Source organism: Lepisosteus platostomus, chromosome 15 (assembly GCF_059453375.1).
Source record: "Lepisosteus platostomus isolate fLepPlt1 chromosome 15, fLepPlt1.hap1, whole genome shotgun sequence".
In the NCBI taxonomy this organism is placed as follows: domain Eukaryota; kingdom Metazoa; phylum Chordata; class Actinopteri; order Semionotiformes; family Lepisosteidae; genus Lepisosteus; species Lepisosteus platostomus.
Window position 1 is genome coordinate 15,780,190 of NC_142625.1, and position 71,741 is coordinate 15,851,930.

General features: G+C 40.3%; 1 protein-coding gene across 1 annotated transcript; it reads right to left on the minus strand.

The window, feature by feature from the left end:
* Positions 1-1,134: 1,134 nt before the first annotated feature.
* Positions 1,135-15,138, minus strand: scrt2 (scratch family zinc finger 2). Its single transcript, XM_088607974.1, has 2 exons — positions 14,242-15,138; positions 1,135-7,279 (listed from the first exon to the last, which is right to left on the minus strand). The coding sequence occupies exons 1-2, from the start codon at positions 14,405-14,407 to the stop codon at positions 6,447-6,449; spliced, it is 999 nt and encodes a 332-aa protein (XP_088464100.1). The 5' UTR covers positions 14,408-15,138; the 3' UTR covers positions 1,135-6,446.
* Between the last annotated feature and the right edge of the window lie 56,603 nt (positions 15,139-71,741).

A 71,741-nucleotide genomic window follows, 5' to 3' on the forward strand; every position in this document is an offset into this window, starting at 1 on the left:
TGTCCAGTCCATATGAGATACAGCATAGTGCCAGGTTAAATTAAGTTTCTTATGTTGGCAGGCTAAAAAGGACTGAACCTTTATAGTCCTGACTAGAGAAGTCCAAAAAAAGGATCTGATTCAAATATTTAAAATCCACAGAATCAAAAGTGAACCAGGAGAAACAGGCAAAAACTGAGAGGAAGTGTACAGTACGTAAAACTGTGAAGAGGAGGCATTTCTTCACACAGAGCGTTATTAGAGTCTGGGACAACCTACCCAGCCACTGTTGTGTGGCTTCTTTAAAGACACAGCTTCAGACTAATTAAATTCTAGCACCCAGACGAGCTATATACTGTATATATAAATTAAATGGTCTCCTCTTGGCTGTAATTTTCTGGTGTTCTTAACAAAACCACCTGTCCTCTAGTTCTCAGATACAGTTCTATCCTCATGCCAGCAAAGATGTGGCAGGAAATACTCTCTTTAACCAGTGGCAATAAAGAATAACACACTGTACAATAGAAACAAGTGCTGCAAGCCCTCCACATTTATTCCTGGCATGATCATCTTCCTTTGAACATCCTTGTGCCCCTGAAACAAATCAATTAACAGCCAATTAAGCTTCAGTGGAACTTTTCTCTGCGCTGAAGACATACCAGCTCCCTGATTCCTGCAATGCTCAAACGGACGTGTGGCCGTGTGAATTCAAAAGAGCACCAATTTCTACACCGAAACACACAAATTATCCTCCCGACTGCTTGTGCTTATTCTAAATGTGTGGGTTATTTGTGATTTGTTTTTTGTTTTTAAAGTGTACTTTCAGACTCTTTTTTGATTCAAGCGGACTGCAATTAAAATTCTGCTTGCTAAGAAAATATAATAATCGGCTTTCTTTCTCAAACCTGTGAAAAGGAAGACGTGTTGACTTGTGCAATTCATCATTATCTAATCGCACATTCTACAAATGCATGCAGTTTACTAACGCAGATTACAGGCACACAGTTGTGATACTGTACAATGACACATTATAAAACTGCAGCCCTAATGACAAACATTTTAGATTGCTTACTTACAGAATTTAATCTATATCTCTCAATATCAGTAACAAGCACTTAAAAAGCCTTGAGCAAGAACTGATTGTACCTGGAATAATCCGAATCCTAGTTCCAATTTATTTTTATGAAATATGAAACTCAGTGTCATCAAATCTTAAACATTAGAGACATGCAATTCTAAAATACAGAGAAATCTCATTTATAGCGACAAAGCACTTCCTAGCACTGAACAGACAGCACATTTAACCACAGTTTGCTTGTGCTATTGGTTTTATTCTCATCATTATTATTGTTAATAGTAATAAGAGTAGGTGAACAGAAAATAAAATAGAAAGAACACCGTCTGCGATCATGGCTTAAGTTTCTTCACACTTTCACCAAAACAGAGCGAGGATGACAGACAGGACTGAGAGAGGGTGTAATCTCGATCTATAGCTTGAAAACCATATGGAAGGTCTTAAGCAGCCTACCATATGTTGAGTGCTTTTGTTATGGAAATCTTATTTTTGGCACTTTCATTGCACAGTCTTGCTGGGCACAAAAACAAAATGGAAAAAAAACCCACAAAGATGTACGAAGCTCCCAGGAAACACTGAGAGACATACTGCTAATGTGGACTGTCGAAAGCTACAGATGCTATAATTAATACAAGACTTGTCCCTGATTGTTATTATTGTCATCCAGACTGCAACTGGTACCTGTATTTATCTGTACTGAAAACGAAACTCAACAAAGTTGTACATGCATTTTCAAATTATTGCTGTGATATATATATATTTACAAATTTAAAGAGGAACAATCTGGCTTTCTTTTTTTATCATTTAACTGGATAAATCCTGTATTTATGGAGTACAATTAGATTTTGCTTTTCTGCATATCCTCCTTTTGTGCAATCCAAGTTTGAGACTTGTCATGTACATTGAGACAGGAATCACATCATTTAAAGTTCCAAACTGTGCCAAAGGAAAGTAATAAGAAAGTGTATCTAGTATCATTTTTAACATGGACTTTAAAAATAGATTCCCCTGAAAGTCCCAGTTAATATTAAACAGAAAAGAATTACTAGAGCAAAACATTTTGGATAAACTCTGCAGTTTCTTTTAGGGGCGTTTTTGTGAAAAGGTGACGTGAATACTACATTTCTTGTGGGAAATATACATACACACTACTCACACTGGAGTAACTAGTTATAAAAATACAGATTTCTTTGCTGATTAAATTATGGCTTTGTGTCTTAGGCAAGACGTTTAACAAAAGGCTCGAATAAGTATCTTCTTCTGAAAAACACAAACTGCATTCTTTGAGATTACTGGCATTTTCTCCCAGAGGGATCAAATCTGCACTGATTAACTATATTAAAATGAGACAGGTGTTTTAATAAAAGAGACTCACAAAAGCATTTGGGAGCCGCTAATCCGAGTCTGGAGGATTTTGGACTGCAGAATCGGGCACCAGTATCTCATCAACACGCTGATATCACGTTAATGATTGCTGGAGTTAAATATAGATGGGAAGAAAATTGAAGGATCCTACTAACTGTCAGCTATTATGCGAATACAAAGCCATTATTCGCATTGTGTCTTTTATATGCATACAGTATCTAAAACACTGACTCTACAGATACGTGCTGGTCACTCTGAGAGTCAGTAACTCTCAGCCCGCACTCTGTCTCGGTGCGAATGAGCGCTAACGCCTTTCTCCTTCACACTGGAAATTTAAATATACCTATTAAACTCCTACTTAAATGCTCCTATCATCTAGAATTTAACGATACTCTATTTTGCATAAAGGGTTTAGTTTAAAGGTGTAAAATGGTGGCTGCAGCCGCCCAGGTCTTTGGTAATTCCAACGCTACAGGTTCGTATGAATTTTTAATTCTCCAGAAGTTTTTTTTTTTACACAGGTATGCACCACTGGGTGCTTCAGAGGTTTTTTTTTTTACATGCTTTAACATTTTTGTATAATTCTCATTATTTGCTGCTTAATCCTCTGAGAGACTGGCCTCATAAATCGCTACCATTGCTTGTAAAGCGCTTTGATTATTGTTTCTGAGGCTTAATAGCCTGTCAGTAAAAAGTCTCTCTCAGCATGTACAAGTGACCACCAGGGATATTGCATTGCAGATCGGTTTATGAAGGAAAACCTGCAGGGAAATGATTACAGGGGCAGTCTTTAGTGGCAATTTTTCACTCCAGAAATTCAGCATTTCAGAGCTTTTTTTTTTCCAAGAGTTATTTAAATGGAAATCGGTTGCCGAGTTTTCCGAGACCCAAACAACAATAAAAGAACTACAGCGAATGCAATTAATCAGCCATAATGGGATACTACACTGGTAGTAAATAGCTGTACATACTGTGATAGTGTTGAGTTTACAGAGTTGTCCTCGAAGGGATTAATCTCAGTGGCTAGCAGGGGTCATTATTGCCCATAACATTACTGTAAAAGCTGTAAAGAAACGCGAGGAAATGATTGGTGTGGTCAGTTACTGAAGTTTAACATACCTACTGGGGGAATTAAGACAAGGCTGTTCAACAAAATGGAGGATTTTGTTTTTATTTTTTTTCACTCTCTTATTATTTTCCAGATGGAGAAAATGCCTGAAAACATTAAGGACATTTGTGAAAATAGATCTGCGTAATTGTAAAGAGATTATTGCCCATGAAAACAATTGCTTTTTCGTTTTAAATACTTCAAATATTATACATTGTTCCTCTTTAAGAAAGCAGCCCTAAGGGCTGTCTACAGTTTCTCATGCATATAAACAATTTCTTTGTAGGTCAGCAGCATCTTACAAGGTCATTTTGTTCAATGGCAATACATGTTATTAACACATTAATAAATAATTAAATAAATAAATAACCCATCAATAAATAGCTAGAGTCACAAAAATGCTACATAAAGAAGATGCCGTTCATTCAAAGTGACAAGCGCTTTTGGCAACAAAAATAAAATAAAAACACAAGTCCTTTGTAACTGAGGGTTTACAAATCCTTTGTTGTTTGAGGTAATTGTAGTGGATCGCTCCGGTTTTTATGAACTTGGATTGCTCATTGTGTGCTGTGGCAGACACCCTCGGAACCACAGAGAAAAGCCGGTTCAAATTAACAAACGCAGCCGAAGGAAGAGCAATGAGGGTCTCATTTATGTAGAAGCTGTGTATCATGCACCTGGTTTATTTGTTAAAAAGGGTCATAGAAGTTAGCTATGCCCCAAATACTATTGCTTCGCCGTATCCTGCTAAGAGCCATACGTTCATTTAGTCACTTACGGAAACTCTGTAAGCTGTGTCTTTCTGAACAGCAGGGAGCCTCGATATGCAATTCTGTCAACCTCCTGCCTTCCAAGACTTCGATACAAGCACCTCCTTCATTAATCTACAGCTGTTGACTGCTTCAAAGAAAATGAACGAATCCGTCGCAGGCGTTGCAACAGGAAGGATCACAAATCGAGACAGTCTCTTAAGCCTTCAGGCAGTTAAATCTGCTCTCTTCAGTAGAAGATTTCACCGAACATCTGAACAAAGGCAGCCAACTGGTTGCTGCCGAAACGTGTGCATTACTTTAGCATTGCCCCTCAGGTGGGCTCGATTGATTGGAACAGCCGACCAACACCGCAACATACGGTTTTCCTGCGCAACGCCGAGTTGGAAAAGGTAGCAAAATGCCTCTTGCAAAGCTCAGTCAATGCATAGTAACAGGACGTCACTGCAAACTAACAGTGCAAATTCACTATGGCGTACTATTACAGAAAAGTCGAAGCCCTATTCAGGTAAACTCACGAGTTGCTTAAAGAATGTTCTTTTATCTGTATTTTATACAGATTGAAGATCATTCAGCCCCTTGGATCTTCACATCCTCTCAAGTACCGTCTCGCATCATATCTAAATTTATGGTTAAAATAGACTTCGAGTAAATCTTTATTTTTAAATTAGCTCCCTACTGTTTTTTCAGAAAGCTATTTTTCTTCCTTTGTGGGAATATCTACAGTATTCACACTCATGGTCTCGTCACAAAACATCCCTTTTCACGTATTATGACAAAGAGGTCTTAATGACCCCTAGGACCTTTTCCCAGAGTCTTATAATTTAGCGAGGACACTTAACCAGACAAAGGGGCTTGAATAAATGAAAGAAAAACCATAGCTTGACATCTTGCAGAGGAACAGCAGCAAGCAGAAATGTGAATATCTGAAGCAACCATAAAGGGACAGAATTCTAACGATTACATTTCTGCCCCTATTATCAGGCTACATTCACAAAGGGTCTAATAATTTGCTATCACCAATGCCTTTTTTAAAGGAATTAAATCCCCAAAGAGTGTTTCAAATACAACAAGTCTCAGCAGGTGGGGTAGCTTATAGATGCTGAGTATGGTTCATTCTCCATGTGCACATTTACAAACTGCAGAAGAGAACGAGGCTACTGTAGCCCTAAATCTGAGGAAAGTGCTTTGCACATAGCAGGCTATCTTTTGTTTGTTTTTCTGATTATATAAAGGCCAGACAACAGCAACATTTCATTCATGAATTGAAGAAAATGTAGGCAGCAACTAAGTGATGCCCTTCCTTTAGAAATATGCTTTGCAAATAAAATTTGGAATATGTGAGGAAAAGAGCATGTTTTGATTCACCTCCATAAACAATCCCTGGTTTTGTGTTGGAAGACCGAGAAATGAAACCCAGACAAATCTGTACCCACAGTTACAAAGCTGTTCTGCATCCAACAAACAATTTTGGGAATGATTGGCACAGTAAATAATACTGAGAAATAATGATGATACTGGCATAAAGAAAAAAAAAGTAATCGTCATTGAATTAAATACTCAACTGTGACACACAAAGTTTAAGTTTTCAACCTAAAATGGCATTTTTTTCTTCGTTTTTCTTCTTTTTTTTTGCAAATACGGTCATTGTTCAATTCGAAGTCTTTTTCGCGGTTCATAAAAAGTTCTTGTTGGCTGTTGCAAAAGAATCGCATCCTTAGCAAAAAGAAAAAAAAAAGCAGCATAAAAATACAAGAGGTCATTTTTTTTGTTCCTATAAAAGAAAAAAAGAGTTGCAGTCACCTTTTTTTTGTTCATTTTTTCTGTTTTTTTTTCTTCCCCACAGCCTTTGCTATAAAATATTAGGAATAGGAATATTATTACTATTATAAGTATTACTATAATTCGTATTATTATAAATAAAAATCCACATGCCAGGCCTCGTAAGTAATAGGTGTGTAAGTGTTCAAGAGTGTGTGTGTGTGCGCGTGTAGCAACTGTTTCCGAAAAATCCAGCATACACATTTTTGTCTTTGTAGTTATTACTAGTTGTTCTTGAAATAATCTCAGTGAAAATATTGCTTTCTAAAAACAAACGGAGGGGGGAGGGGAGGGATTGGGGGTAGGGGGTTCGGTCCCACCCCTCCCGTCAGTTCTCCGAGCCGGAGTCATCCTCTTGGGAGCCTTTGAAGCAGGCCGACTCGTAGTGCTTGTTCAGGTAGGACTTGAGGGCAAAGGTTTTATTGCAGCGCTTGCATTTGTAGTGCTTGAAGGCAGAGTGGGTTTGCATGTGGGCCCGCAGGTTGGACCGGTCGGCGAAGGCCTTGCCGCAGTGGGCGCAGGCGAAGGGCTTCTCCCCCGTGTGGGAGCGCATGTGGCCCTGGAGCAGCCAGGGCCGGCTGAAGGCCTTGCCGCACACGTCGCACTTGTGCTTGAGGTCGTGGGTGAGGATGTGCATGGCCAGGGCGGGCATGGAGACGTACACCTTCTCGCAGGTGGGGCACTTGCGCGCCATCTTGCTGTCCAGGCTGCGGTGGGTCTGCTTGTGCCGGCTCAGGTTGGAGGAGGTGGCATAGGTCTTGCCGCACTCGTTGCAGGTGTGGCGCGGGGGGTGGCCCCCTCCTCCGCCGCCGCCCCCTCCGCCGCCGCCGCCGCCGCCGCCGCCACCACCACCGCCGCCGAGACCCGGCCCTGTCGCGCCCTGACCCTCGCCGTCGCCCTTCCTCTTGGAGCGCCCGTCCGAGATGAAGAAGGCATCCATGGTGTAGCCCTCCGTCAGGGCCTCCGCCTCCCCGCTGAAGAAGCCGCTGGCCGTCATGCCGGACTGGGGGCTGTCCGGGTGCTCCATGTCGTGGTCCGAGTACTCTTCGCCTCCGCTGCTCACCTGGGTGTACAGGGGCTCCGACACGGCCGACGCCAGCTTGAGCCCCATCTTCTTCTCCGTCTTGTACACCGCTGGCGTGATGTAGTCCTGGATGTAGCCTGTGGGGTTGGGAACAAGAACAGGACAGCCCCCGTTAATGGGTGGAGACAAACAGCTCATTCGGCATCGCGGCGGGTTCTCCTCTTTGAACCTGGGGCAGACTGGAGAGACAGATATTCACCAGCACAAAGGTTTGGACGCAAAGAAAGAATTACCTCTATAGCAAGGCAGATAGGGGCTAACGTTGAAACAGAATACATTTTTCCAACTCTTCACTGACATCGCGTTGAGCATCCGTCATTGAGCATTTTTATGACCTGTTACTCTCCTTGCCCATAACACAATCATGTAGGCATCTCTGACTTCAAAAGGCATGGATTACAGTCCATCTCTTATTTTAAAAAAACAACTTTCCTTCTATTAGATAAACTACATCTGTGCTGAACAACAAAATGTCTCGAATTATCAGATCACGCTGGTAGCTCCTAAGTGTACTATTAGATAGATTTCTTTCTCCATAGCTTATTAGATTTTCTCAGCATGAGGCCACAATTCTTCTGTAACTAGCATCTTTTCTGCATGTTAAATTATTTGAAACAGGTGGAGAGCATCATCCTCAGAGTGATAATCTGCTTTGCACTATCTGTAGCAGGGTGCAGATTCCCGTTCAGATATTATCGCGATTAACCCCTGCATTTACATCTCCCAAAGGATCCCAAAGTGTTTTACATATAGAAGGGAGCCCATTTCACCCGCTACTGAAATATCCCACCCAACGGGTGATGTGCTGAAGCCAGGTGGAGGAATGAGAAATTGCTTCACCAAATTGAACCAAGGGGGAATTTTTCGATAACCCTCCTTGTGCAAGCTCAGATGAAATTTATTTAGGATCGTAGGGACCACATGTCTCACTGAAAGGGATGGGATCTTTAATGGACACATACCAAGAAAGTAATTACACTAAGAACTGTTTTGGGCAAGCTTGGTCTGGAGGAAAGAGTGCCACCTACTGGTCCACCAATACCACTTGTGTCCTTGTTTTCTTATAAGGTCTTCCATTACAGGATTGACCAGGTGTCAGCTTGCTTGAAAAGATCAGGCTGTAAGGTTTCAGGATCTGGCTATATAAGATCAGGCATGTTCAGAGCAGACAAAGCTTTGCTATTGTATGCCTTCTATAAAAATGCTTCTGCCCTCTACTTTTGTTATTATTATGTCATGATCATATTTTTCTTATTTATTGTCAAGTCCTGCTTTATTTATTTATTTATTTATTTATTTATTGTCAAGCACCCCGAAACATTTTACTCAAAAAGGGGTGTATAATAATAAATATCATAGATTGTCTGCTTGTTGAATTGAATGCTTGTTGCTTGTTTTTACTGTATGTGGTTGGTTTTTGTATTGCTACAAAGATTGGATGTAGTTATTATATTAGCATATTTGAGACTGAGACTGTTTCCTCCTAATGATGGTCTGTGATGGAAGTGGTATGCAATATCTGTTAATACCTTAGGTCCTGCTATGCTTCTTAATGCAATATATTCTAAAGAATTGAATTGTGAGAATGATCAATGAGCACCCTGTCCAAAGAGGTGTAAAAGCTACTGCATATACAGCATTGCATTTCTCCAAATCAAGTTTTTAATAAAACTTCATTGAGTTTTTTTTAAGTTTGTAGTTTTCTAATTTTAATAATGACTATGTGTATAACAAATTCATTATATGAAGAGAAATAGCTTTCAGATGGTACAAGCACATCAGTGTAGAGTAAGTATTCTTCTAATGGCTTACTGTTTCACTGGAAGCCCTTAATAATATTAAGGACCACTAATGAGGGCACCAAACTAATGTTTGGGACTGATAGGACAATATTATTTTGCTTAACTGAGCACTTCTTTAAAATAAACTCAATTGAACCTAAAGATGTATAGTGTGGGATCTTCAGAGAATAAACCATTTGCAGTTTGCTTCTGACAACGTGTCCAAACACGTTAATATACAGTCCTTAGCAAAAGTCATTGTATGGATTCTGTAACTTCAGCCAGAGTGCACTGGTGGCTTAAGATCAACATTCATGGATAATTGAGATCTGAAGCCAGACCAAGTCATTCAATGCATAATTGATGAAGTTGAAGTTTGTTACACTTGAAGTCAAAGTTTTGTGTAAGTGAGGCATTGCTTCTGCTCCAGTGCAAGTGTCTCAGATATAAAGCCTGTCTCAAAGAATCAGTTGAACTGACTAGCCATCCACAGGAAGGTCAAGCTGTCATAGTATGGCAATACATTTTTAAATTCATGACTGGAAATAAAGAATGCTTCAAATAACGTGCTTCCTTTAAGTAACTTTGTATGGCATGGATTTGTAAGCATGGATTGTGCTGTAAATGAAAGTGCTTTCAGACCCACAATCCAGAATATAATACAAGTGGACTTGATGGAAGGGTTGTACATTAAAAGCTTCTCATTATTAATCATTAAATTCCTCTTTAATGATAATAGGTCATCCATTTTCCATCTGCCAGGAGCTTACCGGTTTCTCATATTGAACTATATCTACACCTTTTTTCAAACTCTTTGATTTTGGCTAAGCGGACTGCCAGGGCTGCAAAACATACTGCATAAAAGTGCTTCAGGGCTGTGCGAGACTGATCAAGCTCTCTGTTTTTGCTGTGCATAAGATAAGATAATTAATTAATGCCATATTCCTCTTTCGGTTCAGCGATTTACAGGTGTGATTATCCTAAATGCAGCAAATTTCATCAAGCTGGAAATCTGTGACCTTCACTTTTTGAAATAGCAGTAAACACCTCTTTTCATTCGTTTGTTAATGTGGCAACTGCTTTTTTTCTACACGGAAATCAAATCCAAACATTGCCCTTAACACTAGTGTTATCTTGCTTGACATATTAAGAAAAAACGTAACATTTAAAGTCTTGCAATGCTCCCAGCTAAACACTAAGAAATAGGGAAAAATCATTTAAGCTACAGATGTTACAATCTATATGTCAGTGTGCTCACATAAGAATTACGTATGTGTTGATGTGTGGACAAAATGGCACTCAGTGTACTCTAGTGCATTTTAACAAATTAATTGAAAGTATAGTGGGATATAGACTTCTGTAACCTAAAATCTCAGTCCAGATTGTTCTGTTCACTCATTTTTATTAAATATAAAATATAAAATAAATATTATATAGAAAGTTTAGTGAATTATATATAAAGTATAGTTTTTTTGGAAATAATTAATAAATACCAAAAGACCAGTTTATAACTGGTATACAATACTAAATGAGATTTATTGTTTCTTTATTTCCATTTTCTCAAATGTTTATACTGTACCACTATAAATATCTATAGTGAGAGATATTCCCCCTGTGTTTGAAAAATGTATTTCCCCCAATTAATTTCAGTTTTTACATTTTTAAGTAAAGAAAAACAACAAAAAACACAGATTACATTTCATGACATACAGTGCAGTTAATTGGGAAATCTTTAGGGGCTGTGGAAAAGAAGGCATTGCAAAATGCTGGGCACAGCAAGCAGTGGAAATTAAATATTGACTGATTTTTAATGAAATTCAAAGTTTTGTACTGATCAATAGCTCATGGGCTGTGAAACAGTGTTACTGTTCCCCACTGGAGAGAAAAGGAGGCAGCAAACTAGAGAGCCAGTCAGGAAGGAATGGAATATAAATGTAAATTTGGCATCACTCTATATCAACAAGCATGATAAGGACATTAAGAAAGAAACAAGCTGGAAAAAGGAGAGAGAAAGAGAAAGACCCAATCCAGTATTGCAGTATTGTTGACTGAGAAGGACAGCATCACCAGCAGGTCGCAGAAAGACAATTAATTGTGTTGTTAGAAGTACTTGTAAGTAAGAACATTCTCAACATGCCAATTTCTCTACTGTTTTGCCAGTCTAACAGACCCAGCTTTTACACTTTATTTCACACTCTGATGCAGAGAGATTGAAAGTTAAAAGGTGCCTTCCAGCTAGCTCATACCTATTCACAGCCACATGATGACTGAAGTATTTATTCTCTTCTGCTCTCATTGTGATCCTAGGCCTACATGCAAGTTTGACACACTATAGCCTTCTCTCTCCACCTTAATGTCTTTTGCCATCTGCTGTCTTATTTTATTTTATTATTCATTTTATCTCAGTTTTATGAAAATAAAAGAAAATATTAGTGTTTCAAAGCATCGCCCTCCCTTTTTGTGCTTTAAGTTTCTAAACATTTAAGCAATTGTCACCCATCACAAACGTGTCCAAGGTAATTACCACTATTAAATATTGCATACATTTGATTTATTTCTTACAGAAATGTGGGACCACCAAGTTCTAAGTACATTGTTACATGCTGCTTCTAATTTATAATAGCTTTAACATTTCAGAAATATCTGATATTTGTTACTCCACTCTTTGTTTAAAATGCACTTCCATTCAAAGTATTCCACCACAAAACATGATGAATTAAAATACTTTGTGTGCATAGGTTATTATTAAACATAATTATTATAATTAATTATCATTAATTATGGTATAAATACCACAAGCAACAAAGAACCTGACATGTAAATAGATTGAATAAGACCTACAGTTTAACTGAAACTGAATTCCGAAAATGTCTAAATTCATTATAGAGAATACAGATCTCATCTTCTGCACTGAAGAATTTAACTATATACAGTATACAGTTTATTTCAGAATGTTTGTTCTTCTCTTGTACACAATTCCAGCTTCTTTCTTTAGTCTTATTCCATTTCAAGTGTTCACTTAATGTGTGTTGGAGTAACAAGTGTCAATCAATACCCTACAAGGTCAGACAAAAGAACCTATTGTTGCTGTCTATTGTTGCTGTCCCTTAAGCTCATGCTGCGATATTAAATGCTGTTCTTTTTATGTAAAATAAGAAAGCTCTTCATTTTGATTAAACTTCCTCATTTATTATCGCTGAGACTTTTCACTGGCAATAAAGGTTTAGTCTCGGCTCAGAATTTTGACTTATTCAGCAATAACGCTGATGTGCTGCTCTCCTTCCCAGAGCAATAGATGGAACTCAGCCTTGATCTCTCCAAAGAACACATCCTAAACTGCCGTCACATTTTCTGTCCTTCTTCAAGCTCTCAGGTTACTCCTCCTTGCACGTGTTTTGTAAAAAAACAAAACCACTTTCTGCGCATTATTTTATTAACATAGAAGATCCACTGAGCTCATTTTAATACTGGATATCCTCAATTTGATCTTAATAGATACTAGATGTTTTGGATAGCGTTTATTACACAAAAACAGAAATTTGAGAAAATGGTCTGTCATGTTTTATCTGCAAACAGCCTCACATGCTTAAGGTGGCTTACACAGAACAATAGAAAAGGAGAAAGGCTAACATCCAAAAATCCTACAATTATCTTTGGCATGCAAACTGATCTTTATATCTTTTTTGCAGTCCATTTTTGACATCAAGTTCCATAAATATTTTACTATATTGGACTGTTTTTGCCTAGGCAGCAAATGCATCAAGCATCTCTTTAACTTCAGTGCGATGTTCTGCCCTTGTAAAAACAGCTTGCTTTGGGGATTTCTGTTATCTTCCACCATTGGTCTCTTACAGAACACAAAAGACTGAATCTGATGAGATGCACTTTTTTGATTGGCTGTTTGTTCTTTCAGCTGCTAGTTGTTTTAAGTGCCATACCAGAGATTTAATCGGCATGCAAATAAATCCCCTAACAGCCCCCCCCATCACACAAAAAATTAAGTAACAAAACTACATTTGTGCTAGCTCTATCAATCTACAGCAGTCATTTGTTGAGAATGCGTTGTGACGCTGCTTTAGTGAGGTTGTATAACAGGTTATCTTTTCAAGGCTGCGCTGTATTGCAATGTCTGGATTTTGGCTTATGCTAAAAAAACAAAACAAAGAGCAAACAGACAGCTGGCATCCCAAATCTGTGGACAAAATGGTTGAACAGGGGAGAGTCTCTAAGGTTTGAAGGACAATTGCACAACAGAGCACGGTCCCTCTGAAAATTGTTTCTTAAATCGAACAGCCTGGATGAAATGGGGATACAAGCATTTTTTTTTTAATCTGTCTTGTCCCGTTTCTCTAAAATTGTCACAAAACTGCGGCACATTGGGATTGTTGCTCTCTTCCCCCGCTGTAATCCTGTGTGAAGCTATGTGCCATTTCCTCGTGTTTACTGTACGTGCAGCGTCACATGACTCCTGTGGTGCTGCCATAAGCATTTTTTTATGATTTTTTTTTTTTTGCCTCTCCTTCATCCTCAGTTGTGCTGCGTATCAACGCAAGCCCAGGTCTCGTATGACTCAAAGGGCTTGTATTGATGAAATTCTACCCCAGTGCATTTCAAACACCCGGAAGGACAGAGAGAACGGGGGGCATGGGGGGGGAGGATGTGTGTGGGGGAGAATAGCTACAGTACTCAAGGGCAGTAACAGCTAAGGACAAATTTAACATCCCAGTCCATCATGCAATACCCCCACTTAAACACACACACACACCAAAACCTCCAAGTGCTGGAATTTCCCATGGAAAGACTCGAGCAAAAAGCCAAAGATGCACAGGCAAAAAAAACAAACTAAAAGACTTTCTGAATCCAAGCACTGCTGTGTAGCATTTGTGCAAGGCGAATGTTTCTATCTGACCTGAATTGTGTAGGAGCATCACCAAACGCAACATTAAAAAAAAAAAGTCTCGGAACAAGGGCAGGAATCATCTAGGATGCTGTGACACCAGCCCCCACACTGTATAAAAACAAATGTCTTCGGAAGCGGTTTTGAGTTTTAACTGCATAATTAACACATGCCGTTTTTTGTGATAAAAGCAGCTGTGTAATCTGCACATGGACTCGTCGCCCAGAACAAATAACTGCACGGACATGCACAAGCGATCAAGGGAGACAACAGCAACGCAGAGTGAGGTCAAAGCCCGCATGCAGATTCCAACCAGACCTCGAGAGAGAGTCTCTTTAAAAGGATTTCAAGCCACACTCACCATTTTCACTAATCCGGACCCCCAAGCTGGCCACGGAGTCCGTGATAGAGCGTGCGAAAGTGTAAGTGTCGTCTAGATGATGGTGTTGGTGGTGGTGGGAAGCAGCGACAGCCGAGGAAGAGAAATCATCGAGCTTTATTTTCTTCACCAGGAAGGACCGTGGCATGTTTCAACAGGAGACAGGCAAACCCCCAGGAAAAAAAAAAAACCCAACAGCAACAACAACACAGGAGGAAAAACAAAAAAAAGAAAGAAAAGAAAAAAACAAACAAACAAAGCAAGCAGCCAGTGGTAATCCTCGTGCAACTTAAAAAAAAAAAACACCCCCAAAAATTCAAGGGAGACAAAAAAAGAAAAGTTGATGCCAATTCTTTGTCCTGTGACTCCCTCGGTTAAAAAAATATAGATCTAGTTCAGCACTGGACAGCTCCTGTGATGCAGCAGGCAAGAGGGATGGGGAGAAAGAGAGAGAGGGAGAGAGAGAAAGAGAGAGAGGAGAGAGAGACTGTCAGACTAGCTGAGATCAGCAATCAAGCTGCCTTTATATGGGGCACAAGCACTGAGATCAGGTGGTGCCTAGAAATGGAGCTGCTTAGCTTTAATCCATCAAATGTCCCCTGGGACACACATCAAATTACTACTGAACCGTCTGTGCATCCACACAACACAGACACAGAGGGGGAGCGAGAGAGAATACGGCCAAGCCAGCCCCCCTCACTGAAAGCACTGGGAAAGAAAAAAAAAGGCAGAAGGCAGACAATGGAGGCACGTGGATGAAGCTACATTAAGGGATCTTGTCTTCCATTGTCTCCCAATGAAGTAGCGCAGTTTATGTTGTCCTGTATCCAGACAGCCTTTGGAAACTCCTGCGCCTCTCCATCTCTCCCCGCTCGCTTCTGAACCCCCAACCGCTAACACACAATTTACACCGATGTGGTATTTCACAGATAGAGCCCCTCTTCCCCTCCTACAGACACAGAAAGCGTTTCACTGCCTTACTATGCGGTGCAGACTGTTGTGTGTCAGATGCACAATGGTTGTAATTAAATTAACCATTTAGATTAAGACTCAATTGATATTAAAGCAGCACTTGTGTGTCAGTGGGAGAAACTGCGGTTATTCAGGCAATTGTGATTTTTTTTCAGGTTAGCTGAAGGCAGGTTGACAATGTACGTCTTTGGTCACAGAGCTAATATTTTCTTACATATTTTCAAATGCAAATAATGCTTAATCTAGCATTGTTAACAACTTGTATATATACTGTATGTGGGGACTCCAATGAAAATTAAATTGTGATGCCTGTTCATGTATAATAGGCAGGCTCCCATTGGATGCAATAACCAATTATTAGTCCTGCAATCTGTAAATCAAAACCAATATATTGCTTGTATATCTACAGGTTTATGCCCATTAAAGACCGACTCATCTCTGTGCCTTTGTGCTTGTTGCATTCTTTTCTTTACAGTACTCCCAATAAACTGCAGAGCTCGGAAGTCCAGAACAAAATCGATGACAAAGGGAGAGAAGAGAAAGGTGAGAGCTATTACTCTGAGCTGGGGTCTTGCACTCTAAGAAAAGCCAGTTCTGGTCCTAGTGCCCCTGGGAATCTCCAGCAGAGGCCTCCTGTAGCCACAGGCCCTGACCATTACGTCAACAACAATCATACCTGCGCTGTTAATTAATCTCCATTGGTGCTTAGCAGGATTAGTTAAATTAATGACAGAGCTATTTACTTTCTCTAAATAGGATTTCTCACTCAACAACTGCATTATTGTTAGAATTCGGGGGAAAACTGCCAAGATCTTAAAAAAAAGATATTACCTGAAAAAGGACCTTTAAAAGAGTTGAATATGCTTTGTCATCAATTGGAACATTAGGTCACAATTTTGTCATCACTGTTGCTCATTATTTAAGTGCCAGATCTGTGAAAAGCAGTAAAATCGGTAAAATTCCTAGCATTTTAGGTAAATGTGGAGGTCCAACCTAAGGATTTTTATGAAAATATATTCCTTACCTGGAAGACATTTTTAAAAATGCACTATTTTCCCCCCCAAAAAAATGCTCCAGTCAGTCCACGTCGGGACAAATCTAAACAGATTTTGAAATAGAATTAAGGATTTGTGAAGCCAGTTTTGTGAATATATTAAACAACACTGGCAAGCAAGTTTGCATGCATATATATATTATATATATACAGCAGGAGCGTTATAGGTTACCTTGAAATGCTATGCAATGGAGAAGGTTTTAGAAATTCTCTGGGAAGAAACATTTTTCTGCGTGCTGCACAACAGTGGTATGTGTGAGTATGCCGAGGGAAATCCTGCTTGTTGCTGGTTTTTAACAGCAACAGGTTTAATCCAAGCCCCCCACCCCCCTGGTCCAAAAAAAAAAAGGTTAGAATTAAATTTTAGTGCAAAGCCTTTAATATATCTGACCCCAGCTCTCTGATGCTTTGTTCCCATCTGCCACTGAAATTGAGTTGAGCTATTCCTTTTAACCTCTCTCTGCTATCTCCATCACTGTTTCAATCTGCCAGGGACAACCCCTTCTGCCTGCAGATTTAAAGGGGTGCATTTTTGTGTTTAATGCTAAGAATCACTCCCACAGCTGACTGGCTTGATATTGGAGTGTGTAGATGCTAAACAGTGAAACTGCATTGATGAAAGAGGTCAAGCTGCCAAACAGGGAAAAGGTTTGGGATTGCTCACCGCATTGTAAGATTAAATGTCAAATACAGCTCGCCCTAATGAATATCACACCTGTTTCATCATGGTCACAATTGTGGCCTAATTTTGGTTTTAACATTTTTCGTTATAGAGCAAACAACATTTGTTTTATAAAGCCTTTATAAAGTCTGTGTGTTCAAGTCTGATTTTCCTGAAGTACACTTTACATTTCAGCACAAAATATTTGGGGAAAAAAATGAGACAGCAGAGATACTATTAGCATGACCTAGGTGTCTCAGATGCCGGATACAGAATGCAAAAGCTGTGGCTAGACAAAAAAGTGGCTAGGCATGATTCTGAGCAGAATTTTGTCCTTAAATGTGTAAAATAACAGAATAAAATAAAATGACAGACACATCTGCTGACGAGGATGGCTATACACAATAGCAGACTGCATTGGAACCTCTGCTAATTAATTCCCTAGAACAGTCAACTATTCTATCACTTGGAAGAGGGAGAAGAATCAGTTTTCAATAAGCCTAGAGCCAGTGACAATGACAACTAAGCTTAGTTTATCGATATATAACTAATAACCTTAGTTGAGTTACAGGATGCAAAATGTATGCGTACACCTAGATACACACATACAGTATATAATATACAGTAAAAGAAATCTGCTCAGTAGTTTCATTTGGAAAGAAAGTCAAAAGGTGATTATCAAAGTAGACTCATTTACCCAAATACTTCATTTTCTAGCCATTAAGTGGCCTTTTGATCAGTTGCCAAAGACTGAAGCCATTAATTTAAATGAGTGTTTTTTCCATGTATTACTGTAAATACAGTATACTGTACTGGGATATTCAGGAACCACAAACTAGAGGGCTACTCTGTTCCAGGCTCTGGCCAATGAATTACAGTGTATATGGACTTCCAGAGATTATAACCCACATATACTGAAAGCAGACATTAGTCACCTCGGACAAAACACAACTAACATATCTGAGGCACTTAAACACCCCCGAGTCTTACAATGCTTATTAATGCTTTAGAATATCGTAAAGTGTCTGAGCTTCACACTGAGCCCACAACATCTGCATCTCAGAGGGATGTTCTGACCGTAAACAAGTTAACAAAACAATTTGTTTTTCACGCGCGGAGGTACAGTACAGCGGTCAGCATTCAGTTCAATTCCGGACCTGGGGTGCTATCTGTGTGGAGTTTGTATGTTCCCCTTGTGTTTGTGTGGGTTTACTCCGGGCGCTCTAGGTCTGGTACTGTACGCTAATTGGCTTCTGGAAAAATTGGACCGAGGTTTGAGTGTGTACCTGTCGGTGTCTTTGTGTCTGTCCTAGAATGGACTGACATCCCATTTAGGGTGTAACCTGCTTGCACCTGTTGCTTACCGGGATGGGCTCTGACTCCCCTTTGACCCTAAATTGAGAGATGTGGTGACTAAATAAACTGACTAAAAACTGACCAAATAATACTAAGTATCCCTGCCACCTCCGCCTGCAAACATGTAGCTTTTTAAAGTACTTAGCACTGCATGCTTTTGTTGCTTGATATTATTAAATCATATATAAAATATATTATACTTCTGTTGTTTTGTCATTACACTGAATAGTCCTTATTTTGAATATTTAAATATTCATAAGTTAAATATTTAATGGAAGTATGTAAAAGCTTTTCAGAATTTTAAACTATATTTCATCTTACTTAGGACCCACCTGTGAGTTCTTTCTTTCATCTACACATTCTAACTATTCACACTCAAGAAATCAGGATTTATTTTAGTTTCTGAAATGAAGATTTTTTTGGTTGAGAGCCAGTGATTTGCAGGTTGTTGCCTCAAAGGGTCACAACAGGCTTTTTCTCTTCTTGTTTTCCAAATATAGAGCCTTCATTTAATGGGATAATTTAAGCATCTGGCTGATAACTAATTCCTTTTAAGTGTGAGAGCACTGTCTCTTTGTTTTCATATGCAAAACAAGCCTTTGAAATGAATTGTTTGACAGTGTCCAAAGCTGACTAACTGAAATAATGTACCAGTTTCGAAACACACTGGTTGCATGCGGATTCTTCTATAAAGACCGCATTGTGAGTCAAAAGAGAAAATAACGTCTCCATCATTCTCAAATTATATTCAGCACATCATACTGTGTATATATATATCGAGTAAAGAACGCTGTGACTGTGAGAATAAAGAAACACCTGTGGTGACTGTTATTAATATCGCTACAGGACAAATGTAGAAAGCAACAATAAAACTTGAAATAAAAAGAAAAAAGAATAAACCAAAAACGTAGGTCCTGCTCGACACAAAATGACTACGTTATTTTACTTATCGCCGGAGTTGAACATATTAAATGAGAAAAAGAACCTCTCGCCCCACAATCTGATCCGTTACAGCTGCAACACTAATGTGCTGTGAAGAGTCCGAGTTTTCTATTTTCAACAAATGTACAGTACTTGGCGTGTAAGTGACTCGCTTGTAAGCAAGGCTGCGTTGTTCACTGACAGACCGCACAGTCGCTCGAAAACAGCTTACTATGGAAGGGATCCCAGCACATATTTCAGCTTCATTAACACCTTCTAGTCCAGTTCTCACTATACAAAACACCGGAGACTCTATAGAAGATATTATAATGGTACCATACAGTATCTCCCTTAGAGAAAGAAAAGTTTTATATAAGACGCACTAAGAGAAGTATAAATACTGTCTTGAGTTAATATCGTTTCAGGGATTCTCAGATAAGACTGTTGCTATTGATTTTGCGCTTTTGACAGTTTCTAGCATTTGTATAAGGGTCCTTAACAGTATTTTGAGTTTGGCAAGAATGTTTGGAATTTCACGTGTTAAATATTTTATTTCTTCGTAGACTTTAACATTTGTTAGGATCAACTAGTGGTTAGCTCTAGTAGTATTGCATTCCTTTAACTACTCCTTGAAGGGCTTTGCTTCATGTCACCCTTAAAATGGGAGGCCCAGAAGGTCATTTTAAAGAAATGTTATCACAAGGGGTTGGTTTTTGTCTCAGGAGTGCTTTTTGTGACACATTAAATCCAGATCATAAACAGCAGAACTGCAAATGCTCAAGAAAAACTATATCTATTTTTTTTATCATTTTTAAATGAAATCCAAATTCAAACCACATTCTCCATCCGCATCTGCCAATTCAACCTTTCTGCCTCCAACAATTCTCCACCTCACCAATCCCACTCTTTTCCAATTTGTCCCCCATGTTCTGCAGCTTAGGCATCTGGTAACCGCAACAGCCACCTAGAAGGTGTCGCCATGGAGACTCTCCCCCCAGTCCCATGAGGCCTGTGATGGTCTAACCTTCCATGTCAGGGGGGCATCAGTGTCATTCACAGCTTGGCCAAACTGTGGCAGCTTTAATAGTATCACTGTATCTCAGCTGCAGATGGCTTGCAAGTCGCTATCTGGTGTATTTACAGTGCTTACTGGCTGGTCGTCTGGGCTGATAGGAAGAGATAAGGCCTCCTGATCCTAGGTTCAAATCCCCCAGCTCCTGGGCTTGAGAAGCGGAGTAACCTGATAAGATTTCTGATTTCCATTTCAAGAAAGACAGGCTCATATTCAAAGGTGCTGCCTTTCACACACAGGGCAAAACAGTCACACAAAGGAAAGGAGACTAAGGGGACTCTTGTGCACAAGAAGGGAAAAAAATATTACCAATGACCGAGTTTTACCAGACGTTTTTTAGAAGGGCACTGATCTGATCAATAATCTCTGAATTTGACTTAATTACAATGTTTCCCTGACAAAACACTATAATAAACATAGACATTTGCTTGCACCCGGAGCCCTTAAATGTAATTTTATAGGTAAAAAAACATTATCTGTATAAAATCAGATACTGGAACATATCGTGCAAAAAATATCGGGCACAAAACTGCCAAATGCTTTTGTATGTCCCTCATAAATGTATTATAAACCATAATTTTGTATACTATTTCTATTTCCTTCCTGTTAGGAATTTATTATTGTCATAAATTAAAAAAAACAGCTAATTTTGACACTGCAAAAACACTGCATCTTGAGTTTATGGGCTCCTGAGGTCCCAGGTTCTGTAGTATTAAGTAAACTGAGTACAGGACACCCCCAAAAATAGACCAACCTTGCACAGGCTGTCATAAGAAAACACACTCCTTCAGTAGTCTTACACACTCTTTAGTATGTGGAAAGGAAGAATAGAACTTCTCAAATAATTGGGTAGCAGGGTCCAAAGCAACCAGATTTTTCCCTTTATTGTCTGTGCTCATTTACACTTCAAAATGGTATGTAGATTACAGCGAGGCAATTATCAAAACTTGTTAAATTGCATAAATTAAGTGTCTGAGCAAAAAACCCATGGCTCCTGAGAGTTGTTTTTTCTTACTTTCCCAGCCCAGCGGTGGTAGGCAAACCCTGGGAAGAAAGCAGCTCTTCCTTGACACTCTAATGGCTCCTGTTCGGCTTTGAAAACACTACATTCTGTAATTACAGATGGCCTTATTAACAGCATGGCACGTGCACCTCTTAGCAGTCCTTCTCCCTGGCTCCCTGAATCATTTCTCATTTATTTTTCATTAAAAAAAAAGATTTCCTTCCGCATTCGTGAGCTTGCTTGAAAAACGGATATTTGAGATTTGTAACCGAGCTTTTCGACACAACATAGGAAACATTATAATCAGCAAGAAGTAACACCTCAGGATCTATCCAGTCCAATTCACAGGGCAGACATGGAGCGACTCAAACAGGTTAGGCTCTCCTGCCCCAATAAACAACCCCTAAACTGAAAAATGAGAATCGTGTAGCCCGGTCACTATCTGTTATCTAACTAAATAAGTGTCAACAAAATTATTTTGGTAACTGAGGCATCTATATTTTCAGGACAGAAATTTAAAAAAACACTTGCTTTGTGCAGAAATGCATTGACAAAAATAGTCCTTTTGAAAACCAAAACAATATGTTTCCCATATCCAGTCACTTTGAAGAAGAATGAGGCACTGTGCTCTATGTCAGTGGTTATAGCAGTGACTGTTGGTCAAACCGAATTGATTGGAATTTGGTGAGAATTTGTGATTATTTCAGCTATCAGGCTGAGCTATCGAACGAAGCTGAGCTGACTAACTGGACATTTGTGAAACAATATCAAAGTATTTAGTTGTATTTGGTTTCTTCATGACTTCTTTGATTTAGTTTTTATTTATAAAGGACTTGTGAAAGTACGTACAGTATCAGGATTTCCATGGTCTTGCCCTGAAACTGAGGCTAGTATATGGAGGAACATTGGTGGTGTGCGTTTAAGACAAAACAAATAGGCACAGAGAGAAATGTTGAGTTTGCTAAAGGTGGTCCAGTGCAATACGTTCTGTGCTACAGGGCAGGATACAAAGGTATGAACTCCATAAAAAAGATTTGAATTACCTGTTGCTACGAAATCTGAAGAACCTTTCTATCATGGAATTCTGAGAGTAATTCCTCCGCTGACAATATTTAACTACATTAATGTTTATGTATTTCATAGAACTGTTACAATACTAAATATATTAAGTAGGAGTATTGTTAAAAAACTAATTAAGGGGTTTACACTCAAGTTTCTAGGAACCTGAGGGTCTTAAGGGACCATATAGCCCTAGAAACACAAAGATACTGTCTCCCAGAGTCTGTAAAATCAACATTTTTACACATTGGATCTGTTTTGACAGGGCTGCCAATGGACATACTGACAAGCAGATACACTCATATTATTTTAGAGTTCGTTACAGATTTAACTGCTATGAATTAGTGCAGTGGTAAGTTTAAATTGGAAATCCCTCTATAGAGGGATAGCTTTTACAGATATCCTCCTGCAATAAAAATGATCTATTAAAAAAGATCACATTTTGCCCACGTGAACTAGTCTATTTTCAATGCTTCAAACCTCAGTGCCCCCAACCAGAGGCTGTTTTAAACCGCAGTCCCCATCACGAAACCCAAGACCGAGCAGCAATCATGAACACCAACAGGCACGTCGGAGAAGGAAAGGTCAATGAGCCCAGACAGCTGTGCAGCTTTAGAGTCACTGAAATATGAATATAGAAAAACATCGCCCAGATCTATCTCATCAGCACTAATGCTGGTCTGTTACCCCCCCACCCCCCACTACCCCTCCTCTCTTCCCTTCACTCTCTCCTCCTGAATTAGCGCCACAGTCTGACACCATTCACTGAGCTCCTCGCAAATCTGATTGATCGCCTATAAACAATTTCTCTATAATTGAGCTGCACAGTAGACCTGTGGCCCTAGCCCAGCACAAATAAACGCTTCCCTTGAAGACTGGCCTCCCATGACGGCTGTCAGATCTCGAAAAGCCAAATTTCACGGGACCGTAATGCGATCTGAGGGTTTTAAATCAGAAAAGCCACCCCTGCAATTGGTTTAAGTCAGATCAAAGTTTTAGTGTTTCGGATGTGGTGGGATTTTTTTTTTTTAAAAAGGGGGCTGAATGTGTTGCAAGTCAACAGCAGCCGAATATTCCTTCTCTTTTTTTAGACCCTTCCAGGTATTCAGTTCCCAGGTGACGCCTTAGAAAAGCGTCTGTCAGCATGAGAGGCTTCTGCGACGTGTGGCCTGCAGAACTGCACGAGAAACTCTGCTTCAATTTTATCTCCTCAAATCCATTATAGACATTCATAATTCACCTCTCTCTCTCTGCCTTGGGAGAATGTCTTCCCTTCACACTCTTTCAAAATCCTTCCAGCTTTTAGCTTCCAGACGCCGTTTTTAAGAAGCATCTGGGGATGATGACTGGTGCTTGGTTCTTTGAAACCCTGAACCATGCTCAAAACCCTCTTCATCTAAAGCACCAAATAAAATACAAATAACAGTGAATATGGACATTAATTTTCAGCATGTCCTTACTCAAATTATGTTGCACTTGATGCATGTGAGCAGCCAATTACAGACTATGCAAAGGCATTGTAATAAAATGTAAAGTCCCGTGATTGGATTAAGATCATGGGCTAGTCCCCACGTTTCTCTTTCTCAGCAGACTCAAGAGCTCTTTGCGTTGATTCAGTCTCAGTCTGCCCTGCTGAGCACTGGTGGATCTCTCTGGAATCTGCACACTGCAAGTGAAAGACGTGTAATTAAGGGAATTGTGGCAAGAGAATGAAATGGGTTGAACTTTGGAAGCCTTGGGCGGGTCTGAATTGAACTTACACATTATCTAGTAGGCTTTTAGATGTGATAACAGCTAATAATTAAGTGCTCTCCAGCACCTCAGCCTATAGTGGGGAGAACAGGTACTACATATCATCATCTGTATTCAGAATCTGCTACAAGCTGATTAGCTCTTACAGGCCAAAAGCAAAGTGTGACTGAGGCACCTAACAGAGTAATTGAGATTGGGCACTGGCTTGACAGATCTCATACTTGACAGTTGATTTGTGAAGCTGTTTCAGCTGCAAGAAGAACAAACCCCTTTTTTACACAACTTTTCCATGTTATCTTTAGTTTTACAATAACGATTTTGATCGTACCAGAGATTTCCCTCTGTGGAATTAATCATCAAAGTGACTTGCGTTTCCCTCTTAGCTATATATTGTATTTCCAGGCCAAACAAAACAAAAGCTGACACCCTCAGTGGCTGACAACAATTACAAACAATCTATTCACAAGATACATTGCTGCCCATTACCAGTATATTAGGCTGAATACATATTTCTAAGTACAAAAGGTATGAATATAGTTTTTTTAACTATAAGTGCTCAACCTTATCAAACGTATAAAGCTGGAACAATTGGCAAGACTCACCAACTTGTATCTACTTCCAATATGAACTTCCTAGACCACTTCACGCCTCTCATTAAGATATGGTGCATGGCATATTGTTTTGTACATACAGTAAACTACATACAGTAGCTTTTGTACATATAGTGCTTGGCATATTGTTTTGTACATACAGTAAACTATATACACTGTGTACTTTTGTACATTTTGTCTTTGGAAAGGAAGCGGTTATTTGCACCCATTTCCCACTGAGAGTACCAAAATCTGCTGGGCAGGTTGTGGGCCTGTCAGGGGCAGGAACATGAAAGGGATTTCTCTCAGATGGCCCTATTCCAGACAGGCATGGAAGGGCTGTTTCTGCCACCTGCTCGGCAAAGTGTTTCGTGAAGCGCTGCTCTTTGGGTTTCCTGTATAAATTGCTCTCTCCAGTTCAAAACCAACAGGTATCACTTAAAAAAAAATGTGTCAAACTGGAGACAGGATTCCCAGGGCTTTCACTATTGTTTTTTATCTACAGTATTATTCTTTTTTTAACAGTGGTACTATGTACAAGAAGCCATGTCACGACAGGCTCAAACCTCATTCCTTTATAAATACTTCATACTTTCTGCTTAAATGATACCTGTCCTTTTATAGAGCATCGCATTTTCTAAGGTAAAATAAATATCGGCATATCACTAACAGCAGATAAAGAATGCAGAGCTGGGTGTTCTGTGACTTCCATCCTGCGTAGTTTATCCTCCACTCCAGACAGGCTTTTACCCGATGAGTCACTCCAGGACCCTTTGCTGTTACATTTTAGATAGCTTTTGAATGCAGCGAAGTCAGAAACGTTCAATAATGTGCTCTTCCTGTGTAATTTTATCATTCTTTATGCTTTTCCTCCTTTCTGAAATCAATAAGAACCATGTCTCTTACAGCTGTTTTCAGCACAATGCCCAACAGGGCTAGGAATTCTATTTTGCAATTCAACAAATGGTTCCTTAGAATCAGCAACAGTGAGCACCAGACTCTACCGCGAGCTCTGCAGCAAACATCGACAATAAACGATTTTAAGGAATCCTCCTCCTGTAAAATAAGTCAAAACTGAATATTACAGGGAAAATGACCCCTCAGCTTCAGGGAAAAATAATGTTGGGATAACAGCAATGTCATTTTGAAATTTAAACTTTAAAATCATGCAGATCATGTGGATCTGAAATCATTTTCTACCCAGAGGGAATGTTACGGAGCCATTCAGAAGCCTTCTAAAATCACGAAAAGTGCTCATGGCTCAACCCAGACCGACGACATCACCATCAAGAGTTTCTCTTGCGATCCATTATGAGATTAACATGAAAAGCAGGTTAAGGCTGTGGAGAAGGAGACCCACAAATAATTTTCTCTGATAAAACAAATCATCATTCATGCTTTTGACAAATAAAACTCTCAGACGTATGCATGGGGACTAATTTCTGGTTTTCTTCCAGAAAAATGTAACCTCTTCTCATTTTAATAAGCCTAATTTAAAGGTATAACACAGCTGTAACTACACTACTGCCATCTTGCATACAAGTTAGGACTGTATATATTACTTATGCCCTATTTGGCTTCGGTCTGCCTGTTGTCCTGTGTGTGTGTCTGTGTGTGTTTTTTTTGTCTACAGGCAAGCACAGAATAAGTGGGGTAATTAAGTGTGAAAGCAGAAAGAAGCTAATGTGTTCTTTTCAGAGTCAAGGGGTGAGATAATTTATGCTAATAACACTCAATCTCACTGGCTCAGTCATCCTAAAAATGATTGCAGATCCTTTCTAAAAACATTTAAAAACAGAAGTGGTGTGTGCTGGGGAGGGGGGTTGATTTTCTTTCTCTTTGTACAACAACAAAAAATCTTTTATATCTGTCTTTCGACACCTTGCAGGAAGACAGCTGCATGGAAATGCATTCATCTGCTCGGCTCTTTCTCTGAGTCAGCAGAGAGCTGGTCGAGAGTGTCAGCAGAGCAGTGGGAGAACGAGAACTGAGCGAGGGACTGTAATCTATACCGAGAAAATAACATCTTTGCACAATTCAATGTTGCATAAGCTCTTTTTACTGTAATGCCTTCATGTGGACTCTTTGTTCAATAAGAAAATGCATTCTGGCGACCCGATTTCCATAAATCAGGCTCCTCTGAGTCACTTCTCATTTTTGAGTTTGTTAGGTCCTACTGACAACGTCCTTAAGGCTTTTTTTTTGGAGCATATGCACATGCCGCACAAATAAGAGAATTAATCCCATTTTGGGGGAAAAAGGGTAGAATCTACCATTGTGCGAGATGCACGGAGCTTTTCCTGCTCAGTTCGGTTCCTTTAAAATCACTTAATTCAGTCTCTGCAACAGGCAAAATTGACCATTTAAAAAAAAGATACAACAGGTATTTCAATAAATCCAAAATGATTAGAATAAGGCATGATTTTAACCTCACATCCTTCGACTGATGAAGTTAAAATTACCTATTAAAATAGACCTTTATAATCATTGTCAACATTTATGAAATAAAACATGCACTGTATTTTCTTACATGAAAGTTTGAGTGGAGAAATATATACCCTTAAAGGCATAATTACATTCTTTATGATGTTAGATATAACATTTAGATATAATAAAAAGCCATATACAAGCCTTTTATTAAAGAAAAAAACCCAGCATGCTTAAATTCTATACATTCTATGATATTTCTAATTCCCAAACTTAAAGGGCAACATGCTCATTAAAGTACTGTAGTCACAAGCCACTGGCTCTTGATTTATTACAATTGATTCATGCTTTGCTGGTATATTAAATTTATTTACTCCCCATTAGAGCTGCAAAAACAATGCCGGCAGAAGCCAAGACATATCTCTGAGACTGTGTTTTATTATTTATCGTCTATGCTGCTTTCTTTACAGATAAGGTTCACAGAAAACTGCTTTGTCTTTCCTACCTCTCTGCATTCCCTGTCCTGTTTCACTGATTAGTACAGCAACCTTGCCAGTCCTCACCCAAGGAACCACAAAAATCATTAATGTATTAAATCTGATACTTGAATGATACGGCTTAATACCACTTAAGCTGCAACTCAGCAAGCAGCCACCAGAACATAAATTCCTTTATTATATTAGAGATGAGCAGAGTGTTACCGATCCTGTATCGAAGAGCACATAATGATGGCCCAATAAATAACCGGCACAAGCCCATTTGAAGAAAAGTGTGAGGCCCGTGAACATCGCAGTAAAGCATGCTTAATGGCTGCTGTCCATACAGGCGAGAACAATAGCAAATCACATAACAAACGGTACAGCGCTGAACTCTTAATTGCGAGCCCTGGGAGCAAATTTAAACTTGCAAGGGTAATGTGATTGATGCTGGCAGAGAACATAAGATAATAAATTCAAAAATTCCACCACACAAAGTGAGATACCGCGATGATAACATCGCAGGCCACAGCCTGTCGCCGTTTTCGTTTTGCAAATGAGAAGTATATATCCCATCTAACTGGAAAACGGCAGTCATTAAGGAGACCCATTGAGAAAGACGAGGAGAAAAGCTAAAAATGAGATTTTTAATACGTCCCTTCAGAGAGCAAGGCACTCGGAGCTTGTGTGGCTTTGGCGTGGGGGTCATGCTCTGGAGTGGTTTAACCAGGAAAGGTGCCCGTTTGGAGAGGAGGTTGAACGCTACGGTCAATTGCAGGAGGAGAGTAGGCAATGCCATTGTCCGACTGGGACTTTGATTCCCAAAGCAGCTCTGCCTAGGCATCTCTGCTAGGGTTGGGTGAACTTCATTCACAGGGGACATTACTGACTTGCCAACATCAACGTTCCCTTGAATTTTTCAGTGAATCCTGTTGGCTCTCTCCTGTTGGCACTGTGGAAGTGTGGAAAACAAAAACGGAGGGCTCTCTGGACTGGACTGGACCGTCTTTGCCTGCCGTTAGTCAATCTCATTCAGGTGTACACTAAATCACTGGACATGTTCAATATTCTTATAGAAAAAAAAATTATGTCTGTGAACCCTCTCCAGGCCTGCATGGTTGAACTCTCTTTTCATCTCTGACACAACATTTAATGGATGATTAAACATTCAAAACTGTGCTTTAACACATACCCTTGCTGAACTCACCTGGAAAGCCACAAGTATTAGTTTGTATCAAAATGGTTGCCTCTTTGTCCCATAATTAATAAACACTTAGTGTAGCTTCATTTTATTTACTAAATCCTTTCATTAGCAGAAAAACTGACTGACTGTTTGGACACAAATGACAGAACTCCCATTGTGCTTGCATTTACAACTGTTGAATCCAAGCAGGGGAAAAACGATGACACATTAAATCTGGACTTCAATAAGGTGGTTAGAAATGTTTAGAATTCTGGGTGTGATTTGGACTACAGGCATCTGTCTGTGTGGAGTTTTCTCATCGATTCCATGTTTGGCTGAGTTATGGCTTGGTGCTCCAGTCTCCTTCCAATAATATACTGGCTATAGGCTTCTAAAAACTGCTCTGAGGAGCAATGAGATTCACCAGGATAAGCAGTTTTCCGACAGCTGATGAATGGATGGAATTCGCCAATGCAGAATGTCCAAGAAACATTGACAAGTGACATAATACCGTGAACCGCATTTGAAACCCTCTGTGCTTCAACACTGGGTCAATTATCTGTAAATGAATGCATGAAAACATATTTAAGAAGTGACGGAATTTCACACAGAAAATTAGTTGATGATGGGTTGAAATTTCTAAAGGCGATGCTTAATATAAATTCTACTCGAACAAGTCTTCCAACCGCATTTTTTGAACTAAGTTCCTGCACATGTCCACATAACCTGTAATTCTCTCTACAAGACACATGTTCCAAACAAATAATGTTGGATAATTCGATTGAGGGCAGATTATAAAAATACTCCACAACTTGCACATGAAAGGCCGTTGGCATTGCAACATGTTCTCTACGATTCCTAAAAGCACGAATGAGTCCAGTTCTGGTTAATTATGGTAATTAACACGTGAATTACGATGGTCAGCATATCTGGCGTGGATGCCAATCTAAATATTTGTTTTAGATAATCATATTTTAATGAATTGGTTTTCATTTAATTAAACGGCGCCGCAATACGGATGTAACTGAACATGCCAAGCGTGGCGAAGGTTACAACTGAGATAATTGTTCACCGAGAGTGAAGATGACTTTTTGAAAATTTGAACTAGAAAATGATAGAGTAGCGGCTTGTGTACAGCAGTGGGCTAGCGCTATGTTTCGGAATTGCGATTTGTCCGATACGCTACCAATAAGTAGCCCCTAACCAGGCAAAGACACTTGCGTGCCTCCAGGTTTCTAGCTAAGGCAACGTATTTCCACCCCCAAAAAAGAAAAGAATAAACGAAAGCCTTTTGCCGGCGCGCAATTACGACACAACCCGTGGAGTTGAATAGTGAGAGCATTAATAGAGCCGCGGAGATCTGCGCCACTGCGAGTGAAAAGGCAACATCCCTCTCTCGCCCCATGGGTGTAGAATTAGGGATACGTTTCTTTAGGATTAGGAGGTCTTGTGGAAATGATTACTTTTTTGTAATGCTTGGTACAGGTTTTCAATTTCCTCCGGTCTTTGTTGAGCAAAGCCGGCTTTCTTTCCAGAAATGAAGAAACGTAGCGGAGCTACACGGCATCGCCGACTTCACCTTGGGACCTGTCATCATTTGCATATATATTGAGAGCATACGTTTTAGTTTATTATAATAGAGAGAGGGCTGGGAACCGCTCCGTCTCCTGTTTTTTTTTTTGCGGGGATAGTCCGGGGAACAGTCTAGATAGACAAAGCAGACAGATAATTATAGCACTGACACTACCAACCAAATGCATTTCCTTCGTCTTCGCTTTGCTCCGTGCTCGTGTTAAAGTAAGCGGATAACAAGCCAGGCGCAGGGAGCAGAAGATTAAGGCCCCCGCGCTTTGCAGCAGTAGGCAACACGTAAATAAACTGTTTTATTGAACAAAAACGAGTCTGCAGGGGGACGCAAACGAGGGCTGTGGCAATTTAGAAATGATGGCAGGCTTTGCTCTGAAATGCGAGCAATGGTTTATAGCTATCGAAAGTCGTTTTGATTTTTTTAGTGCTCCATCATTTCCCCATTATGTTAAGTGAGTCTGCTGCAACTTGTCAAGCGGAACAAAGATCTGTGAAGTCCTGGCAATTCAGACCTCCAATGAGAGTGATGTTACAAAAGGCTTGAACCCTGGAATTTTGGATTTGCATCTACTGCCCTCTCTTCAAAGGAGGGTGAAAGTTCACTTTTCACAATCACATACAAAACCACATACTGCACATGCTGGGCCTACTGGTTTTGCTTTCCTCCACTCAACACTGAGCAGTATTTGCAATCGTAGGGTAAATCCAGAACAAAAAATACCAAGATATGAAAACGAAAGGCTTTCGAGAGGAACGGGATACAAAAACAGGGATCATGCAATGTAATAGATACCCCGGGAAGCTTCTATATTGACATTCTAAGAGTCCTGCACATTTTAATTAAGGAAATGTTTGATGAATTGGGGGGTATCTGTGAGAATTATTACTTGCTTTCTGCATCAGGATGAAATAGCCTACCACAGAATTGGAATAGTGGAATTCCCACCGTAAGGGAATGAAACAGCAATAAAAGTTTGGTAGTAGAGTTTTTTTTTCCATGCTGTTTGGCTCAGCTGTTCTCTAGTGTAATATTGAAGGTTTATAATCACAGGGGCTGGTCTGCAGCCTGCAGCTGAGGCACAAACATCGTAAATGTGGAAATGACCTGTTGACAGCAAACCCAAAGACACTCAAAATCCAGTATCATTTAGACACACCGGTCTGCTTCTGTTCCCCACCAGGCACATCACCGTTCCTCCTTTTGTGGATTTGTTTTCTGCAAAGGAAAGATAATCCCCTGCTTGTACATTAGTTGTGAGGGAAAAACAACAAACCTGAGAATTAAATCATCTGATTAAGGAAAGGCCATAATATCTCTGTATCAACATCAGTGTTGGGTTCCTCTTTACAGATCTGCAAAGGCTGTTTAGTTAAACACAAAGTACAAACTTTAAAACGCTCCAAACACGTGAACCGGATCAATAATCATGCCTAAGAGTCTCCACCACAAAATGGAGTTTGTTTTTTCCAGCCAATTCGGGCGCCGAGTTGCTGTGGTGCTGCCAGGCGGACGCCCTGCGGTTGTGGACTCTGGTCAGTGGAAGGCTGTCAGGATGCTTGTATCTGGGAGTTGGCAGTTTCACCCAGGCTCCTGGCACCTGGGTCGCCGTTTATAAGAAAAATAACCCACGCGCGAGAGACCCCTTCGGTTGCTGGCTGTTCAGATGAAGACAGCTGTGCTGTCCATATTGAATACTGAGATCGTTTTTCACATGAAAACTCAATGCCATGCTACCTACAGGCTCGGGGCGCTCCGGCTGTGTCAATAAGTTTTTATATGAAAAGATATTATTTCTTCTGTTGCTGGATCAAAGCCTACTATGGCACAGTCAATTATGTAGACTTTTAGCGCAGCATGCCAGTTTTTTTTTTAAAGGTCTTTTTATGGTGGTTTTCTACAGAGAAAAGAGAATCAGTCAATTTAAATATAGACGTTTTTAAAAAAAACTAATATATTTATGAACTAGTCTAGATATAGCCTATAGAAATATACAGTCTCTTAATTAGACACCTAGTGTATTGGAGCTGCCCACTGATTTGGTGCAGAACTATTATTACCTATTAATTTTGTTTTCTCTTTGCTCATCAGAGCACGTTCAAAGTCTGGCCCCTGAGGTGAGAGTCCGGAAAATCAAGACCCTGCATTAATCTGCCTCTCTGCTCCCATTACCATACTGTCTCAAGCCAACCTTTTAAATTGAAGTTCATTTCCGACTTAAGGGTTTGATTCTTCTTTTTAAAAAAAGGACCCCTGGCACTAATTTGAGTAACCTTTAAGTCTGAATGTGAGCACAGCATTTTAGCAAGAACTTAGTCACACGGGCCTTCCTCCATGAAGCTTTTTCTGATTACCAGATGGACGAATCGCAATGGGGAAATGTGAAAGATATTAGACAAGATCAATAAAGTGAACCAAAATACCATGGTGTCATATGGAATTGTGAAATGGCAAAAAGTAAATGGTTGTATTGAAAGAGCAACTAACTGTGTCAATCCATTGTTACCTGTGCATTAAATAAACCAATGCATTATATTCATGATTTTCTCATCACATAAGGAAAGTAAAGAATGTTTTTTGGAATTACTACTCACAACAACAATAATATTCCCTGATTTTTGAGCAGCTGTTGGCGCAGTGATTAACGTTGCTGCCTCGCAGTGCTGGGGCCCTGGGTTCCATTCCTTAGATGCTCTGTGTAGCCTATGTATGTTTTGCCTGGGTTCATGTGGGTTTGTTGGCTGACGGTAGGTTAATTAGCTTCTGGGGAAATTGACCCTGATGCGTGTGTGCGCGCACGTTGTCTGTCTGTGTGTGTGTTCTGTGATGCACTGGTGTGCCATCCAGGGTGTATCCTGCCTTGTGCCCATTGCTTGTCTGATTAGTATCTGGATCCTCCCATGACACTGTTCTGGATAAAAAGGTTTAGAAAATTGATGGATGCATAATGCATCATTTAACCAGACAGGTCATTTGAGAACAGATTGCCTTTTCCAGTGAAACTCTGTGAAGCTCACTCTGAGAAAACTTGTTTTAAATATCAGTAAGTCTTTAATCTATAGGGACAATTCTGCAAACACACATGTGAGTAGAGCAATCGGTGACGACACTACCATACAGAACCAAAGCTCTACAATCAGGATTTAAGTTCTACAATCCAAATGTGGCCAGGTTGAGCATGGATAATTCTCCATACCGACTGTCAGTATTATTCCCCACGAGGAGGGGCGAAGCCCTGCTGGAGAAGGTAACTGGCCTGGGCCCTCTCATCCTTTTGATGTTTGCCTGTTGGCTTTAAGTGAATTCAGCAACTGATTCTTCAGTTTTCCAATTCACATGAACCGTCCAGTGAGTCCAGACACTGTTCCACATTGGAAATGACTCTCCAGGTAATATGCCAACAGAATTGGCTATTCTGATATTTCATGTTGTGGAAAAGAGCACAATATTAAGAAACACTTAAAGTAAAATCATTCATAGAATTAAATAACTAAACTCCTGGGTTTTCACTCCTGAGGTGTTTCACTTTGTCCAGTTAAGTAAATAATGAGTTCGACTTAGTAAGAAGGGCTCAGGTGGGAGTAAATCCAGAAGCCTTCTGATCCTCTGGGATTGGACATAAGCATCCTTAAACTGTGGGCACCCCCTCACAATGAAAGATGGCGACTAGAACACAATTCAAGGCTGACATTATCCTTTCCGCACAACAAAATATGGCCCAGAAAAGAAATTGAAGTTTTAGCTGATAAAGGCCACATCTTTTGACTGATTGTAGTGCAATCCTGTTTCACCCAGTGCTTAATGTAAGACTCTAAGGGGCATTCAAACAACTGTTAAGGAGAAAAAAGTTAAAAAATAGTTATATTCCTCAGATCTTGATAGGAGATGATCCAGCAGTGATCTTGAGATTAATCCTACAGGTACTGTACAGGTACTACCGTTTCTTCGAGAACAGTAAGGTACACAATAGTACAAAAAGGTCTCAGTAGGTGTGTCACTACATGAAGACCTTTGCTAAGCAGAAAAAACAAAACCAAAATGTTTCCTTGGATGCATTTCTGACCACTTCTCTTGTCAACATCGCCAGTTTCACCCACCCATCTCAGAGTTTAAGTTGACTGCATGTTTGTGTCTGTATGTCCACTGTAATAAACCAGGGTGTATCCATTGCTTGCTTGGACAGGATCTGGCCCCCCTGTAACCCACTATTGGATAAAGCAGTTAGAAAATGGATGAATGTATACTTTTCATTTACTTTATTTCCCAAAGCAATTCCAATACTGCACGTAATGTATGTAAAGTATAGTTTCCTCAGAGACAGATCAAAGTTACAGTGTAGTTTATTAATGCGGACGTTATCCGGAACGTACAGTCTCTCGTCCATTGAATTGGTTGAAAAAATAAACCCGATCAGTAGCTAGTCTCGCTGCACATTGTTTCTCCTCCACTAGGGGCAATAAAGTAAGAAGTTGAAGATCCAAACAGATACTTTAATTGCCTTGGCAGACAAACTTCTGTGTTCAATAGTTTAGCCACCTGTACGATGAAGATCCTGCAGAGGTCCGATACTTACGTGATGGGTGCAGAAGAAAAGGGGAATTTAAATCCATTGTTTTCTGGGTTGCCAACTCTGGTTTTCGATAAAAAAACAGCTGTGCACTAATGCTAGGAATGATCAAGGATCGCAACCACTTTAGATGTATTGTATTTATGAACATCATGTGTTCTGAAACAAACAGGAATTTGTTAAAGTAGCCCATGCGTCTCATTTCCCGCAAGCAAACCAGAAAAAAAAGAAAACGTCTCGTTATTTCGTTATTCTCTTTTTTTAAACTTTTCAGTGGCATTAAATGTGGAAGACCAGATCTTGCCCTGGTCTGATACAGCTCTGGGGCTTAGAGAACACATTAAGCCTTAGTTTTCTCTTTTTTTGGTTGGAAAAAAAACTGAAGTACACCAAGACATGTACTGTAAATTACAGAAAAATATCAGTATAATCCACACCCTACAGCAACATCTTGGAAACTTTTATCATTGTGATATCTACAGAAAGATAAGAGATCTGTAGGAAGTTGAAATATGCAATTTTGTCTGCCAAGAGATTCAGACAAAAGAAAGTTGACAGTTTTCACTGATTTCTGCTTTTGTTAGTCCCTGCTACTCCACATCGTTACTGTGCTACTTTGAAGACTTCGAAGTATCACATACAAATCCCAAGAAAAGGCAGCAAAGCAGAATCCATATCTGGGCCTAACCTGGACACATTGCAAGTTTTCGTGGGTGTATAGATTAAGGAAGACAGAAGAGGGGATTTGTAAGAATCCATTTCTTTCATCGATTCTGAATACAACTTCGGCCTCCCCCACTACACACAAACTAAATATTTACACGTGTTATCTGAGTGTATGCTCAAGTTATTACAAACAATGGTCTCCTTACTAGTTAGGAGAAGTTAGCATCCAGTAAAAAAAGGCAGCCACGCTATGCTGGTAAGGCACTGATTGATTGAGCTGTTAGTAAACCGTGCCAGCATGATGCTGAATTAGTACCCAAAGCACCACACAATGCACACAGCATGATCCAGCACTGCCAGCAGCCAGGGAAGGTCTTGTGAGTCTGGGAGGACTGGGGGGTTCAAGGGAACCATTACCTTCGTGGTTTACCAACAGCGTACAAGAATAGGGAGAGTAAAAATAGCCTTCCACATGGGAGTGCATGGATACCGATCCCATTGTAATTTGACATTTTCCGTCACGTCTCCCATAAGTTGCGGATGGTGAGCGGACTTTGAAATATCTTCATACAAGATTAGAAAATGTGTCACATTTTTCAGAATGTGTGGAGAATCTAATAATCTTTAACTTATCTAATTTAGTGCATACAAACAGTGTTGGGGGATCTTTTCATGACAAAGCAGTCAGGACCTCTGGTCTAAAGGACGTTCCCTCCTAGAGCACAGCACAAACCTGAGGCATTGGGTCGTAAATTCAGGGTCGGAGTGAAGAGCGCCACCTACAGGTCCACCACCACAACCACTTACAGCAGCAACCTGGTTGTCCTTAGAAATTTCCTAATACAGACTAGTTCCAGCTTTGCTTAGCTTCCAGGACCTGATTAGATTAGGCTAAGTAGTGGAAAAGCTGCTTTCAAAGAAACAAAAGATGCACATTTGCCAATAACCAAGGAAAATCCCATCTCATTCCAATTGTGAGAAAAACCAGGACAACAAAAGGAGTAACATCATACACCTCTTTTTTTTTCCCCCCCAAACGGGTATGGTTCGTTTTCTTTTAAGACTCCACTTTTATAGTCTAGCAATAAATCGTGTGGCTCACTCCATCGCCAGGTGGCTCTTCCTCTTATTTCCACGACAACAGGCAATGAAAGAGCTAGACGTCATTCTGAAAACTTCATGAACTATGATTTTTCAAGGCAACACTCCCCCCACCCCCAGCGGGGCTTATAAGTGCAGAAAAAAAAAACATAAGGAATTGCCTTCAGCAGGAAAAGATCCCCTCGACTTCTCCAAGACCTCATCAGTCAGCACTTCCGCAGAGCTGCTCCTCTCCGACGGTCTCAATTCTGGCTCGGCTTGTATTCCGGTAACATCCGTGAAGCAAACGGCAGGGCCTGGCAGCGGAGCCCATGTCTGCACCGGCTCCAGCCTCTGCTCAGCTGGGATTTGCCACGCTTGACCGCATGCGATTACTAAAGAGACTTGCCTTCATCATGGAGCCGCGACTTAAAAGGCCGTAAAACATGCGTGTTGCGACGGACAGAGAAAACACTCAAACGTGATCGGGGCGGGGAAGCCAGGTAGCCCAACTCAGAACCACTTCAAAGATGATCTTAAAGGATGACTGGCACAGTACGTGCAAATCGGGACACGTTTTCTGGAAAGGCTTTTGAAAAGCGCTTCTCGTTTAATACTACACTTGTTCAATCAATTTGCATTTATCTACAGGAGTTTCAGTGAGGAGTTACACCATGGTCTTTAAGATAATGTGTTCTCAACACCATCACAATTCTTAGTGCAAAAGCAAAAATGTTCTGAAGACAGACAGGTTACTGTCCTGATTTGCTTATTTATTCACTCCTCCGGGCTCTTTGAAACTGCCTTTTGCTGTTTTTTTAGGACTTGCCAATTAGAAACTGTAAAACACTTGCCAATGCTTACTTTAGCACTGGCCACAAGTTTGTATATCATTATTCTGACACTTGAAGGGGAAATGCAGCGCTGTTTTTATATTTCAGAAAGCATCATTGATGAGTTCATTCAAGGCACAATGAAGTAAAAGTAAAATGTACACAGTAACCTGTAAAACCTTAAATTTACATCACAAAATAGACAATATTTCCAGATATGTGCAATGCCATGTTCTAAGATTCAGAATGAGGCAACAAAACTTGGGCTGGCTGGGAGAGGAGCAGCGGCAGTCGAGGAAGAGGCACGAGAGGAGGTGTAAATCTGAATCAATCAGCCCCCTCCAGAGAATCACCAATGGGCACATATGGAGACTGGAGAAAGAGGCTCACTTCAGTAATACAGAGCCCCCCACACTAAGCCTGGGAGATACCACTGGAGCCTTTGACAAATTGTCCCTGTCTGCTTCTATCAAAGGGGAACTCAATAAACCACACATTTCTCACTAATTGTGTTCCTTACATGAGGCTTGAGGTCTCATCTGGGCTGGGATAGTGATGTGTTAAACTAACACCTGCACTCAAACATCCTTTGGGCATAAAATCTGCTGAGGAGGCCTATAAAAGGGCAATAAATTATACAGGAGGGAAAGCACTGTCTTAACAACCATAGTGTAAGCAAGAGCACAGCTAGTTGCGTGTCCTGAGCCAGTACAATAACATTCAGAATGGCCAAGCTGTCACACACAATACAGTCACCTTGGGTATCATTCTGAAACTTTAGCAGAGAAGAGAGGATTTTAGTCCTGTTGGTCTTTTTGCAGAGTGACGGCAACATTGCACCTTATGAGGGGTAAAGTCTTTGTAGATGAACTAACCTGCAGTTTTTTTGGTAATTGCAGTATTCTCTCTCTCATGTTTTTTTCACCTGTTTTTTAGATTTTTGAGTGTCTGCTTTCTTTCTTTTTCTTTTTAGAGAAAGTTGCCAGTAGTGAATGATTCCTCAAACCTAAGTTCGCACACTGGAAAACATATTCTGCTTTTATACCGCTGGAATTATTAAAGGCGATGAGAGTCCCTTGTGCAAAATAAGTCTTTTCTACAGATTCCTTGTCTGAGAATAAGTGAGCTTTCAAATCTGAAGAAAAACATGTTTATTCCTTTTTATGGGAAAAGGGCAAAGTAACCTTTAGCTCTATCTAGCAAAATGTTGTTCCTCATACATCTTCCCTCTGTAGGTGCCTAATTAGTGTTTTTATGTTTTTCTCAAGTGCCACAAATGATCCAAAGTCAAAAAAGCAATAAAACAGCCTTCAAAATGAAACAGTTTCTTGAAAAGACAAGTAGTCTGGAGTAACACTTAAAATTACTGCATGACGGTCTTGAACTGTGATCAGAACCACTAGTTTAATAGTTTAATATTCGGGGACAGTGATCATTTAGATGAAGCCAAGAAGAGATACCCTTTAGTCATAATAAGCTTGGTATTGACCAAAAATAAACAGACAACCATGTGGATCTCCAGTACTAGGGGTAATAATCACAGATCAAAATGGCTATTCCACTTCAGCTCAATGAGAGCACATAAATCTTTAATTGCTGTCAACCATCTACTGCAGACCACTTCCATTTTAGGAGATGAAAGAGAGAAATCTGATCAACTGAGACATACCATGTGGCATTTTTATTGTATTATATCATTGTAGTCTGTACATCATGCTTGCATACTGTGTATTAGGCTGCGCTCAGGCTTCTCCGGGTTTCAAAAGACATTCCTTTCTCTACACACGTCCCTGGTTGGTGACAAAATCAAGATTAAAGAAATTTGAAGAGGCAGAACAAATACCTCCCTGCGCAGATGAGACTGATGCATGGAAAACATCCCAAACATGATGTGGGGCATGTCATGTATCAGGCACATCATGAAGAACAACGGGCCTGAAAATGTGTGGACAAATCTGATCATTATGTGTACATAAGAAAGGTTGAAAAAGAGACAATGTGGCCCCTCCAGTTCATTTGGTTGCTAGTACGCTAATTGATCTGTGGGTCAGCTATTTCTAGGAAGAAGCTTGTTCCCACAGTTCTTATTGTGAAACATGCCTCCTGTAGTCAGAATTAAATGTACTTCTCCTGGGGTTTCACCTGCGTCCTCTGGTTTAGTTGCGAAGAGGTCAATTTGGTCTTCTTCAATGCCTTTGAGGATTTTGAATCTTTAAATCAGGTCCCTTCATTGTCTTCTCTCTCTCCTACAACAAAATATTTCTTTTTTTTTAGTCAATCAGAACACTTAAAGTCCAGGAATCCGACTGATCTTGATAGGAGTGTCCACAAAATCGCTATATAAGTGTAAGCAATTATTATTATTATGAAGAATAACATCCCGCATTCTATCCGAGAGGTTTAGCTACTCAGCTATTCAATTCCCTATCGCTACAATCTTTAAAATTGCACAAGTGAACAAATTATCTGCTTACCAGTCTGGCTTCTTATTTCAGTTTGCAGACACTGTATGTGTTACTGGAAACTGTTCAATAACGTTGGCTGTCTGTGGACGGCACTCGGAGACAGACATGCTTTTCAGCGCTTTCTGCTTGCTGTTCTGGCTCCTGTTGATGTGTTTTTGTCAAGCTGAAGATGACATACAATACTACTGTCTCATATTACTACTTTCATCTTTCCCTTCTGTAATTTCATCTTTAGTATCTCATAAGGCAAAGTAAAACAAATATATAAATTGTCAAGAATATTGCCCCCCACAATCAAAAACATTTAGCCAAGAACATCAGATAACACACTTTAGCTCAACAGGGTTAGTTTAGTATCAATAAAAATATAAATAAAAACCGAAAAGGTGGGACCAACTGATTGAATCTTTCTGCATCATCTGTAGGTTTAGCCAGTGTTACATACTAAGTGTTCAATTAAACAGATATTGGCGAAAATGATAGAAGCGAAATAAACATTTTTCAGTAAAGCACATTTATTCTTACAGTTTAACTTGCAATAAAACCTCCTGAAAATATAGAAAAGTCAAATTACGAGGAGGATCTTCATGGGGTTAATTTTAGATCTTAGCCTGCATTATCTCTCAGGTTTAATTTACAAGGTTTGATAAGCTTTGGAAATCAAGCTCTCATATTCAAGGAAGAGATTTAAACGCATCAGCGGTGTTCTAGGCTCAACAATCTCTGACCCAGCAGAACTGCTTTTAAAAGTTACATACAGACCATAACAAAACAACACAATCTAACAAGGATCATTCCAAAAAGGTAACAAACTGGGAACATGCACTCCTGCTCATCTTAACTCATGTCACAAGGGGATCTGATGGGAACAGGGTGGATAAGAAAAGTCTGTCCCATGCAGTCTGCCGAGTGGTGATACCACAGAGGACTGATGAACAATATGGAGAGGGGTTGTACAACTACATTTTAATCCAGTAGTGTTTCAATCCCGATAAAAGGATTCTCTCTGTCTCCTTCTTTTTAATTTAAGCCGTCATCAATCAAATGTGTCTCTCCCCTCTGTGTGAGGCGGCTCTGAGTGGGTGTGGGTGTTCCCCAGGGGCACAGTGGTCTTAGGCCACAGATGCTGGAGAAAATTAAACGCAAGCAAGAGAGCAAGGTGAATTACAGATAATGAGCTGGAGGGGAGAGAGAGGCAGAGCAGGAACAAGCACTTAAAAATCTAGCTGGTGAGCCTTGAAGAACTCTAACAGGAGGAAGAATATTAATTTTGAGCAATGTTCTCTAGGGTGCACCTCTTTGGCTTCCTAAAAATGATTTCTAAACTTATTTTTTTGTTTTCAAGGCCCAGCATACCTTCAGGCTGCTCAAAAAGTTCTCCTTTAAATTTTGTTAATTAACAATGCCTGCTTAGTCAGGAACGCGATGCTGGCAGCACCATGATGATGTACAGACGTTTCTTTCGGAAAGTAGCCCGCTTGCAGAAATAATTATCTTCTCGTCTAAATTGAGTCCAAGGTGAAAAAACAGAGCCTGATTCCCGGTGTATCCCCCTTTGCATTTTATGTGAGAAGTCCACACCTTTCACACTGCCAAGATTATTCAAGGTGGAAAAGAGGAATAAGATTGATTACTTTTTGACTGTGTGCTGATTACCCAAGTTCAGGTGCTCATGACTCCTCCAGTTATCTGCTGCTGAATAATTACTAACCTGGGACATGCTATGTCTGGCTGGGTTCAGAGAGGAGAATAGTTGTTCACCATATGAAAGAAATACCAGGACAGTAAGCTTCTAGGAAAAGACTTTCTTTGGTACAGTATTATCCCAGACTGGGGGCACAGACCTAGAACAAGCGAAGGGCAAAGAGAAATAAAGCTGGGGCTGTAAAAGGCTTCCTTGTTTAAATATGCTGGCTAATACGCATTTTTATCCATCCATTTTCAAACTATGTCTTCCAATTCAGGGGCAAGAGGGGAGCAAGCAACAGGTGATTAGTCCATCTTAGGGCACACACAGACGCTCACACTGGGGGGCAATTTTCCCAGAACCCAATTAACCTACCAGTATGTCTTTGGACTCTAGTAGGAAACTGGAGCACCCGGAAGAAACCCAGATGAAGATGGAGAGGACATAGAAACTCCACACAGATGGTACCACAGGTCCTGAACTGAACCCAGGGTTCCAATACTACAAGGCAGTAATACAAAACAACTGTGATACTGATGTGCCTGTGCATTTTTATGTCTTGCAAAATGATAGATCAGTAGATCAGTTATTTATGAGAACTCAGATAGTCAGATAGATAGGGCATCCTCTCCTTCTTTAACTTTTATATTCTCATGATCTTAAAGCCACTTATTCCTGGCTGGTGTTATAGCAACGTAAACCCTATCCTGGTAGCATCGAGTAGAAGGCAACGGTACAGCCTGGACTGGGCGCCATTCCAACACGGGGCACACTCACACAGAGGCCTTTCGCAGATACCCTGTAACCTAGCCCACTTGGAAGGGGCAAGGAATCTGGATCACAAGGAGAAAATCCAAGCAAACTAAAGGAGAACATGCGACCTCCACACAGATGATGCCCTATTCAAAAACACAACCCAGAACCGTACTGCCCAACTGAAGACGGCATTCCCAGTCCTGGGAATTTCTGTTTCAAAGACGGAACCAAGCGACATTCCAGAAAAGACAGCCTTCATCCATTCATCCTTTTCTCTTCCAAACCAAAATAAACCTGCTTTTCCCACTTTGCCTCCGTTTTAGCTCTTCTTTTTGCTTTTCTTCCTGACTGCAACGCTCAGAGCTGTAAGGAGTTACACTTGCCTGTAATGTTCTGCCTGAAACAAGTTAGCCTGAAGTTCGGCTGTCAGTTGACTGGATCTCCTTGGGCATTCTATACAGAAATCGTCTAAAAAAATGCAGAATGAGATTGAATGAAACCTCAGAGCTACTGAGGCTGGAAATAAAACCGTTTGAAACAGTATGGCCATTTTGAGATTCAAAGTTCACTTACCTGCTGAAGAAAGTAGTAATAAAATTAACACATTCACAGCATACAAAAAGTACAATTCAAATGGTATAAATATTGGGTCTGTGCTATAAAAAGTTTTACAATTGGTTCAAGATTTATAATTCCATTATAAAAGCAATGCATGTCTTAATGACATTTTTTTACTTGGCTCTGAAAAAAAAACAGGCTTAAAGAAAGTTTTCTAACCGTTTGTCCTGTTGAAACCTTACAGGGCACTGCCACATTGTAAAAAGCAACAACGTGGACAGCATAGAGCACAGAACCATCCTTATTTGCTAGCTTGGCAATTTAAAATAAAATTAGGGGCACAGAAGTTTGGGGAAAAAGGCCGATATACAGTATCATAATACCAGAGGCTTGGAAGCACTGGCAGAAACAAGTACGTTAAAACAATTGGGAGTTGACAGTTATTCACCAGTTTACTGCCCACCCAAATGGTAATCCCTAATTGTGTAGCAGGGGATCGAGGATCTCCTTCGACATGCCTACTGTACCTGTTAGAGTCATGCCTGCTTTGAGATGCGGTGAGATGTGCAATCTCCTACAGGAGCTTTCGCCACTGTCTCGCTGAGGTCGATACAAACAATCCCAACAGACGCCCGCGAGCTGCTTGCTCACCAGCAAGCTGAGGATGATCTTGTTGACACGAGCCCTCCGGGTCATGGTTGGGCTTTGCTGCAGTGGGAAATCCGGTTCATACTCCACAGGGCAGAAGTGCCTGGGCTATAGGGCTCAACTAGACCTCCAAGCTGCTTTACTATAGCAGCCACGAAAGAGCCCCCATCTAGGTCACTAGATTTGAAAGATCTCCATTAAAATATATCTGAGGTGTTGCAGCCCATTAAGGCCCCCAGTGTGAAAGAAAGAGACGTGTGCTAAGTGACTTGTTTTTCACTTTTCAGAAACTAAGGGAAAAATACAATATACTGCACAGCCGAAGTGTTCAGACAGAATTAGTGATTTAGTTGGCTGGAGCTATTGTCCAAACTACGTTATGTTTGATCCATTTAGACAGAAGGGCATTTCACTGAACCCTAAATACCTTTCCTACAGGTACAACAGCAGTGCCTTACCCTGCACTTAAACCCACAACCTCTCCAACAGTCAGATTCGCACTGCTTTCTCGTAATGACACTGATTCACAATGATGTCTTGTGCTTAAAGTGGCTAAAGAGACTAATTGAGGAATCAATTCATGATAGAACAAAAGAAAATAATTCAATATTCCAGTGGTTTTGCCACATGACTTCTTCCAAGTCTACTGTAATCTGCTAAGGGAGGCAACTAGACCTAGCACAGCTCTGAGGTAGCTTTTTCAACAAAACCATCTGACTGGAAGAGAAAGGGAGAAAATATAAAAATAAGATTTAAAAGTGCCTATTCAGTACCGGAATATAGGCTGTTTTAGGGTAAAAGGGGCTAGCTGGTTATTCCACTTCAGCTAAATGACATAATAACCTGGGCTTTCAGCAATGCCATCTCATTGAAACCAGCTTTAATACCAGCTGTTTGTGTCCACTTCATCTGTGGTGGAAAGACAATGCAGACGGCAGCAATCTGATAGAACAGAATCACAAGCACTCTCTCACCATCTCCGTCTCAACCCACGTACCGGCACAGTGCTCTCTGTGTACGATTACCCACAATTGTCCTTAAAAGCTTTCCAGTGTTAACAGCACTTACACAGCCTCGGCAGAGGAGATAATAGAGCAGCAGTGCTGACTTTGAAACAGACAACATGCCCACTTCCTGACAGAGCTGAACGGTAACTGGAAAGAAAATCATACAAAAAATGGTCAAAACCATAGCCCCTGAGCTCCACAAAGCTGGCTGGTCTGAGCTAGGACAGTAGCATCACTTGCTGAAGGCAACCAGACGACCAGGATTCACATTATTAAGGAGCACAAGTGGTAGGGCACCATTGAACAGGAGGCCAGTTCACGCACTGCTCTTAGTGAAACAGCCTGCAGGTGATGTCCGTGACATCACAGAGAGATATGCCACTCCTCCAATCGGCATCAACTCTCCTGCACAGCTCTGTGGAGGCCTCAGTGTGTGACAAGATAAAAACATGGTAGGGTCAGAGAAGCTAGACTGTTTGGGGCTTCTTTTTGGTCAGCTCTTAAACATGTAGAAGCATGCCTTTTATCTAGTGCATTTCATAAATTAAAAAAATCCCAAACAAGTAACTAAATAAAACTTGCAAATATTCCAATAAACCAACTTGTTAGTTCAATTAAGGCTTCAATTAGGCTTTCAGGACAAGGATTGGGAACACCAATTAAGTACAGTCACGTCATTTTTTCCAATACAGCTCCAGATGCATGGCTAAACAATCAAAGCAGTTTAAGCAAGCTTGCATAATTTTTTTATTTATATATTATTTAGAGTGTATATACCAGGTGCCTGCTTTAAAAAAAATAGATTCATAGAAGCAGCAGAACAAGACAGTGGGGAACACTGACTCAGAGACAAAAAGCCAGTTAAAACCTGAGATGTCTTTTCGCTCCATTAATCTCTGAAAAATTATTTTTATCGCTCTGCACAGGACATAACTTCAAAGTTTTTTTTTTTTTAACCGGGAGAAGTTTATAGGACAATGCCATAAATGTTTCATTAGGAGGCTTAATAATTTATCACCTCCGTGTTCCTTTTGGCTTCACAATCTGCTTCTGACTGAGTCACTTCAAGGCGTCTTTTGTAGCTGGAGGAGCTCTTCAGCTAAATGACACTTAGCCAAATAGCACTTAAGTACCTGCTCAATATTTCAAAAGAGTAGCTGAGGAGGAGTGGGGATGCGCACAGGTGGACTGTGTCTCTAACTGGGTGGTGACCTGGAACAATCAATCACTCTCTGTACTCACAGCTGAGTTGACCCAACACATGACATGACATATCACCCTCCACTGTATTCTTCCTAATCAAGGGCCAGCTCCGAGAGACAGGTCCAGAAGTCAACATCTGTTCTTTCAACTGAGAGGGCCTTAGTTACAGGAAAAAGCAAGGGATTTAATTTTCCCTTATGCATTACATCAGAAGAGCCTGGCTTACTGTATTAATGGGAATGCTCTCTAACGGAGGTCACAGATTATTCACAATGGGCGATGGGAGAGACATGCTTCCCTCCTGTCATTTCTTTTTGCATATTTTGGGCAACAACAGAGTGAGGAGATGTACCATTTTATTTGGGCTTTATTTCCACCTAAACGGTTCAATGCAAATGTGTTACAGCGTAAACCAGAAAGGTTTGTGAAGAAATGTTTTCAAGCCTAGGGCTCCATGTTCAAGGCAAAAAGAAATGTTACAAATAAGAGGGAGCAATGCAGCCCATTTTAATAATTACTGGAGCAAAATCGTCCAGTTGTCTCATCCAAGAAAGGAAAGGGATCAAGACGGCTGCTTCAACAACATGACTGGAACAACGGACTGTCCCAGACACCTGCAACACTTTTTGCTGTAGTTCCTATTCTCTGTCTAAATACACTGCTTCTGAATTTCAATCTGCTTTTGTTTCATCCTTGTTTCATTGCCAATTCTGCAATACAGGATTAATGACAAACAAAATAGTCTTAATCTGTCTATGTAGGAGTCATGAGAATAACAATTACCAAGCAGTTAGTAACCTGTTCTATATCTCCAAGTATTGTTACTCTACAATAAGAAATAACTAAAGAAACTATAAAGACATAAACCTAAACCCCCTATTCACCCCACATCTTGGTCTTTCTGTGTTCATCACATTTACTGTTGGGCCTCCAAGGAGACCGTCCCTTTCTCTAGAATGAAACCCTGTTCCTCAGACAGAAAAAGATGCTCAAGCTTCAGCAGTAACTGCAAGGTGGATATTTCTTTGGAGCAAGTGAGATTTCCAAATAATTTTAATTGTAAGAAACAAATGTGTACCAGCATGTCCAGGTCCTTGGACATCAGGGAATGGTAAAGCAGGCTCTGAAATACAAACTCCAGGTCAGATTTATTCATTTTCATAAATGGTGAAGTTCCAGACATATTGATGATCGTCCTTCTAAACATAAAGCTTCATAAAGCACAGGGAGCAAAGAAAGCTTAGAAAAATACAGTATGAGAAGAAATACAACTTGCCTACAACAGAAAAATGTGCATTATGTAGTATTTCCTTGAGTGACACTTCATTGTCCTTGTAATTCTGCCTGAAAGGCTGAAAGAATGCTCATTTGAAGGTGTGCACAATTTTCCCCACCGGCAATTGTTTAAACGTGTTTAGATACAAACTGTCTGCCACAATAATCCTGTAGTGAAAAGAGGAGTCTGAACAAACTCTGGCACTAAACAGTTACTCTGGAGGCTATTGTCAAGTACAGCATTAGGGCAGCGAGTTAAAATGCTGTGAAATAGGCTGAGCTGGTTGGTACTACATAATAAACAGAGTTTACCGTAACACTGACAGCTGCCTGCCAAAAACTGAAATTCCTCTGAATCTTTGCCAACTGTAGAATGATACTGCAAATTTTAAAATCAACTCCTATATTTAAACTAATGTATGTCTTAATTTAAACTGGACAGTTTATGACTGCAAAACAAGCACTTCATGTATACACTAGACTGTATACAGCATAGATTGTGCTTATAACTCTGTGTTGTCTGCCTTTATACTATAATTTACTTATCAGTAGCTGATACTGTAAATCCAAGCCCAAAGTCAATCCATACCATAGACTTCAAGTGTTGTATTAGGAGAATCAACGTAAGGTACAGTCTGAAGGGTGGAAGAATCTTAGACTCCAATAGTCTTCAAACAGATCAGAGTGTTTTGAATCTTTTTTCCACCTTGAAATGCATGGACTGTAAGCTAACAGAATTTCTGCGTTAAGGAATATAGCACAACAGAGTAATGCGCCTACAATACACACACAAGAACAGCTGCAGTTATAACTTAGGGGTCATAACATAAAGGCACTGCTGCATTATTAAGAATCACACTACAATTTAATAGTTCAATCTACAACCACCCACATCTCCTTTACCAATCCATGGTTAATTCCAATTAATACCGAACAGTAGGCTGAATAAAAAGAGAACACCATTTGCAGCTTTGGCTTGGCCAAGGTCTTCACCACAACTTCACTCAAAACACAAAGGAGCACCATTTTAATTGAAAGGAAATGCAGCACTCCAGAAATGCAAAAAAGCTCAAACACACCTTTGCACAAATTCCACAATTGCCAAGAATATTCCTACAAAGTTATAGCATTCCCCATAGAAGCTGCCTTTCTTAAAGTGTGAATGTTTTGCCACGGTGCCTTAGGATACAGAAATAAGAATTTACAAAGTTTGTAATGACTTCTCAACACTTGTCAACTTGTTTATCTCAACCCCCTCCCCTTCATCTTTCTTAAAAGCCTCTGCATTTCTTTTCCTGACCATCTTAGGTTCTCCTCCAGCTCATTCATTGGACGCTACAGTGAAATAAAACCACAAATATTTCCTCCATAGGTACAGCTCTGTGACAATTACCCACATTCCCTCCTGTGAAACATCTGAAGTTGTAAAAATGTACTAATACCCTAGAGAAGGTGTATCGTACCTCAAAAAGACACGTGCTTGACAGTCACTTAGGAGCATCTTTAGCTACAGTACCCTTTTAAACATCTAATAACATTTCTGAAAGTTTTTTATTCCATCCAGCTAGTCTGTGATACGAGCAATGAGGAGCATTATTTATTTTTAATAACACTGCAGAGATATATTGAGCTATCAGAGTTTATTACATTTACAGCAGCTCAAGTCGTTTTGCCTAACCATCTGCAACACCTTTCTTTAAAAATGTATCCTTGGTAAGAGGTGGAACAAAAATAAAATTCATAGCCCTCTGCTTTTTTTTTTTTAATGAAGCCTCACTCTTAATTATTCTGGAAAAAAAAGAAGAAACCTTATTGTGCAGGCTTTGACAAATAGAGAGTCAATGAGCAAGTTAACTTATGTGCACCTCATTATAGTCCCACAGACCTCCGAGAGACAGCCCTTTATGTTTCTGGGCCAGATGTCGGCTAGTCACGGTGCCAAATTAATCTCAATGCCTTCCACGCTCGAGAAAATAAATTTGCCATTGAGGTGCAGCAAGAGGCGAGTGGGAAAGAGCCCGAGATGCTATCCTCGCCTGTCGCTGGGGCCTGCGCAGCCCGATAAGGCAAGCCTTTGGAGCTCAGGCTCCGGCCTAAAGCAGGAAGGGTTATTCATGGCCTCTCTGAAAGGTTTATAGATTACAGGCCTGCCCGTCGTTGATACTGGAGGGCCAGTCGGGGCCTCTCACCTCTTTGTTCCAATCCATCTGCTTGGATATCACAATGCCCCGAAGGGAGGGAAGACACTACCCTGGACAGAGAGAGGGAATGAGGCGAGCCAACCAGCCCATTGAACCTTTGTGCCTCAAGTACGCAACTTGTTGAAAATTAACTTGCACTCTTCCCTTTGGCGCTACAGATGAGCAGGCTGGGATTTCATTGTGTTTGTTTCTGATTTGGGGGGATTTTTTTTCTTCTGGGCTGGCTTCAGGGGGGGCACAGACAAACTGCTTCTAATCAAAACTAAAACACAGACGCATCCTGGACTGACAGTTCCTCTGTGCAGTGAATAATTAGCAGATTGAAGAGGATGCGACAGTGCCGTTTCATGGTGATAAATATGCTACAGACAAGTTTTGAGGACCTTGGGATAGGAGATTGTCAGTACAAGACTTACATTTGTCTCTGAAAAAAGTATCGATTAATGGCGGGGTCTTTGGTGAAATGCTGTTGGCATTTTTTTTGCTTGAATGGACTGAATCCTCAATGCATCACACATGCAACAGCTGATCTGTTCAAAACAAACTGCAATAGCTGACTGAATGAAAATAGTAGCTTTCCTGGAAACCAGCGACACAACTATGATTTGCTTCACACCCAATAAAGAAACAATTACTCTGTTGATGCTTCTGTGAGCTGCCGTGTCAAGGCAATCGCATTACTCATTTGCAGGTCAAAACAATTTTTTCCATCATCTCCAAAAACGGATTACAGGGTGCACATTCACATTTCCACTGTATGCCAAATTTCTTTTATATTCTAATACAATTTAAGACGTCTAAAATAAAAGTGACCAACGTACAGTCAAATCTTTTCCAGTCAAAGCCTGATATTTATTTAATTTAAAAAAAACACATTAATGCACATGATTGCTTAGCCAGGTCACACTTGTGTGCGACAGAGAAAGCTTTAAAAAAAAAAAAGATCTCCATGGGCAAAGAAGCCTCTGCTGTCGTCAAAACATTCGGAACATTTTCTTGAAACTTTACTTTTCCTTTCATCCCTGGGTGGATTACTACAAGCCAGATCAGAGGCTGCGTTTTCAATTTCTCACCAAGCCTCCAAGATGGCTCAGCGGCTGTTTGCGTGCAGACCTGTCAGTTCGGATCAGAGCAGAATTGAGACCAGGATGATAGCATATGTTTCTTAGGATTGTTTCAGACATTTCACTTGTCCTGCTTCAAGTATAAATTGCATTTCTTTTTATCTACGGACAGGTACACAACACCAGGCATTTCTGTCAGGACTCCGTACATGAGATATTTCCTTTTTTAGCAGTTGAGGAGATCACCATAATATACTGTGCTGCTACAATTCATGAGTCACTGCACAAATTGGCAGGATATTCAGATCGGGAAAAATGTAGCAGCGTCCGATGGAGGATATTACAGTTCCCTTCTAGTGACAGATGACTGGGGTGGAGGATCTGAGCATATAGGTTTTGTTCATGGAAGTTCAAGGCACTATTTGATACATGGCTGGGAGCCTAGAATAAGCAGAAATGCGACTTGAATTAGAAATGTTTGATCAGAGCTATGATATCTATCCAAAAGACTCCCTGCAACTATACATTGTATTGTAAGTTTAAGGCCATAAATCATGATAACTTGCTTAAATGCTCAGTTGAAAGTAATAGCTTAATACAGGTAGCTGAATAAAGGTGTCATGATTACAGGGTTCCCATATATCTCAAAGGAGAGCGAGCTTGCAGAGTCTAAAAACAACTCTTTAAATCCCTTCAAAAATTTACGAGGATCCTTCAATAATGCATAGATGGTGAGAAGTGTAGAAGATGGATTATAATTCCTTTAGTACAATCCCGCAGATAGTTGCACATTATGCAGTCAAATTCTAACAGCTGTAAACCCTGCCTAGTTGCAGACATTCTAGGAGAGATGCCAACCAAACACTGTGTGCTGGGGTCTACCATTCTTCATAACCTTCTGTGTGTCATCAGTGCCCAATGCCTACACCCTCCCCTCATTTCCATGTTCATATGAAGCCTTTGCAACATTAAGGTCACCAATCTCCGAGCTTGCCCCTGGTGCGGATAGTTCACGCATGAACGCAGGGACAGCTTTGGGCTATATTGCCGAAATATGAATAACAGTCCAATTACTTTAGCCCAGATGGAAGTGTGCTCTCAGAGAATAGGATGACCCTGCTTTTGTTCTCTAAGAGCTTCCCCTGTAGCAAATTCTCATGGAACTGAGAGCGAACCTGCTGTGGTACAGGGATATGACAACAGCCTGAAATATTGCACTCAACAGCAAGGCAATTGTGATAGTTTCAAAATCAAAGCCTAGGAAGAAAGCCTGCAGCTAAAATTGCAAGGTGTCATCTAGTGGAAAAAACATGCTGGAAAGATGCAGTCTCTTCATCACACAAACTGAAATATTTGTGATCTGCTCCACTAAAACAAGGATAGGACATTCTGGAAGATAAAAAGCCAAATTTTAGCATTTTATATTATTTTATACTAAGAAAATTACACAATTTTCTCATTCACTTTCAGTTTATTTGACAGAATATACTATTTAAAAGAGTCATTTTGTTAACTGTAATAATTATGTATTATTTTAATAAACACTATTTTTGTTTTGGTAATCTTGCTTTGCTGGTTATCAGTCAGACTCTATAAAAACATCTGCATAATTTCATATTTCAATTCATATTCATTCAAAATCCAATCCATAAATTCCACAAGTAACCTCATAAGGCTTGAGGTTGTGGGTGAAATGGTCACAATAACTGTTTGTATATGAGTACAGCCTAAAAATGTAATTAAAGCGTTTAAAAATGAAGTCTAAACCTTGACTAGAATGGACACTTTCAAATTTCCAAAGACCTTTTTTTTGTCACTCTTAATGTTCAGATGTTTTCATGACGACCACTGCAAAAAGACAAGAAACTTTGAGATTAAGTGCTGCTCCAGTTAGTGATTTAGAAAAGGCAGTTTATCACAGAGCCATGATGTCCAAATCCTGTAACTGAGTGCTTGAATTCAATTGATTAAAATAGATATTATCCACCAAATGATCTTGTTTGTAATCCACCTAATAACTGATTATAAAGTCAAGACGAAAGAGCTGTGTGGAAATATGGTGCGATCTGTAGATGCAGACTCATACAGATGTGCATTAGCTTTCTCTTCAGGCAGCACTTGTGCAGGACGACAGATTTTGTTGTTTGAAAGGAAAGGATGGATTAAACCAGTGTCTTTCAATCCTAATTCTGGGGTATTACCGTCTCATCAGGTTTCCATTACAGCTGAGCTCTGCCTTATTTCAGCCTACTGAACCTTTAACTGGACAGTTTAAGTAGTTTCAGCTCTTAGAAAGAAAGACAGGGTTGGGAATTGGAGTGAACCCTGTGTCAGGGAATCAGAACTCTTCTCATCGAGGGCTTTTGTTTTAAAACCCAGACATATTACCAATGGGCCCACGCAGCATTAAGACAGCTTACAATGGACGTGCTTAGTACAGCAATGACCTCACCTGTTACTGCACATCATTGATAACCAATTAGGATTTTTGAAAACTATGAGATAGCAACACCCTCAAACCGATCTGAAACCGAGATGTTTGCAGCATTTATTGAAAATAATCCACATAAAAGAGATCATTTCCGGAACTCTAGACCATAGACCAAGAAATGGTCAAATCAAACAAATGATTAAATTAGCAGGTCAATAATTTAAGAGGAGAGCTGGAACAGAAGCCACAGTGATACTCCGGACACGAAAACACTGGAACACAATAATCAATTAAAGGGAGCCAAAATAAATCTTGGAACCCTAACTTTGCTTAGTGAAAAAAAAAATCTACCCCTGTTGCTGCAGTGTGTTAATAAATCATTTCAAATTTACAGAAGGTTCATTTTCCAGCATTAAAGGTGACCCTTTCCTTTGAAATGATGAATTTCGTGCTGTAAGCTTCATAAATATGTATGACCAAACTCCAAGAGAAATATTTGGCATACTCAATTTGCTCAGAGGACACCACTTCCTCTAATTTTAAGATTTTGCCTCATTTTCAAACTCCATCAAATACTGGAAGGCACAACATTTGAAAAAAAGGAAGCTATCCACTGGCAAATGGTAACATTTGCTGTGGTATTTTTTTTTATTATTTCAGTTCTCTAATGTCTTGCCAACAGGCTTCTTTAACATTTTTTTTCCCGGAAAGTGCTGACAACAAGCAGGACAGGTCCAATCAGAATGCAGCAAGAATGACTCGCTTGATAGCAGGCATAGCAAGCAACTCCGCATTTAAACAGAAAAATTGTGCAGTGCGGTGACAGACCAATTACAGGGCATACATCCTTAAATCGGGACAAGTCTTCCTAGGTTATAAACTATTAGTTTTACCAGCATCCCAGCATTATTTTGATCCTGTGTTTATGTTCAGCAAGAATCCGCTGCTGAATAAAATCTAAACATTTATCAAGCACCTACAAAAAATTAATCTTGAAGAGCACTATAGACAGACTGCATAGGTCAGAATATCGAGTCCCGCACTTTCCAATTTCAGACCAACCCTCCGCAAATCACTGTACCTCTATCCTGGTTTCATGGGAAAGGACAAGAGCATAAGAGAAAGGGAGAGGGAGCCTGTGACTTGTTCAGGCCTGATCATTTCAACTTGTCCGATAAAAGACAGACCAGATTGATTCATCTCATTCACCCTTGAAATGTACATGACTATATCGGAGACCATATGTGAAAATAAGACATTTAAGGGAGGTGTCCTTTATAGCTGTCAGCATGATTTAGAACAAAACCAGACACACCAGAGCGTGTCACAATCTCATAACTTCATTCACAGAATTTCTTAAATGAACAGAGTGAAGGAAAACCAGCCATGCTGCAGCTCATCTCCAGCCACCTGCAGCACTATTTATGCAAAAAAGGAACTATAGGGAAGACAGTGAAAAAGGCCATCTGTAAATTCAGTGCTGGAGCCATTTATAACATTGCCTGCATCTCTAGCGCAATGTGTACCAGGGGTACCTCGAGCAATCAGTTTCCCCTCTTCGTGGGTCTTAAGACTTAATGACATATAGATCAGGGAAAACAAGTAAAGCACAGGGTTATAATGGGTCACTGCAAGCATAACAAGCTTCATTTGGCAGCTGTTATGTAAAGCCCGCTTGCTTAGTATGATGCAATATTAATAGTTTTCTGAGCTGCTTACATAAAACTGTTTGGTGGGGAAAACAGGACTATTTTTTTTTTTAAAGAATAGTTTTGAAGTTTTCCAACCCCCATCACAGCATCTTAGAGTTTTGCAGGCTTTCTTGTCCATCTGTGATTGATCAATGATGTTTCAGAATGCAGTTGTTTAGGAAATACCAATGAAATTAAAAGGAATCTTAGATGACAGGAATTGAACAGACCGTACCCTGATCTATCAGCACGCCTTTCATCTTAAGTTCATTGACGTTTGCTTCTGTTGGTTACACAAGGGACATGAGCCAAATGATTCCAGGATGAAGCCATCACCAAATTGATTTGGAACAGAGAGCTCTTCAAAACCATCCAGGAGTTTAGGGGCTTGAGAGTGACAAAAATAATAAAGACACTCACTCTGACTGCAGATAAAGTCTACAATCAAGACACTGCCAGTGGAGACTCTGGAGACCTACCCACTACCCTAGCCCTCTGCTGTCTACATATTATAGAGGTGAGCCTAGGTTATTAACCACTGGTGATTCCATCTTGAGGAGCTAGAAAAGAGGAAAAAACAGCTGATGGCTATTGTTTAATTAAATTCCAGATTCAGGAGGAGTAAGCATTCCTGCCTCACAGTGCTGGGGTTCAGTTCCAGACCTGAGCTGCTATCTGCCTGGAGTGTGTAGGTTTCTCCTGCACACAAATGGGTTTCCTCCCACAGTCTAAAAACATACTATACTTGTAGGTTAATTGGCTTCTAGGGAAATTGACCCTGGTGTGCATTTCTGTGTCTATGCGTGCATTGCGATGCACTGGTCTATCTGTCTTTTTGCGCCTGTTGCTTGCCAGGATAGACACCAGCTCCCCCCTGTACTGGATTAAGCAGTGAGAAGCAGTTTGATGGGTGTTCAAACTACTATTGCTTTTTTAGTCTCATGCAATGCCCTGGACACAAGAGAATACTAAGACAGTGGGGGAAAAAAAAGGATGTTGATAGTGTGGCATAGCAGCTTGTTTGACCTGGAAAACAGGTAGAAATATCCAAGACAAACAAGAGTAGAGCAAAGCCATAGTAAAAAGAATCAGTGGCAAATGTTTTGTGGAGCGTGTTCTGGGAATTCATCAAAAAGAAAAGAGATGCTGTTTTAAAGGCTTTACTAGATAGAAGACAACAAACAAGGCCCTGGAGGACAGAGCAGTCTGGATCTCTAACCCTCTGTTGTCAGTGTCCTAAGATGCCCTCGTTTTCCATTAACCTCCGGCAGCACTCCTGAGGCTCAAGAAAGCATAGGGCCTGGAACAAAAGGATCTTGAACACAAAGATATGGGAAACTCCACCCCTCACTGTGATTAGCCTGGAGTGTTCCAAGAGCCGTACTGTAGCATGTTCCATAGATGGAAACAAGTCACTGAGAGGCACTTACAAAGCATGACAGGGAGCAAAAGCAGGCGATGTTGGCCCCGATTTCGAGCTGGATGCGTCAGCCCATTAGCTTGGGTATTCCAGGGAAAATCCTTTTACTGAGCGCCCTGAGTAGCAATTCAGACGAAGGGCACTGAAGCAAAGTGTGCCTTATCAAATTTCATCAGGTCTCATTTTAATGCAGCTTGAAGTCTCTTCTACACAGATGGAGAGGCAAAGTCACAGTATTCTGGTTTCGTACCAAATATTGCTCTGTGCTATATATAGTTAACGAGGCATGCACGTGTTACTTCGAGATCACATTCATTTTTAGCTTCGTAAACACTGCAGTACTGTAGACCCTTGCCATTAAAAATGCATGCACTGGTTCATCCCTCTACGTGCCCCTACCTTTAGTGTTCATTGGCCTTTCATATCACACGATCCCACGCGATGCAGAGACGTTACCTCACACTGATTTGCTTTGGTCTGCTCCACTGTGGGCTGTATGTTGTTACTAGTGGATTCTTGTGTCAAAGTTACTTTTCAATATAGTATTTGATATGATAATTATTATCAGCATAATAATAATAATAATTCCTTACACTTATATAGCACTTTGTGGACTCTCCACTCAAAAGCACTTCAGAGGTAAAAGGGAAGCCACCAGCCCCCACCTGGATGATGCAACTGTAGCTATAGTCCACCAGTGCGCTATCAGTAGAACAGAGTGATGAAGCCAGTTCAGAGATGGGGATTACTAGCAGGCCATGATTGGTAAAGGCCAGGGAGAAATTTGGACAGGACACTGGGGTAACACTCCTACTCTTATCAAGAAACTCCCTGGGATTTTTAATGACCACAGAGAGTCAGGACTTCGGTTTTATGCCTCATCCAAAGTACGCCACCTTTTTGCAGTATAGTGTCCCCTTCTCTATTCTTGGGCATTAGGACCCACACGGACCACAGGGTGACTACCCCCTACTGGACCCACTAACACCATTTCCAGCAGAAGCCTTAGCTTTCCCAGGAGGTCTCCCATCCAGGTACTGACCAGGCTCACACCTGCTGAGCTCCAGGGGGTTGCCAGTGGTGAGTTGCAGGGCGATACGGCTGCTGGCATATGCCAGGAAAGAAATCCTTGATCATTCCTTTTAATGGTTTTTAATAAAAAGCTGGGAGAGCATTTAAGCACAGCAATAGGACAAAAAGAGTTCAGAAATAGCGAGCATGGTTTCTGCTGTCCCCCCTGACAAAAGAACAGTCAGAAAATGTCAGTTTCAAGTAATGATGATATCTGAAAAATAAACCCACACATTAAATAAAATCAATTAAGGCAGCAGACTTCTGTGCTCTAGAAAACTGCAAAACACTAAAAGATTGTTGTAGTCAGAATAAAGGACCATTAAAACCTTATAACTTTCCAACACTACTAGGTTAAAAAGCTCTATAGTTACAGAAAGCACCTCAGAGAGATGGAAATTTCTTCTCACCCACATTATTTTATTCATCATGTTTGTGCAGAAGATAATATAAGTGTCATTTTGCAATCTTTGCAATATACTTAGGAAAAAATTAATGAATGAAAAAACATCACGTAGAGGTTTATGATTAACAATCGCTTAATGGGAAACTATGAAACATTTAAAGCATGCTTTAGCCTCAAATTAAATTCTTAAGTAACCTTTAAAAATGCACAGGGATTTAAGTGCATTAGAACTTCTGCTTTTCATCCACAATTAGTATTCACTTACTACCTCAGAGGCACTTCAAAATGGACATTCATTCAGCTCATTCCTTTTACTGCTTAAAAGTTTAATTCAGGACTTAATGCGAAGTGTTGAGAGAAAACAGCCATTGTGCTTTGAAAGCCTACCATAAAAACCAGAGTAGGTCTTAGGACATTATTATTGAAGACCCTTGTTTGTAAAATGTGTCAGAAGTCAGAAGAAATATCGGTTTCATTCATTTTAATATCCATGCCAGCATAATGATAATCCAGCATTTCACTGCAGCACTGTATATGCTGTACAAAAGTCCACCATGTATGAATAAATTACCTTAAAATGATACTATTTCAGTAAAATTATTCTTTAGAAACATCCTTCACCACATCTTTAGTATTCTCGCTGTCAAAAAAGCAAGGAAACCCCACTATGAAGTGAGTGAATCTCGTGCCAAATTCATGCCTACATAAAAGGTCCAATCAGCTGTATAGGAGAGCTTTAATTCTTGGAAGCAGGTTCGATTCTTTCCACACAGACTGCGTCAGTGGCAGAGGTTATGTGTTATTCTCAAACAGGTCTTAACCTTCTTGGGCTCTTGAAAGTCCAAGACAGCAACAGTTGATGCACTTAGTATTATTACTTCAGAAATGGTGTTGTCAATTCAATTCACTTCTAACCAGGAACCAGGAATAAAATTTGATTTCTTCCCATTTACAGGTACAAAGCTTCCTTAGACCACTTCTTGAGTGTGTGCTCCACAAGATGTCTCTTGACCAGAGAAAACTGCCCTGGTGCTAAAACACCGATGGACAGTCAGAAACATGGGACAGTACAAAGAGCAGCTTGAAGCAAATGGAAACAGGCAGGGTTCCGCTGAACCAAGATTCCAGCCATCCGCTGCGAGTCAAGGGGCTGAGCGAAAGGTCATTAAAGTGATTTTTTATGTTGTGCTGAGCATCAGACGGCTGCTCATTGGACGTCCTGCTGGGAGGCTGGCACGATCAGAAACGTGCGGGAGAGAGGCGGCTCACATGAACTAATCAGGAGGTCTCCAGCTCATCCCTAAAGTTCTCCGCCATTGTGGCTTCATTAGTCCGATTTGGGTCAGCGCTCAGTTTCCAGAGACTGCTCACTTGTCAAGGGTCCTGCTGAGATTTAGGTGAACAGGGTCTGGTGTTTCACCCTGGGTCTCGGGTAGATCTAATATAGAGTTTGCTGCATGCAGTATAAAAACAAAGGCTGTTTACTCGCTGAAACGTTTGTCTATAATCCCACACAAAGGAATCATGACAAACTTCTATAGGAAAGGCAAAATAGCCAAGCAAATAAAATCAAACTGACAGACTACAATTGGAAAACATTACACACACAAAACCACAAATATCTACTTACCAACTGCCACCCCTCATAAAGCTAATATGTAAAGTAATTTACTCAAACAGTTTTGTCATCATTTGACAAATATTTAGTCCAATGTTAATGAATACTAATGATGAAATAATATATCATTACAAAAAATCAGCTTTAAGACACCAACAATTCCAGAGTTTAGCTGGGGCTTGAACTAGGAACTTCCCAGTGAACCACTAGGCCCTGTTCATGTAACCAATTTATAGTTTTATTATCTCAAATGATATATTCAATTAAAAACGGATCATGGTATTTTTTGTAACCAGGTCCTTGCTGAGATGTTTTAACCTGAAGATTTCATTCTACTGACACTGTTGAATTCCAAACAACCTTTAGATCTTACAAAGTGCACGTGCATGCAACAGTTAAAAAGACAACTTTCGTTTTCTTTCTACTTTATGGGGTGCTCACTCAGTATAAAAGAAACACAGAAGACTTGTTTAAAAGGGGGGGGGGGTGCAGAAATCTTGAGTACACCAACGTAATGACAAAAAGTACTAAACCGATACAATAAAAGTAATATAAAACATTTACCACCAGCTTTACTCATGGTCATTTCATTGCAGCTGACTTGAGATTCTGTTTACATTCTTCTGCCCCAAAGTGTCCTTTATGAAAAAGTTGAAGTGGGGCAAGAGGTCACAAAAGAAATTCACAAAATGCCAAATGTGACAGTATCTGGTGGAAAAATAACAATGCAAATAATGTTATCCCCCAGGAACCTCCCTGGAGATATTGTATACTGTGCCAAAAATGTAAACAACAGCCAAGCTCATGAACTTTAGAGCACGACCCTGAAATGGAAAATCCACCCACAGGGGCACGACAATATTGGAAATGTTGAGGCAAGAGGAAGTTTACAAAAAAAAAATCTTTTCATATGAATCATCAAATCAAAACTGCCTTTGTGCTTAATATAGGTCTGTGAGAAACGAAATCGGTTATAGCACTGCTTCTATCACATAGTTACTTGAGGTTTAGGGTGGCTGTATATAATTTGTGCTATGTGACAAGCACACACCTACCAACATTCTATTTACAAGGTTTTCTTCTCCTTCACACCAGGGTCACATTTTCCCAGAAGCCAATTAACCTCCCAGAAAGTCTCTGGAATGTGGAAGGAAAACGGAACACCCAGAGGAAACCCACTCAAACACAGAGGGAACGCACAGTAAGGTTGCACTCAGATAGCACCCCAGGCATTGAACCCAGGGCTCCATTGCTGCGAGGCAGCAGTACTTACCACAGGGCCACCATGCCACCCAATTTCTGGACATTTAAAATGGCAGGCTAATAGCGTTCCAAGAAAAAGCATGTCTGACAGATTGGTTTACAAAACAACTGAATAGCCATCTTTGGAAAAGATGTAATGTCCCTGGAAAGTCAGCCATCGCGAACAGCCATTCTAAAAGTCTTGTTAAAAGTATGAGTAGTCTGCTCTGGCTTGAATCCAAAAAGTAGCAACAAGGTCAGCTTAGCATATGACATTTTTCCTGTGCTGTAAGTCTGTAAGAGACCTTTTCAACCGCAGTCACTTAAGCCAATTAGAGCAAAATGGAACAAATAAATACAAATTAAATGACATGGAAGTACAAAGATTTGACTACTGGTTTTAGACAGCTGCACACTTTTTATAAATCAAGAACAAATGAAGATGTAGAGATTATTGTGTGATTTTACAATATCAGACCATTATGCTGAGAGCTTGCAACACTATTCTTACTGTCCTTCCCAAATTCCTTCAGGATATCACACCGAGGAGATCAATTTGTCACATTCTCTCATTTAAGGATATTACAGAATAATTTGGGGTGACATTAGAAAATTGTTTTTCTTAGGGTATGAAAATAAAAATAGCATTTCTAATAAAATTCATTTTAGCATATCAAAGTTAATTCACTGACCTAACAAGGTTTACTTAAAGCCTTGCTTTTACCGATCAGTATATTACTGTGTGCAGGAAAAAAGTCTCCACAACTTTACGCATTTTGTTGCCAGTGCAATACTATAACTAAACCTAAAAAAAATAAGCCTAATCATATAAGAAGCAGAAGCTGACCATATTTCCCTAAAGAAACAAAGCTAATTAATATCAAGTCTTGTAAGATTTATCTGTCATATTTAAAATCTGTTTTATTTGTACTCCCAGAATGCTTTTACAAAGCATTTTTAATGATGCATATATTCCCAAAGTGATGTGAGCAAACCCTGTGATGCATGTATCAGACAATATTCATACAACTCTCTTAATTAATAAATGTGTCACTCATTGAGTTATGCAGAATAGTAAATGACTTTGATGTTTATCGTCAATATCCTAACTCTGTAAGGGTAAAATAGTGACAGTACCAGTTCTCACTATGGTAGAAGTCGGCAGAAATACAAATCTTAAAGACCACAAAATTGCCACAAAGCCATTATACAAAGTACTCATAAGAACAGACTGTGTAATTGGTACAGAATGATTTTCAAATCAAGTTATAAATTATTTTTGCACACAAACTAATGTGCACTAAATTTTCTTTTCAACAAAATATTTTAGAATGTTATGTTTTGTAGGTGAAAACCAACCATTGCAAAGTACTACGTGATTTCTGAAAAGTGTGAATTACAGTAGTAGCAGACCTGGCCTTTACCTCAGTGTGCTGTGCTATGGTGAAAATGGCTGATGATGATGATGATGATGCATATGCGTTAATCGCTTCAGTGAAAGGCAACAGCAGATAAGGCTGCTGTGTCAATTCAGACAAGTCTCAAAAGATTTCCACACAGCGAAAGATCAATTAAAACACCAGCAGGAAGTGCAATTCAGGCTGCAAGAATCTGCTGAACCAAAGCAGGATGACAAGATTTCAGATGTTGCAATAAGACTATTAAGTGGCTCTGTGATTCATGTACAAAAATCCTGTGGAAGAAATTCCACACCTTGCAGCTGCCATCATTGCTAGAGACTCACTGGTCTATTTACAATATTCTTATTAATATTTGCAAACTTTGTAATAAGCCCAATATATTTTTGCTTTTTAAAGATCTCTTTTAAAGACACTAAATCTAGCGTCTCCACTGAGTTTATGCAGTACGCAGGTTGCCTTTTTGACTCTAAAAACTGCTAAGAAAAGTCATTTCTAAAAGTGCACAAAAACACACAGCATGGTTATGTTAGAATCAGCAAATTCATCCAAACTGCATGTTTTAACACACAGAGTATTCTCCCTGGCAGAAGCTCAGGTGAAAACAGAGTTGATTTCCAAAACACAGAACGCCAGCCAGTTTATTTTAATGACACTAAAGAAACCCTAATGCTGGTACTGTATGTGTTCCTCAAGAGCTCCTCAGTCTGCTGTGCAGTTTGCTTTTTTCACAAAAATGAAATGCTTTTCTGAATACTCTTGGGAATGGGACAAAACACAAGACAAAGACAGTTATGTAACTTACGTATTTATTTGGTATCTAGCCTACTGTTAAAAATCATGAAAATTATTCCACAAATTATATATAGGTTTGGATTTTTTTTTCCCTTAATAATAAAAACCTTCATTTAAAAACTGCATTTTGTGTTTACTTGTGTTATCTTTGTCTAATATTTCAATTTGTTTGATGATCTGAAACATTTCAGTGTGACAAACATGCAAAAAAATAAGAAATCAGGAAGAAAACTTTTTCACACCACTGTATATCTAATTGTCAGTAGTAGATTGTAGATATTCACTTCTTCCAAAAATAACTTTAGTAAAGCCCTTTGAGAAAAACATTGTTTCAACACCAAACACAAACTCTATACATTAACTTATTAAAAATACAATCACATATTATAAAAACACAAACAAGGTGTTGGGTTGTCAGGAGGAGTAATACAATCACCCACCATCTACATGGTGGGTAGGCAAAAAAAAAACAGGAAAAATATAATTAAGTAGAATCTCCGCAGCGATAACATTTTATATGCCCACGTATATGTCGTTCTTTTCAATAGGATGTGGCGATTTCTAAAGAGGCGGAGGGGAGAGCAGGGAGGCTGTACTGTCTGAGTGCTGGGTTTACCAATGTGCCCAGGGCCTTGGGGCACAATTTACTGCGCTTGTGGGCCACCCATCCTCTCCCTCAGGTGAGGCCAGAGCAAGGGGGTGAACAGAAGGCCTTGATCTGCTCTTGCTTATTGGCCTGGGGGCAGCCCACCAACACACGAGACAAAACACAGTGACAAATTACCAGCACAGACCTCCTTGAAATTCTCAGATAGTTTCTCCATTGATAAGGAATAAGATCCCTGATTACCACCTTTATAAAGGGGGCTCACATGAACAGGTATGGATCTCTCTGGGAAAAGAGGCATCTTACGTACTCTTATTTTTATATATTTTATCAATTATGTAAACTAACTTAATACCAGTGCTATAACTAACAAGTATTTTATCAAATGTACTCTCTATCTATGTGCATCTTTTTCATTAAACTATTTTAGTGTTTATTTTATCTAAGAGATAAGATAAATAGCATGTTGAGCCATCAAAATCACATTTTTCTTTGCTGCAATGTTTAAATCTCTCTCTGAGGCAACTGCCTGCTCCTCCAGGGCTCAGCGACAGACAGTTACAGATGGGACAAATACAAACGGCAGTACTGTCACTGGCAGAGTTCTGATACACAAAGCAGATTTCAGACATTAAACCACAGATGTTTCTTGATCTTGACTACATGCTAGAAAGGCACCCAACACATGGTCTTTTCGTTAAAAATCGACCGCAGCGAAAGGCTGTGGATAAGGATAAATTGATTCAGTTAAACCTTAATCAGATCAATTTGGCACTTCTCCCAAGTGATGAGTGATTTATAACCGCAGGAGACGGAATACGCTACCTGCAGGATTCAGGACCCTGAAGACCGGCATTAAGAATCCATGTCTTAGGAGAGTCAAACAGGCATTCCCAGTCCTGGTTCTAAGGGACCCACAACTGCTTGTTTCCATTGCTGCCGAGATCTTTACTTGGTTGAATCCTTAACTGAGCCAAGCTGCTTGGTAGGAAATCTTGTAATGTTTTGTTTTTACTCAGATGTTTAAGAAATGCAGTGGCATGTTTAGGAACAACTAGAAACACTTAAAGATCTGAATTTATAGCTATTGTTAGGTTGATAAATTGTTCAAAAGCTTAATCGAGTGCACTGTTGGAACGAAAACCAGCAGTGTGGAGGACCTCAAGACCACGAATAGGAGCCCCTGTCCTAATTTAAAGATCTGTGGTTAGAAACACTGTCAAGCCAAGCTCTGTTCTTGTGGTTTATGTGAAGATGTTTTTTCTTCAGTATTAATATAGGATTAGTGCATTTTCCTTTCTTTCCAAGCTGTAACAAAATAATTCTCTTGAGACTGTTAACACGAGTTCTGTTTTAATTAGGCTAATTAAAGCCTAGGAACATTTAGGGTCTAATTACCTGCAAATTAAGGCACATGGGTTGTTTTGCTTAAGAGCATGTACTTAAAAGCACCAGTACCTGAGACCTTTGGTTAACAAGGGGAGACTTGAAATTACTGAGGAGCAGGAACAGTAAATGGCCAAAATAAGACACCACTGATTTAGAGACTTCAAAATTTAGAGACTTCACCGTCTCACTTAATCCCATGATGTCTTCGGCTCATCTTTTATGAAAGAACATTGCCCTTGAAGCCACACAGCACATATAAAAAATTATACTTTCTTTATAAACGACCGATTAAAGATCTTCAAAACTGTCTATCAAATCCATTATTTTTTTTTGTGTTTTCCAGAAAAGGATCATTTCATATTTTGGCACAAATGTATACAAATAGGAAGATCACTCAATCATTCGCTCCACACACACTGGCCTTCACTGCTAGGCCCGGAGAGAATAGGGACCATACAGACGGCAGTATCTGTCATTGACCTGTAAGTGAAGCAGGAAGGCCTGGGGAGACTGGGTTGTGATGCTCAGTTTGCCACTATTCCCCCTCCGGTTACGCCAGGCTTTAAGAGCGAGGTCAAGCAAGCCGAGAGAGAGGGAGGGCCGGGCTGGGCTCAGGTGTGCCTGTGTGCATAACCGACTGCTCCCGAAAAAAGGACTGCGTGCGTTCCGAGACTGTGATCAATCACAGTGCCCCCTCTCTGACAGGCGCGGCTCCACACCTGCTCACTCTCAGGGCTGACACATGCACACGCAGGGCTCACTGCTGCTCCAGCTCCAGCAGAAAGCTGTTACCCATTCGTTATACTCCCAGGGCTCATTGTTCACGGATGGGGGAACGGGCCAGAGTGGATGAACAAACATGACGGAGGAAAAAGAAGATGTGGATTTAAAGTAAAATGCTGTCTGCGGCCCTCTATTGTTTCAAAGCAAATGAGTCCTCTGAAGGGTTTGTTACTGAACTAGTCACCATTCCTGTAAAAAGTGCAAGATGGAATTATACTTGAGAACAAGAGACCAGTTCAAAGGGAACACACACAATATAGAGACACCAATTAACCTAGCCAGCATGGAAAACACATAACCAATAAGCACATAACCCAGGACACTAGGAGTTGAGAAGCAATAGTACTTATCACACTTCCTTCCTATGATATACATACAATATATACAAATGTGTATTTTTTATGTAAGATGCAATGTTATTATTCTATACAACTAACATATTTGCAATGTGCTTTTTCACTGAGCACATTTAAAGCATGAAATACATATGCATTCACTTAGCCAGCAGCTGGAGTCAGTTAACAGCTTATAAATACCTTGATCCCGTCTTTAAAACCTTTAGCTAACATTCACAGGGTTGCTTGAACAAAAACACATGTACACCATAGTTAATAGCTTTTTGAGTCCATACTGAGCACAAGTCCGTCGTTTACTGAAAAATGTCTAGTGAGATGTCTCACACTGTTTCTCTGAAATACGACAGCTTCAAAACTAATCTCATCAGAATGTGCACCAGCAGTAGACTTCATTCATGATTGATTTATTTATATTAATTGACGACTCCCACCACCTCACTAAATGAAAAGGCCTGTAATTTGTTTCCCAGAAGATTGGCTTTTCTTAGACAGGTGTACTGAATCAGAAGTGGAGCTGAGAGGTACTGGGCTTTCCCATCAGAACTCATCAAGAATGTCAGCTGCCTTGCGCTGGAAGTCATCCAGGATTATGGGAGGGGTCAAAGGTCACCCTACTGACCTACTAGGGTCTCGCTAGTCACTTGTCAGCTGCATAATGTTTGGCATGATTGCATTTTTAATTGACTTTGCTCCAATGAAAACCAAAACCACTCTTTTACTGTTCATCCAAGGTACGATTATCCCTTAATTAAAGATGCATGCAATAAAAGATATAGTAGGCTGTCAATTTTGATGGAAGGAAAGCTTTTGTTCAGATATTTTGTTGACTGGGCTAAATAACTAATTCAGAACCAGAGAACCATACTGGCATAAGTACCTTTCATGTACAGCAGTAAAACCTTCCAGTTCAAGACATACAGGCCTGTATACCTCTCTGAAGTGTTACAGCGCAGTACCTAAACCTTTATTTCTCCGCCCATGAAAACTAAACCTGACAAGGCCTTGACAAAACTGGAAACTCCCATGTGATGCACCCTCAAAACTGACAGCGAGGCACGTACAAGCATCAATAAAATGAGAGCATACTGTAAAATTGCAGTTACAATAGACTCAGAAGTTCAAGAATATCTTGGAGAGTCCCACTCCCTCACTATATCATATGCTGACTCAACAGGTTTGACATCTTCCCCCATTATTCAAAGTACAGGAGGAAGCACTTCAAATATCCTCCTCATAAAGCTACAGCAGAGGGGATAGCCCAATCTGAGGGTTTTTTTCCATTCTCGTCTTTTTTTGATAAACACAGTAATAGCCTTGTCAGTTCCGTGCGTGTTCCGTGTTGACACTGCAGCTGTCAAAGGCTATCAGCCCTCTTGAAAAGATGAAGACTCAGTGAAGTGGCCTCTTGTCAAAGATGTAATTTTCCACTTGACTGCCGCGCACACAAAGGCACAGCACCTCCATCAGCTGTGCTGGGACCAGACACAAGATCCTCCAGAGCACAGAGGGGCTGAGCTCAGACAATCAAGAGGAAACTGTTCCACAAACACTGCCCATGTGGTCTGTTATCTCAAGCCACACTCTACAATGTCTGCACTGCTGAAGTATTCCATATTAAAACATGACTTCATTTTCCTTAATTGACTGGACATGGTTCATATCAGTTGTCAGGATTATCCAAACTTCAGTGTACGCTGGAATCATTCCAGTACAGATTTGTATCCGTAGAAACTGATTTTCATCTGACACCTTTATCACAGGCCACACACACACACACCAATTATTTAAAATATATGGTGAAAAGGGTTATTCATATAAAACCTGAAAGAGCTAAACATAATACAAAGTATGACAGTTACAGCACAAGAGAGATGAATCATGGGACTGAAAGGTGTGAAGATAAATTCTGGCCGATTCAAAGACACTATGGATACAACGGGAAAACAAAGTACCCAACCCGCTACCAAACACAAATCATGTTTCAACATGGTCCTTTACATTGTAATTTTGAAAACTACATGAATGGCACCTGAATAATCATGTTCAAACAAAACTAATTGCACCAAAATGCAAAAAGAGGCAGGTGCAATAATACTGCTATTACACAGCAGCAGACTTGATCCAGGACAACGCACAATGAATGACAGAGCATCTATAAAGGGCTCTTAACTGTATACAGAGAACTTTAAATAGCTGAAGGTCCTAAAGTACTTCACAGTAATAGCATAGCTGAGACGGCCATTATACCCTGAAGCACAGCCACCTCAAGTGCAATTATGCTTGGAGGAAGGTTTTCACAGTAACTAGGAGCGCCTAGAATAAAGCCGTCACTATTCAGATCTGCCCTAAAGATCCACAGGGGTGGCGACGTACACAGCATTTGGAAAGGCTGAACAGAAGCTGATCTACAGGAAAGTTTGCTCAGGGCATCAGATGCATATATGAAGAGTTGTAGACTGCCGAGTAGGATGGGGAACTACAACAGCGCCTGAATGAAAACTTACAAAATGTGCCATTACAAGTAACAGAGGTAAAAGAAAGCTCATCTAAAGGAAGTCAGTTTTCTGCTGGTGGCCGCATGTGTTGTGCCTGCAGTTAGCTTTCATCTAAGGCTGCCTCCTCAGGAGTCCCCGGACACTAGTGAGTGACTGATTTGGACATTGTACACTTGCAGCTACAGTCAGCTGCTCCAGGCTCAATCCTCAGACTTGTAGCCACTGTATTCCAGTGGCTTCTCCTGTGACGCACACAACACACAAAAGGTACAGATTCAGGCCCATCCTCCAGACACCTTCAAGGATGGCCATCAACCACCAAACATCTTTTTTTTTTTTGTTCCAGCGGGTTTGCAATACCAAAAATTGCAGCACTCAAGTCATCACATAATGGTGGTAATTCATAAAATCATACAGTACATATCACAAGTAAACACACTTGCAATCATTTTGTTTCTCTCAGACTAAAATCTGTTATACCTGAAGCTAATCAGCTTATGTCCAAATAAATAATAAACACACTTCACTCTCTAAGCTCTGGCCAATTTTTTAAAGTATATTACATAAAGAAAGGTGAATATACAGTACCAGTTTTTAAATCCTTGATTACAGTACAAACCAAGTAATCTACCTCTTAGTATGCTAGCATTGAGTACTAAACATTTGTGTATTTCCTGTCCCAGAATCCTGACCCAGAATTGTTCCAATAAGAACTGCAGTGTGCTATTGAGCATCTCTCTCGATCTTTCACTTCAGTTTGTTTATCATGTGGTGTACCTGACTGGCTTTCACTTAAGGGACTAATTATTCTGGACTTCATAGTAATGGAAATCAGCTGAATCGCCCTATGTTTAATTAAAAAACTCCTGTACCGGTCCGATCGCAAGTTTATATATATATATGCAGTAACATCCGCTTCAACTTTTTTTTCCCCCCCTTAACATTCGCAACATTAAAGATTATTTTTCCATGGGGGCCCAATTATAAGATGCAAGCAAAAAGGCCTGAAACAGCACAGCAGTGAGTGCGGTGATCATTTCAGAGCAGTTCATCAAATGGCTGGGCTCCAGCCCTTTGCGCCCTGCTATATTTGGCAACCCTCTCACATACCTGGCACACCCCCTCCTCCTTGCTATTCAGGATGGCACTGCTGACATGGAAAAACATTTATCAAAGAGCAGTTGCAAAAAAAAAAACACACACACTCCTGCGCCAAGCCTCCAGCTTGTGCAACAAGCCCAGCAATTGAACTCCAGCGTATGCTATCAATACCTTGGATTGATTTTGCCATTTTCCGTTTAATTGAAGATTATGCCAGTTTTCACAAATGATTACCGGTAATGGGTCCTGTTTGCAGTGTAATAAAAGTATTGTGCCGTTCCAAAGCTGCACCTGAAAATAAACTACTGCCCAGCACTGTTGGGCGCAGATGAGGAGGAAATGGAAATGTTAGAGAATATTTTACCCATAATACGCTACCTCCCTGCAGACAAGAATGTCTTCCATAGCCTTGCAGGTAGACCAATGTTACATTTCAGTTTTGCATTTGGGATTTCCATTTGACTAAATCTGCTCCAACTACTGAAACGTAATTAGCTCAGTGCTAGAGTAACAAGTACTCCTCTCCTCCCTGCTGTGCAGCTGTATAATTTGTCCCTCCATATGTGATACTGTAAAACTGTGAAACAAAGGGTTCCCAGGGGGGAGACAGAGAGTCTGACCCCCTGACCCCTCAGCACAATGGGAGAGAGGAAACATTTACATGTGTGGGCCGACTTTCTCCCAGGGGTGGGCAGGAGAGTTCATGAAATCGTCAACATAAATCCACAAGCCCTGAACGCAGGCCAGAAAACAGTCACAGGGAAGAGAGCAGCACGGGTCACTTGCAGGCTCATTATGCTCAAAAAGATTCCTTGAAAACCTGAAGAACAGCGACATAAGCTTTCAGCAATTTAATTTTTTTTAAAAAGGATGAAAGGCATCGCAAAGGAGGTCATTTTTGGCTCTTGCCGCACAACTCCTGCCTCAATTTTTATCTTAAAACACCCAGTGGAGAGCTACAGACACACACAGGGACCTCCCATATTAAAATGAGCAGATGAAAAGCAGAAGCAACAAAACCAGATTCTCTTTTGGCAGCCTGGTGTGGTGTGTTAGGCTGAGTGCAAATGCACTATGGGGGAACAAATAGGCCTGTTGCACCACCCTTTTGCTCTGAAATTTCTCCAGGCTCTCTGAAAGGCTATATTGCACAAAGGTGGGTGGGGGAAGGGGATATGTGTGGAAATTTGACTGTCAAGGGCTTGAAAAATCTATTTTAGAAACCAAATTTGGAGGACTTTATTGATTTCTGTGGTTGAGCCATCTACCAGAAAACAACATTTTGGCAAAAGTAGAGGGGAAAAAAGGCTATAGGCAGATGCAACAGTGTTCAGTCAATAATTATTGGCTGCTCACTCAAACTTATAATGGAGACGAATTTCCTGCTGAATGGACAAAGGCACCACACACAGCAGGAATGCACTAACAGGAACGGACTATGACTTATGTCTGAAAGGGTTAACAACTCAGAGATTGGAATAAATGTCAAAGGGAGTGTCAGACGTGCAAAAGGTAAGCTCGGTGTCTGAAGACGTTTTCAACCACAAGATCTCGCGAATCTCCACACTTCCTTGAGCTTGGTGTTCTTAAAAGTTTTCTTATTAGTCCCACCCTTGCCTCCCCAAGTTTCCCACATGGGTGGGATGCCGATGTCCTGCTTGGTACAAGACCATGTTCACATGCTTTAAGGAGCTCTTGGAGGTGAATATAATTTCCCTTTGCAGGTGCTTGAACCGCCCACCATGTTTTACATGGTCGGTCCCACTAGCCAACAGGTGTGACTCAGTCCTCACTGAGAGCACTGCAAACTCACATATCCAGCAAACGACAGAGGCCATGTTGCAGGGCAAACAAGGATACCCTAGGACAGACAGACAGACATTAACACAGATCTATTAACAATAATCTTTCAGCGGTATCAGACTTGGCTTTAAGAGCTTTAAAGTAAAACCAGCTGACGCCACTACAGCCTGGCCTAAGCCCAAAGTGGTGACATTGGACACAGAGAAGTGGCAGAGGTAAGAACTTGGCTCGGCTGAAACGCACAGCGTGTGATGGTAGCTGAAGGGAGCAGAGGCAAAACATTTCAGGACAATCGTGCAGGCGGCTCAAGACACAAGCTGAGGAACTGTCGTCGCAGAGTGCGGATAACTGAAACTGTGGAGGCGTCAGGATGAGCAAAGCAGAAGAAATCAAAACAGAAAGATGAGTGGTGGTAGAACAAAGACAAAGCATTGATAAGGTGACAAGGAAGAGGATCCCACCAGCTGTCGGGAAGTCCCGGGTGTCAGACAATTTCATAAAGGTGCTGTACAGAGAGCCTCCTCCAAGAGCCAGAAAGTATCTGGTTGACAGGGGCACTTGAGCTACCAATTAGACTTCACCGCAAACCTGCATCGATTCAACTTGTGTCATCATCGTATCATTAGCCTTAGTAAGCAAGATCCCGATGTAGAGGAGAAATAAGCTTATTTTTGCGCAAATGGCACCGAGGAGCAGCTGGAAGAGCCAGTGTATGGGCAGAGCCTAGCTCTCAGC

Bases quoted from the DNA above. Each gene is read 5' to 3' on its own strand.
- scrt2 (XM_088607974.1), bottom strand. From the start codon at position 14,407: ATGCCACGGTCCTTCCTGGTGAAGAAAATAAAGCTCGATGATTTCTCT. The intron at 7,280-14,241 runs GTGAGTGTGGCT...CCAACCCCACAG, and splicing joins GGTCCGGATTAGTGAAAATG to GCTACATCCAGGACTACATC.